General features: G+C 44.8%; 3 protein-coding genes across 7 annotated transcripts; 1 reads left to right on the forward strand and 2 right to left on the reverse strand.

The window, feature by feature from the left end:
* Window positions 1–19,401: 19,401 nt before the first annotated feature.
* ZNF691 (zinc finger protein 691) lies at window positions 19,402–24,606 on the reverse strand. 2 transcript variants are annotated; one of them, XM_038557646.1, is made up of 2 exons: window positions 24,503–24,606; window positions 19,402–20,889 (listed from the first exon to the last, which is right to left on the reverse strand). In XM_038557646.1, exon 2 carries the CDS (start codon window positions 20,878–20,880, stop codon window positions 20,026–20,028), a length of 855 nt encoding a protein of 284 aa, XP_038413574.1. In that variant the 5' UTR covers window positions 20,881–20,889; window positions 24,503–24,606; the 3' UTR covers window positions 19,402–20,025. The 2 variants fall into 2 exon arrangements, with proteins under 2 accessions (XP_038413574.1, XP_038413575.1); XM_038557647.1 differs by lacking the exon at window positions 24,503–24,606 and adding an exon at window positions 21,258–21,775.
* A 1,305-nt stretch (window positions 24,607–25,911) lies between these two features.
* On the reverse strand, window positions 25,912–51,160 carry ERMAP (erythroblast membrane associated protein). 3 transcript variants are annotated; one of them, XM_038557648.1, is made up of 13 exons: window positions 50,937–51,160; window positions 42,959–43,075; window positions 37,663–37,752; window positions 37,102–37,440; window positions 36,566–36,844; window positions 34,931–35,047; window positions 34,356–34,388; window positions 33,238–33,270; window positions 31,452–31,472; window positions 30,603–30,623; window positions 30,479–30,505; window positions 30,358–30,384; window positions 28,034–28,758 (listed from the first exon to the last, which is right to left on the reverse strand). In XM_038557648.1, exons 3-13 carry the CDS (start codon window positions 37,745–37,747, stop codon window positions 28,034–28,036), a joined length of 1,707 nt encoding a protein of 568 aa, XP_038413576.1. In that variant the 5' UTR covers window positions 37,748–37,752; window positions 42,959–43,075; window positions 50,937–51,160. The 3 variants fall into 3 exon arrangements, with proteins under 3 accessions (XP_038413578.1, XP_038413576.1, XP_038413577.1); XM_038557650.1 differs by lacking the exon at window positions 50,937–51,160 and having other exon boundaries at window positions 25,912–28,758; window positions 42,959–43,156; XM_038557649.1 differs by lacking the exon at window positions 50,937–51,160 and having other exon boundaries at window positions 42,962–43,156.
* A 100-nt stretch (window positions 51,161–51,260) lies between these two features.
* SVBP (small vasohibin binding protein) lies at window positions 51,261–58,516 on the forward strand. 2 transcript variants are annotated; one of them, XM_038557651.1, is made up of 3 exons: window positions 51,261–51,336; window positions 52,364–52,509; window positions 58,086–58,514. In XM_038557651.1, the coding sequence occupies exons 2-3, from the start codon at window positions 52,396–52,398 to the stop codon at window positions 58,170–58,172; spliced, it is 201 nt and encodes a 66-aa protein (XP_038413579.1). In that variant the 5' UTR covers window positions 51,261–51,336; window positions 52,364–52,395; the 3' UTR covers window positions 58,173–58,514. The 2 variants fall into 2 exon arrangements, 1 of the variants encoding a protein (XP_038413579.1); XR_005370052.1 differs by lacking the exon at window positions 51,261–51,336 and adding an exon at window positions 51,759–52,007 and having other exon boundaries at window positions 58,086–58,516.
* The last annotated feature ends 2,432 nt before the right edge of the window (window positions 58,517–60,948 follow it).

Genomic DNA, 60,948 nt, shown 5'->3' on the forward strand with positions numbered 1-60,948 from the left:
TGAATATGTTGGCCTACTGACTCCTGGCCTCCAAAGTTTCAGATGAGAAATCTGGTTATGATCTTATTGAGGATTCCTTGTATTTGATTATTTGTTTCTCTCCTGCTGCTTTTAAGATTCTCTCTTTGTAAAAAAAAAAAAAAATTCTCTGTCTTTGCCTTTTGAAAGTTTGATCTTATGTGTCTCAGTGTGGTTCTCTTTGAATTCATCTTACTTGGAGTTCATGGAGCTTCCTAGATGTTCATATTCATTTCTTTCATCAAATGTGGGAAGTTTTCAGCCATTATTTCTTCAGATATTCCATCTGTCCCTTTCAGCCATTATTTCTTCAGATATTCCCTCTGTCCCTTTCTTTTTCTCTTCCCCTTCTGGGACACCCACATGCGTGTGTTGGTCCACTTGATGGTGTCCTACATACACTGCACAATCCTTACCCTAAGCCCAAGTGTATGTGGTGGAGTTGACTCTACCTCAAACTTGGTGTCAATCCCAGGCATGGACAATTAAGGCATCACATATACGCAGACACAATGATTAGTTCCATAATACACCCTTAATTAAGCTAGTCAGAGTTAATGAGATGCAATGACTCTTCAGGGGGAATCATTTGGGAGAGAGGCAGCCACAATTTTTTTTTTTAAATCTTTTTTTTTTAACTTTTATTTATTTATGATAGTCACAGAGAGAGAGAGAGAGAGGCAGAGACATAGGCAGAGGGAGAAGCAGGCTCCATGCACCGGGAGCCCGATGTGGGATTCGATCCCGGGTCTCCAGGATCGCGCCCTGGGCCAAAGGCAGGCGCCAAACCGCTGCGCCACCCAGGGATCCCGGCAGCCACAATTTTTTTAGCAGTGCTTGAGTCCAGAGGAATAGTCCAATCATCTTGCACCAGAAGGGAAAGGAGACCCTGTCTCTAAATGGAGTTACCATAGACAGAGGGCAGAAAGAAGCAGGGTTTTAGTTTGTAGCAACACTGCCTGCAGCCGGAATTTTCAGTTATATAAGCCAATAAATTCTCTTTCCTTGACCTGAAATTGACTGCTTAGCTATAAAGCCAATCTATAATGCATATTAGCAAACATTAATCAAGTCACTTAAAGAAATTGTATTTAATTGTTCCAAAGTCACCTGACTTTTTAGAGGGTTGGTCAGTCAGGAAAGCCACATGGACACTGGTTAAGAGCACAGGCTTTAGAGCCAGACATGCATGGAGTTGACTGCTGTCTGGACTTTTCTGAACTTCAGTTCTTCATTGGTTAAATATAGATAATAATAACATCAGGTTTTTTTTTCATATCTGAGGGCAGATTTTGTGAACAGAAAAGACTATAATATCTTGGGCTTTTAGTTAAAATTACATTTATTCATCCACAAACTCAAAACTTTGGTTTTATTTAAGCCTTAAGAATTTAATTTATAATTATACTATTCTATGTATAAATTTATAATATTTATATAAAAATATTAATTAGGTCGGGGCACCTGGACGGTACACTCAGTTAAACATCTGACTCTTGGTTTCAGGGTCATGGGATCTGCCCTGAGTTGGGCTCCATGCCCAGTAAGGCATCTGCTTGAGCCCCTCCCCACAACCCCACACTGGTGTGCTCTCTCTCTCTCTTAAATCAATCAATCAATCTTTAAAATATATGCATTAATTAGGTTGGGGCATCTAGATGGCTCAGTCAGTTAAGCATCCGACTCTGTTTTGGCTCAGTTCATGATCTCAGGGTCATGGTTGTGGGCCCCTGCCCCTGCCCCTGCCCCTCCTTCTGCTCTCTCTCAAATATATAAATAAAACTTTAAAAAATATGTTAGATTTAAAGGGATTTTTTTAAAGTTTTTATTTATTTATTCATGAGAGACACAGAGAGAGAGACAGACACAGGCAGAAGGAGAAGCAGGCTCCCTGCAGGGAGCCTGATCTAGGATTCGATCCCGTGACTCCAGAATCACACCCTGGGCCAAAGGCAGGAGCTCAACCACTAAGCCACCCAGGCATCCCTCTACCAGATTCTTCAATAGGCCATATTATTTCAAAATTATAACACATACACATCTTTTAAACACAAAAGTATAAATATGATAAGTTTGATATATTTATCATCTGTATGTTTAATTTTAAGCCTTTTCAGGTTTGAAAGTCACTTAATCACTGAGAATAAAGATCTAGCATCTCCGCAAAGTTCAGATTACTGGGTGAACAATTCACAACCATGATAGAGTTACCATTGGAGAGGGTCACCTTGAGGTGACCAGCTCAACAGTTCATGGTTGTGATATAGTTACCTTCTCAGGAAGGCTGAGGCTGACATCTTACACAAGCAGAGGCTATTGGGTTGACAATTTATTAACACAGTAAGGTCATTATCAGTCAGAGTTTCAACACTGGATAGCAGGACCCGAGCTTTGCAGGCTACCAAGATGATTCTATTTGAGCCACCCTTATAGTTGCCACAACAGGGACTTCTTGTCCATAGCCTTCTCCTGGATTCAAATCATGTCCTGTAATTCATCTGATTGAAATTTGCAACCTCACCCAGGTTGCAAGAAAGGAAACTTCTAGTACAGTTTGAGTGAATTCTTGAGTGTTCTTAAGAATTTTTAACTCTGGGACACCTGGGTGGCTCAGAGGTTTGTTGAGCATCTGCCTTTGGCTCAGGGTGTGATCCTGGGGTCCTGGGATCAAGTCCCACATTGGGCTTCCTGCACGGAGCCTGCTTTTCCCTCTGTCTCTCTCTGTGTTTCTCGTGAATAGATAAATAAAATCTTTCTTTTTTTTTTTTTAAGAATTTTAATTCTGTTTTTCTTTAGAAACTGAGGCCCTTCCAGTCTTCTTCCACGATTCTGTATTACAGAATTGGTCTGCGTACAGCCAGAGCATTCGGGTTTTTCAAAGCTCCTTCAAAGGTTCTAATATGCAACCAAAGTTGAGAACCACTGTTATATCCTCTTCTGTAGCTCCAAAGACATGTTAATTTTATTGCATTGAATCATCTCACCCTTTCTTGTCTGCCACAAGTTGTATTGATGGCAGTGAAGTTATAATATAGAATGTGGTTAAAACTTAAGCCCCCCTCCCAAAATAAAAAAAAAAAACAAAAACTTAAGGCCCCAGGATTAGACTGCTTCGTCTTTAGTGAATTTCTTAACTTCTCTGCCCTAGGTCATCAGCTGTAAGATGGGGACAGTAATTGTACCTATGTCCTAGGGTTTTGTAAGAAGTAGGTGGCATTATACATGTAATGTTTACTGAACAGAACCTATACATATTAAATGCTCAGTAAATGTTAGCTCTTCTTAATTTTTTTATGCAAATAGTGATATAATCTGCAAATTAATCTCTTCCTTTCCAATCCTTATACTTCTGCCTTCATTTTCTGGTCTTATTATATTGGTCAGCACCTCCAATGTCATGCTGAGCATTAATGGTGATAGAAGTACCCCCATCTTATTGGCCTGCTTAGTTCCCAATGTTAAAGGAAATGCTTCTAAGATTTAGAAGATTACTCATAAAGTCTGAGGGTATTTATTTATTTATTTATTTATGATAGACATAGAGAGAGAGAGAGGCAGAGACATAGGAGGAGGGAAAAGCAGGCTCCGTGCCAGGAGCACGACGTGGGACTCGATTCCGGGACTCCAGGATCGCGCCCTGGGCCAAAGGCAGGCGCTAAACCGCTGCGCCACCCAGGGATCCCCAAAGTCTGAGTCTTGATAGAGATATTGCTATAGCTACTCTTTTATTTTGAGGAAGTTTTCTTATTTTTTAAGGGGCACTGAATTTTATTGCATGTTTTCCTGGCATCAGGGAAGATGATCCTATGGTTTTCTTCCTTTAATCTATTAAAGTGAATTCCATTTTTGAAAGGACAGCACTGATCAAAGCGGGGGTGGAATTTTGAAGAGAAATAGTTACAAGATGGAGGAGGGTCAGTAAAGGATTCTCCAAACTGAGAAGGCCCTTTGAAACTGAAAAACAATACAAAGCACTCCCAACTGTTTATAGTTTTAGCCAGAGTAACTTGCTGACAAGAGGACCAGGCAAGCAGACAATCAGCACCACACAGCTATTTTTCACCCACTCTGGACCTTAACCTACAGCTTTTATAGAATGAGAGGTGTTGTGGTGAGGTCAAAGGGTAATGCTATCTTAAGTGGTGCCATCTGTGCGCCTGAAGACCTCAACTAGTTATCTCAAGTGGGGCCTTCTGTGCACCAGTCATCACTACGAGTTCTCTAACATGGCGCCTTCTGGTCGACCACTTTAGGACAATCAAGGCATATGTTAACTTCCACGGGCCTGGAACATGTAGGTCCTAGGAGGTAATGGGAGAGAGGGCACATGAACAAGATGGAGGGCCAAAGATAGAGTCAGTGTTGTCAGCACTCCTGCAGAAATTTAATCGTACAGGAGGAGACACCAAGGTTAACTAAGAAAAAAAATAAAACTAAATTCAGGAGAAACTATTCAGATTAATTAGAGAAGAGAAACATGCAAAAATTATGGAATGTTCCCTTTTTTTTGTGACCACAAAAGTGAGGATTTCTTCTTTTTTAATTTTTTAAAAAAGATTTTATTTATTTATTCATGAGAGACACAGAGAGAGAGAGGCAGAGACACAGGCAGAGGGAGAAGCAGGCTCCATGCAGGGAGCCTGATGTGGGACTCGATCCTGGGACTCCAGGATCATGCCCTGGGCCAAAGGGGCAGGCGCTAAACTGCTGAGCCACCCAGGGATCCCCAAAAGTGAGTATTTCAAGAACACAGCAGGTGATTAGCCAATTAAGATTAAAGCCTTAGTAATGGCTGCACTGGATTCCATCCATCCCTTGCTGTCCTTGCCTCTTTCCAATTGCATTAGGTGCATTTTTCAGTTTTTTGGTTTTGCTTTTCCCCAAAATTTTTGTTTTGAAAAGTAATCCCCAGAAAAGGTAAAATTATAGTATAATGAGTTAATAGTTTACCCAACACCTAGATTCACCAATTATTACCACTTGGTCACATTTTGTTTATCTAAGTATCCATCTATGTACGTTTTATTTATTTTTTCTATGTACGTTTTAAAAAATATTTTATTTATTTATTTATTTGAGAGAAAGAACAAATGGGGGAGGGACAGAGGGAGAAGCAGACTCCCCACTGAGCGGGGAGCCCAATGTGGGGCTTGATCCCAAGACCCTGAGACCATGATCTGAGCCAAAGGCAAATGCTTAAACCACTGAGCCACCCAGGCACCCTTACTTTTTTCTTTTTTGCCAAACCATTTGAAAGTTCCAGACATCATGACATTTTATGTGTGGATATTTCAGCATGAACTTTTTTTTTTTTAAGTAGTTTCCATACCCAGCATGGAGCCCAGTACAGGGCTTAAACTCACAACCCTCAGATCAAGACTTGAGCTGAGGGACTCCTGGGTGGCTCAGTGGTTTAGCACCTGCCTTTGGCCCAGGGTGTGATCCTGGAGACCCAGGATCGAATCCCGCATTGGGCTCCCTACATGGAGCCTGCTTCTTCCTCTGCCTGTCTCTCTGCCTCTCTCTGTTTCTGTGTCTCTCATGAATAAATAAATAAAATCCTTTAAAAAAGAAAAAAAAAGACCAGAGCTGAGATCAAGATTCGGATGCTTAATTGACCGAGCCACCCAGGCACCCCACGATGTAACTCTTTAAGGACATGAACATTCTCCCACATATCTGCAACATCATTATCACATCCAAGAAATGTAACACTGATATAATGATAGCTAATATACAATAACATATTAAAATGTCATCAGTTGCCTTCCCTGTTTTCTTTATAGCTTTTTTCTTATTTGATCTAGGCTTCATTTAAGAATCCCACCCACACTGCATTGGGTTGCGAAGCCTTTCTTAGGATCCTTTAATCATTATCTTTAATCACACACACACACATGCTGTGTACACACACTTATACATATAGATAAGCTTTCATGATTCTAATATTTTTGAGGAGTCCAGGGAAGTTGTCTTTTAGAATGTCCCACAATCTGGATTTGGTCGCTTTCCCTCCCACAATTAGATTCTGGTTAATCATTTTTGGCAAAAATACTATATACATGATGTTTACTTCCCATCACATCAGTCAGGAGGCACATGACGTCAGTTTGTCTCTTCTTGGTGATGGTTTTTTTTTTTTTTTTGACATTTTATTTATTTGAGAGAGAGAAAGAGAGCACAAGCAGGGGTGAGAGGCATAGGGAAAGGGAGAAGCAGATTCCTCACTGAGCAGAGAGCCCCATGTGGGGTTCGATCCCAGGACCCTAGGGTCATGACCTGAACAGAAGGCAGGTGCTTAACCCCACTGAGCCGCCCAGGCGCCCCCAGTGATGGTAAGTTTGATCCCGTGGTTCAGGGGATGTCCCATCAGCCTCCATCTCAAGGGTACCTTTTCCTCTTTGTGATTATCAAGTAACCTACACAGTGATACTTTGAAACTATGTAAGTATCCTATCCTGCAACAATCTCATCCAGTGGTTTTAACATCCACTGGATGACCCTCACCTGAACCCATCCATTACACTGATGGCTGTAAAAGAGTTATCTTCTAAGGTAATAATACCACATGCAAATGAAATAAATAAATGGAAATTAGAAATTAGCTCTGCCTAGGGAGAAGTTCTGGGGAGGCAGAAGGGATTTGTGCAGAAGGCATGTGATGTCATGAAAGAAAATATTACCTTGAGCCTTTTTACTCAAAGGAGTTTCTGGGTCCTGGATCCATAAAACAGCTATTTCTCCTGGTGACCTCAGTCTGGCCAGTTTAAGTTAATAAATCATGCAGTTGCAACTCTGTTTTCTCTCTGTGTTGAAATCATTAGCGTTTCTGTATGAATAAGCCCAGACATTCACTCCCTGGTGCTCTCTACAATGTGGCCTCAGCAGAGTAATTGTAGGGGCTGACTGGCCAGATGGTGCTCCTTGCCTGTGTTACTGCCTTGGAAGAAGTAGAGGGAGTGGGGTAGGAAGCCAAAAGCGGAGATGGTTTCTGATTTTCAAAAAATCCTTACATTCCTGGAATAAGCCGTATTTTGGTTGTAATACCTTATTTTAAAATTTACTGTTGGGGGACGCCTGAGTGGCTCAGTGGTTGAGCGTCTGCCTTTGGCTCAGGTCGTGGTCCTGGGGTCCTGGATTCGAGTCCCACATCAGGCTCCCCACAGGGAACCTGCTTCTCCCTCTGCCTATGTCTCTGCCTCTCTCTCTGTGTCTCTCATGAATGAATAAATAAATAAAATCTTAAAAACAAATAAATAAACATAATTTACTGTTGGGTTAGAATTTTTGCCTCCAGTGTTCATAAATGAGATTGTCCATTCTACTGCCCTTAAATGGTCTTGGCATCAATATGACATTAACCTCTTAAAAATGAGTTAGATAATTTCTCCCCTTGGGGATAATATGCATAATATAAGAATTAATCTGTACCCTTGAACATTTAGTAAAAGTCTGGCTTTAGTGCTTATAGAGAGGAAATTAGATAGGTAGGTTGTGGCATTTCCCTAATACATTAGTACTTACACGATAGAGCAGAAAAAAAAATACACCTTCATGTAATAACATAGGTAAATCTCAAAACCATAAAACCAGTCACTTTTATTATTTTTGCTTGTTTTGTTATTATGGACAGTGCCACTATAAACACTCTTGCACATGTCTTGGTGTGTACGTGCAAGTGTCTCTAGGATACATACCTAGTAGAATCACTAGCTTGTAGAGTACAGGCCTGTTCAACTTTTTAAGGTAGGGCGATACCATTTTTCTAGAGGACTTTTCCAATTAATACTACTGTCAGCAAGATATGAACACTCCCATTGCTCTGCATAGTCTAGCTAACACTTGGTATTATCCAACTTTTACATTTGGCAGTTGTGAAATTGAATTTATTTTTTTTTTAAGATTTTATTTATTCATGAGAGACACACAGAGAGGCAGAGACACAGGCAGAGGGAGAAGCAGGCTCCCTGCAGGGAGCCTGATACAGGACTCGATCCCAGGACCCCAGGATCACGACCTGAGCCCAAGGCAGGTGCTCAACCTCTGAGCCACCCAGGTGCCCCTTCTTTGTGGTTTCAACTTACATATCCCTGATTTCCAATGAACCTGAGATATTTTCATGTGTTTATGGATTTCTTATGCTTCCTCTTGAGTGAAAGCACTGTTTCTTTCTTTGTCCATTTTGTTAATGGAGTTGTCTTTTCTTGTTGATCTGTAGACAATGTGTACTCTAGGTATTAAATTATCCTACTTTTATGTGTTGCAATCATTCTCAGTTTGTAGCTTTCCACTCTTTTTTTTTTGTAGCTTTTCACTCTTTATGTGACTAGAAATGTTTAATGTTCATGTAGTCAAGTTTGTTGATTTTCTTCCTTTTCTTCCTTGACCAGATTAAGAAATATTTTCCTATCTTGCAGTCACAAAGACAGTCCTCTCTGTTATTTTCTTTAATAATTTTGTTAGTATCAATGTCTTTAAAACTCTAGGAATTGACTTTATGTATATTGTGAGATAGAGATCCAATTTTATTTTCTCTCTAATAGGTCTGGGGCTTATCCAAACACCATTTATTTTAGAAGTTTCTGTTTGTCTTTTTAGTTTTTTGTTTTGAAATAATTGTAGATTCACAGGTATTTTCAAAATAGTGCAGAGAGGCCATACGTCTCCTTCACCCAGTTTCCCTCGATGGTTACTGAGTTGGAAACCTGTGTTCCCTTGTTAATCTCACACCACTACTATACCCACAATGCTTCTGACACTGGATACGTGAAGGGCTTTCCCCACAACAAGCAATCCTCCATGACACCAGCTATGTGACCTACAATTTACCCCAATTCTGACACTATCTACCTGGGGATAGCACCAGATCCCATAGGTTAGGGACTCATTCCCGCAAGACTGCCCCCTATTTTAGATGCTAATTGCAAGTAATAGGTCCCCAGATTTTCCCACAACTTTTGTCCAACTTGGCTGTAAATCAGAACTTTCCATCACCTCTTCTCTCTCAGATTCAATTATTTACCAGAACAGAACTCAGGGAAACATTTAATGTTTACTGGCTTATTAAAGGATATGATAAAGGATACAGATGAACACCAAGAAAAGATATATAGAGCAAGGGCTGGGAGACTCCTGAGCACAGGATCTTCTATCTTTGTGGAGTTAGAGTACATCACTCCCCTGGTATATGGATATGTTCACCAACCTGCATGCTCCCTGAACCCCATACTATTGGGCTTCCTCACAAAGGCATGCTCAATTATTAAGTCCATTTCTAGCCCCTCTCCCTTCTCTAGAAAATGTAGGGGAAGGCTGAAAATTCCAAGCTTCTTCTAGTCATGGCTTGGTCTTTCTGGTGACCAGCCCCCATCCAAGGGCCGTTAAGAGAACAAAAGAAATCCCCAGAGACCTAGGAACTCTGTTCCTCAGAAACCAGGGTCAAAGAACAAATATTAGAACAAAAGATGTTCCTAGTGCTCTTATCACTTAGGGAATTACACGAGTTTCAGGAGTTAGATGCCAGGAACTGGGGGCAGAGACTAGTACATATATATTCTATTATCTCGGTTATATCTTACATAATTAGTATACACTGTCAAGCCCAGGATATGACATTAGTATGATGTACATGTGCAGACCTGTGTTACGTTATCACATGTGCATATTTGTGTAACCACCACCACAATCAAGACACGGAACTATTCTTTCACCACAAAGGTCTCCTTGTGCTACTCTTTATAATCATATTCCAGCCCATCCTCGGCTCATCTTTTCATTAACAATAAGTTATCTTATTAACAGTATCTTTCAAAGACTATGAGTTCTCAATTGAAAAAAAAAACACTGTAAAAAATTGGGAAATATTTGGGGGCACCTGGGTGGGTTAAGAATCTGCCTTCAGCTCGGGTTGTAATTCTGGGGTCCTGGGATCTCACCCTGGGCTGATGGCAGACACTTAGCTGCTGAGGCACTCAGGCATCTCTTCTGCCTTTCTTTTTATGATTTCCTTCCTTCTGTTAACTTTGGGTTTAGTTTGTTCTTCTTTTTCTAGTTTCTTGAAGCATAAAGTCAAGTCATTGGCTTGAGAGCTTGCTTTTTTTCTTTCTTTCTCAGTGTGGTCATGTTTTGCTATCAATTTCCCTCTTAATACTATTTTTCAGCATCCCACGAATTTTGGTATGTTGTATTTTCCTTTTCATTTGTCTCAAGATAGTTTCTGATTTCCCTTGTCTTCTCTGACCTTTTGGTTGTTCATGACTGTGTTGTTTAATTTCCACATACTTGTAAACTTTCCAGTTTTCCTTCTGTTACTGATTTCTAGTTTCACTCAAGTGTAGTCAGAAAAGATATTTGGTATGATTTCCATCTTCTTAAATTTGGTAAGACTTCTTTTGTGGCCTAACATGTGACCTACTCTGGGGAATATTCCATGTACACTTGAGAATAACGTGTAATCTGCTGATGTTGGGTGGAATGTTCTGTATATACACGTTAGGTCCACTTGCCTTATTGTGTTGTTCAGACCCTTTGTTTCCTTATTGATCTGCTATCTGGTTGTTCTATCCATTATTAAAAGTGGGGTATCGAAATATCCTACTATAATTGTGTTATGGTCTATTTTTCTCTTCAGTTCTGACAATGTTTGTTTCATATATTTGGATGCGGTAATGTTCAGTCAGTGTATATTTGTAATGTTTATATTCTCTCTGGTGAACTGGGCCTTTTATCATTATATAATGTCTGTCTTTTTCTCTTTTGACAGTTTTTAACTTAAAGTCGGTTTTATCTGATATAAATATGGCCATTTCTATGCTCTTTTGGTTACTAGTGGCATGGAATCTTTTTCCTTCTTTTCATTTTCACCCTATGTGTATCTTTATAAGCAAAGTGGATCTCCTGTAGACAGCATATAGTTGGCTCTGGTTGTTGTTACTGTTTTTTAATCCATTCAGCCACTCTGTCTTTTGATTGAGGAACTTATCCACTTACATTTAAATTAATTAACTCAAAGGGAAATACTTAAAACCGGCAGTTTGTTCATTGCTTTGTCTATCTTGCAGATATTTTGTCCCTGGTTTCCTCTTTCTGCCTTCCTTGTATGTTGTAGATTTTTTTTTTTTTTTTGTATTCACATGCTTTGATTCCTTTCTCATTTTTTTGTATCTTCTATAGGTATTTTTTAAAAAGCCTTTTATTTATTCATTTGAGAGAAAGACAGAGACAGCAAGAGCACAAGCAAAGGGAGCAGCTGGCAGAGGGAGAGGGAGAAGCAGACTCCCCTCTGAGTTAGGAGCCCAATTCCAGGAGTAGGACATCATGATCTGAGCTGAAGGCAGATGCTTAACCAACTGACCCACCCAGGATCTCTATCTTCTATAGGTATTTGTGTGTGCGTGTGGTTACCATAGGGCTTACACAAAACATCTTAGAGTTGTAATAATCTATTTTAAGCTGATAACAACTTTAACCATATGCAAAACCCAACTCTTTTGCATCTTTCCACCTCCAACTTTGTTATTGATGTCACAAATTACATCTTTATATAATTTATTGTATCAATTAAAATAGTTTTATAGTCAGTTGTTTTTATGCTTTTTTCTTTTAAAATTCTATACCAGAATTAAAAGTGTTTTTTGCAGGCCGCTGGGTGACTCAGTCAGTTGAGTGTCTACCTTTGGCTCAGGTCATGATCCCAGGGTCCCGGGACTGAGCCCTGTGTCAGGGTCCCTGCTCAGTGGGGAGCCTGTTCTCTCACTACCCCCTGCTTGTGCTGTCTTTCTCAAATAAATTATTAAAATATTTTTAAGTGTTTTTTGCAATACCATTACAGTATTAAAGTATTCTCTATTTGTCTTTTTTTACATTTACTAACAATCTGTATATTTTTATATGCTTTCATTTTTCTGTCTAGCATTCTTTTTTTTTTTTTTTTTTGTCTAGCATTCTTTTGTTTCAACTTGTGAACTCCCTTTAGCATTTTTTGGAGGGCAGGTCTAGTGGATAAATCTTTCAACTTTTGTTTATCTGGAAAGTGTTTATTTTTCCTTCATTTTTGAAGGATGGTTTTTCTAGATATGATATTCTTGGCTGGCAGGTTTTCCTCTCAGCACCTTGAATATATTATCTTGCTCACTTCTGGCCTAAGGATACAGTGATGATCTTATGGGAGTTCCCTTGTCTGTAGTCTTTTCAAGTCTTTTCCCTTCTCTTGCTGCTTTTCAAGACTCTCTGTCTTTGATTTTTGACAGTTTGATTATAATTTGTCCTGCTGTGACCCTCTTTGGATTCATCATACTTAGAGTCTATTGAGTGTCTTGAAATTGTATGTCCTTGATCATTATTTCTTTAATTAAGCACTCTGCCCCTTCTCTCTCTTTTCTCCTTGTGGAACTTTGATAATGCATACATTAGGTGGCTTTATGATATCCTATAAATCCCTTAGGCTTTCTTCACTTTTCTTCATTCTTTTCTGTTTTTGTTCCTTTGACTCAACAATCTCAAATAACCGGTCTTTGAGTTCACTGATTCTTTCTTGTTTGATCAAGTATGTTGTCGAACCACTCTAATGAAGTTTTCAGCTCAGCTATTGTATTCTTCAGCTCTGGAATTTCCACTTGGTTCTTTCTTTATTGTTTATTTTTTTAAAAGATTTTATTTATTTATTCATGAGAGACACGGGGGGGAGGGGCAAAGACACAGACAGAGGGAGAACCAGGCTCCATACAGGGAGCCTGAGGTGGGACTTGATCCCTGGTCTCCAGGATCAGGCCCTGGGCTGAAGGCAGCACTAAACTGCTGAGCTACCCGGGCTGCCCTGGTTCTTCTTCTTTTTTTTTTTTTTTAAATCAATTTATTTGTGAGAGAGTGAGCAAGCAGAAGCAGGAGGGTCGGGTGCGAAGAGGAGCAGAGAGAGAGAAAAAATCCCAAGCAGACTCCATGTTCAGCACAAAGCCCAATACAGGGCTAGATCTCACAACCCTGAGATCAAGATCAGAGCCGAAAACGAGAGTCAGACGCTTAACTGACTGAGCCACCTAGGTGTCCCTGTTTGGTTCTTTTTTATAGTATCTCTTTCTTGATATTCTCATTTTGTTCATGTATTATTTTCCTGATTTTTTTACAGACTGGCTTCAGGCAGGGAAAATCCTTTAATAATCAGCCTGGCTAGAGATTCTGGGACTTCTGAAAACCTTTTGGGTGGATGCAATTTCTCTGAACTTATTATGCTCTAATTTCCCAATTAGAGAAGTTGGCTAGTTTTTTTTTGTTTTGTTTTTTTCAGGAGCTCATATATCTCTTCCTCCCTCTGGTGTCTATCTGTGGTACTGCAGGTTCTCTGGTGTTCCAGCACAAAGTCACCCCACTCAGTGACATCCAGAAGTTTATGTTGTGCTCAATGATATCCAAAGTACTTTACACTCAATGGCACCCAAAGTATTTTGGTTCCCCATCAGTACCCCAAATCAGGTAAGACAGAAACCAGTTCCTTGGGCAGCCCTCTAAAAATCCAGAACGTTGGGTACTTGTTCCACTCTTCCCCCTGCCTTTCTTACCACCGCCCTTGCTCTCTCTGGAAGAACTATCTGAGCTAAGCTGTGCTAGCTGTCAGTTTCTGGAGTTCTCACAAAAGCATTTTGGTCCATGTTTTGTTGTTGTCACTGTCTCTGTTGGGCAGGGAAGGCTGGGACTTCCTACTCCACCATCTTGGTGACATCACTGCTTTGTCTCTTTCTTATAATGTAATATTTCATTGAATCTAAACTCTCATCAATTATTGAACATATTCCAATTTTGGAAATGTTAAAATGTGGGAGCAGGGAGGATGACCAATGGCATTAGTAAGATACCATCTGTAGTAAGATGTGCCAGTCTTGTTATGGTAAGAAACTCACCTCTAAGTATTAGTTAGGGTGAAAGGTTAAGATGCTGTAAAAAAAAGAAAAAGAAAAGAAAAGAGACCCAACAAAGCAATGGTTTGGAATACAAGAAAATCTGTTTCTCTCTCATTAATAGTTGTGAAGCATTCAGGCAGGTGAGTGGGATAGCACTGCTACATGCTAAGTTCAAGAACCCACTTCCTTTGATCCCATTGCCCTGCCACCCACTAGGATGCAACATCTAGGACACAATTATACTAAAAATTATTTGTCATTTACCTGAAATTCAAGTTTAATTGGGTGCCCTATGTTTTATCTGGCAAATTGTCACTAGGGCACTAGATAGTCTGCAACTATGAAAGCTGGGTTCCCACAGGTTTCAACTAGTGAAAGGGAGGAAGAAAATGAGGTGAAGACATGCCTGCTTTCCTGAGGTCTAGGCCCTGAAATGTCATATACCATTTCTGCTCATTTTCCAATGACAAGAACTTAAGTTATGCGACTATACCTAACTGCAAAGGAGGCTAGGAAATGTTGGCTAGTTCAGTGCTCCAACAAAATGAGCAGATTTTGGAGGATGACCAGCAGTCTTCATCATAAGAAGCTCTTGGGTTGATCTTCTATGTGCTTTATATCTTCTTTCCTTACCTGTATTTTTGCTCTACATTGTAGGGGCTTTTCTTGATATTTCTCTGCCAACTGGTCTCTTGAATTATCTGATTTGAGCTGTCATATGTTTAATTTCCAAAAGCTATTTCCTATTTTCCAATCGTTTCTTTTCGCTAGCAACCTTTCTTGTTTTATGGAGGTAGTATCTTCCCAGATCTTCCAGAGGATATAATTGGAATTTTTAAAGATTCTGCTGCTCCATTACAACTTTCTATTGTCTGGAGTCACTTAATCCATTTACCTTGTCTCTCCCTTTCATGCTTCTAGCTGTCTTAACTTTGGTGCTCCTCATTGCTTGTTTGTGGCATAACAGAGAGCAAGTTGATTAATCCCAGTAATTGAGTTGATTCTCTCTGTTGCTGTGTGTTTCCCCTGTTGCTGTATATTTCCCCGAGAGGCCATCCTCTTGAATAGGAAAGATGGGTAGGGTCTTCTGGAAGGCTTTTCTGTAGTGTGAGTGGATGGGTCATTGCTGAAGGATGAGGTGGGGAGAGGGTTTGTAAAAGTCACAATGACAAAAGTTTTATTCTGGGATATTAGTACTATATTAAACACACCAGATTTCTCCTAGAGATTTATTGGATTTCTATAGAATGAGCCTTCTGGGGTCCAGCTGTGTGTGGTTCATTTTTGTCTGGAGGGAAGTGTCAGTTACTCTCTACTCTGGAGGCAAGAGGGAGGTGATGGGTGCAGCTGCACAGACCTTCTACAAACTCTATAGCTTTTAGACCTGCTTTTCATGTCTGTCATCAATGCCTGCCATGATGCCTGTCTGTCACCTGCCAACCATGAACTCGGAGTCTTTCTGTGGTTTTGCCATGAAGACAGGCTCTCACTTCCATGGCCTGAATTCTGGGCTGTGGCTTACTACACTCTGCTGAGTCATCAATGTGTGTCATCTACTTTTAGAAGTAAATGACTTTTTGTTGAAGTCTCTGCACCTGCCACCCTTCTTCCCTGCCATTCTCTTTGCTGTTATGTTTTGATTCCTTTTAAGTTATCTTAGTGGAGTCTCAGAAGGAAGGGGAAACAATCACTTTTTGCTCAGATTAGAGTTCTTGAACCTTTAATATGCTTACAAACTTCGTGAATCTCCAAGGGTATTTATTGGTTTATTTTTGCAACTGCTTTATGGGGTAGGTGTATGTTGTTAAATGGTGAGGCCTTTGTTCTGCTGAGCTCCTTGATGTGTTTGTATATGCAAATTGGCAACAAGGGCTGAGGAAAACTTTTTATTTTTTTTTAATTTTTTTTAAGTTTTTATTTATTTATGATAGTCACACAGAGAGAAAGAGAGGCAGAGACACAGGCAGAGGGAGAAGCAGGCTCCATGCACCAGGAGCCCGATGTGGGATTCGATCCCGGGTCTCCAGGATCGCGCCCTGGGCCAAAGGCAGGCGCCCAACCGCTGCGCCACCCAGGGATCCCTGGGGAAAGCTTTTTATAATAGAGCAAAAGATGGGGCGCCTGGGTGGCTCAGTAGAGTAAGCATCTACCTCTTGGTTTCTGCTCAGGTCATGATCTCAGGGTCCTGAGATCAAGCTCCATGTCAGTTTAAAGCACCAAGGCTGCTTGAGATTTTTCCCCCTCCTCCCCCTCTGTTTCTTCCCCTGCTCAAGCTCTCTCTCTCATAAATAAATAAACAAATAAATAAATAAAATCTTTATAATAGAGTCAAAGAATCTGCAATTTCCAGAGCATCTGGGAGAGGATAAGGGTAGCAATGGGAGGGAAGAGAGAAAGCTAGGGACACGCCATGATGGGAGCCCCTCCCCAAGACTGCCAATCTCTCAAAGGGATTCTAAACTTACAGAAGGCTTGGAGTGGCAAAATTTCTTGGGGAAGCCAATGAAGGTGCTTAGTTCTGTGACAGGGCTGACAGGGACAAAACAGAGGCTTGTACAGTCCGTGGGAACGTCAGACAAGAGGAGACCATGAGAGCATGAATCTCAGGAATCACAGAAATTGTGTGGAGGGTCTGAGCTTTCCCATTCTGTGGAACTGGTAAGGCTCTGAGGCAATCATACAGAACTCTCTGTAGATCAAAAGGGCCCCAACCCTCTTTAGTTCACCCTCCACGCTAGCCTGAATGATCATGCCATTTCCCCGCTTGAAAATTCTGTCCCTACAGTCCCAAATTCTTTATCCTGGCATCCAACACCCTTCAGAACCTGGTCCCTGACTGCCTTACTGGCTTCATCTCCTCACACAGGACACTCTGATTTTTTTTTTTTTTTTTTTTTTTTTTAGGACACTGATTATGTCAAACGTTTCACTATTCCTTAAAACACCAAGCTTTCCTTTCCATCTGAAATGACCTTCCTCTTCTTTGCCTAGTAAACACCTACTCACTCAAGACCAGACTTGATCATCATTTCACCTTCTCTCCCTTCAAAGAGTTACCCATTCCCATCTCATTCTCCCAACACCTTGTTCTGAGGAATTCCCCTTCCTCTGAGTTCCCAGCAGGGAGGGCTGTCTTATTCCATTTTGGACCTCAATGTCCAGTACAGGCCAGTTTAAGGCCCTCCCTGGGCTCCTAGAGCTCCGTAGGTATAACCATAATGATATCCATCACCCTACACTGTAACTCTGGGTTTATGTGCCAATATCCTGCACTCAGGGAATGAAAGAGCAAATAGGGAAGTTAACAAAAAAGGAAGTCAGAGAGTAATAAATAAGTGGACTAGTCAGGACTCAAGTCTGGACCAAAACAAACCCTAGCCTATGAACTTAGTCAAGAAGGGGCAAATAAGATTGGCCAGCAAGTCATGTCCCAAGATCAAAGCAAGTGCTGAGTACATTGGTTCTGGGTCTTACTGGCAACAGAGACTCCCAGAAAGCCACAGCAATTGTCGCTAAGGCTCTAGGTCTGGAAAGATGATATCAAGCTCCCCAGGCAGGGGACCAGTAGACCTAACTTGGTAGTGGATAAAATGAAGAGCTTGGTCTCGGAATCCCACATACCGGATTTGAATCCCAGCTTAGCCATTAGATCAGGTCATTTAACCTCTCAGATTTGTCTTATCTCAAAAATGGGGATACTACTACCTTACAGGACACTTAGGGAGATCAGAGATAAGAGGTCCAGGAGAACTGATGCTTGGTGGTGTTTGAGGGCAACTTTAATTATTAGGGAGGATGCCAATTCACACACACAAGTTTGGGTGGCTGTATGTTTAAGATATCTTGTATGCAGATTTTCAAGGAGCAGGAAAATGTATATGTAATAAAAGTGCTTTGTAGACTACAAAACATTAATTCAAAGGGGTACACGCACCCCTATGTTTATAGCAGCATTATTTATTTACAACAGCCAAATTATGGAAACAGCCATGTGTCCTTCAATTGATGAATGGATGATATGGTATATATTCTAAGTGGAATATTACTCAGCCATAAAAAGAATGAAATCTTGCCACATGCAACAACATGGATAGAGCTAGAAAGTCTTATGTGTAATAAGTCAGTTGGAGAAAAACAAATACTATATGATTTCACTCATATGTGGAATTTAAGAAACAAAACAAATGAGCAAAAGGGAGAGACAAGAGAGAAAGCAAGAAACAGACTCTTAACTATAGACAACAAACTGATGGTTACCAGAAGGGAGATGGGTGAAACAGGTGATGGGGATCAAGGAGTGGACTTGTGATGAGTGCTGGGTGATTAAAATAAAAACTTTTTAAAAATCCTTTGTAAACTATAGTGTCCTACAAATGTCGGGGAGTCGTCTGGGAAGTATTTTATAGTTGGAAAAAATACAGGCTTTGGGTTTAGGCAGAAATAGGTTCAGTCCTTGCCGTTTACTTGCCATGTAATCTCGGGCAAATCACTTTCTGTCAGCCTGTCTCTCCAGCTGTCATGGGCGGGTAACTCTTACTTCCCAGGGTTACATGAGAATTCAACAAGATAATGAGTATAAAGATCCTAGCACATCCCTTCCTGGGTGGGTAGCAGGATCCCATGTGACAGGTCAGGTTATGTATGGGTGGTGCCAGAATCAGATTCCAGCTATTAGCTCCAATGAAGAGGACCCCCCACTCTGGAAGAGCAGGACCTGATTGGCAAGAGATGTAGAGAGGGGTCTTCTGTATTTGTTGGGAGGAAATCTGGGGGAACATTAAACTGCCATGGAGAAAACAGTTGATATCTGCCACGTGGAGCCAGGCCTACACCAGAACGGCAGGAAGCTGGCAGGGTCCCTGCCAGGCTTCCCAGGCCTGGGAACTAAACTACTGCCACTAAAGACAAAGACTCCCATTATGAGTTCCCAGCCCTCACCCCCTACTCCCTGACACTGTCATTTTTCCTAAGCATAAGTAAGCATCAATCAAGAATCTAAAGGAGAAACGGTTCTAATACGTGGCAGTGACTTCCCACAGAGCAAACGGTCCAGGGCTGCATCAAGAGGCCACCCTAGCTCCCACTTCCAGGGATTCGCATGGTCCCAGGCCAGCCACACGTGGCCCCTCCTTCTGAAGCCACTAAGTGCAAGCAATGGAAAGAGCATCAGCTCAGAATCAAGGGAGGCCCAAGTGTGAACTCTGGCTGCCCCACACCCCTGCTGCGGGACTCCACTTCTCCTCCCTTGTGTCCTCGTCTTACTCCCGTGACAGCTGCTGTGTCAGCTCATGGACACAAATGTGTGCTGTACAATCTACAGCAGAGGTGGATGCTCAGTTACTGTGACCTCCTCAAAGGCCCCAGAGCCACAGCCTGCTGTCCTCCGCTTTCCAGAGCAGTCACCCTGGGATCCAGCCCCCTTCCAGAGGCTGCAGTGCCACCAGCTCCCCAGCACCCACTTCCCTGATGCCCCAAATAAGTACACAGGTCCTTTTCATTGAAGGGTTTTACTGCTAATCACTCTGGAACAGATGCAGGTTGCAGGGGGTGTAAGTCACAAACATGGCAGACTGTGAAGGTCCCTGGATCATGGCTCCCTGAGGGCTTCCCTTTCATTCCTAAGGCAGGACCAGACCTCTTCTCCAGGCCCAGGAGGCCCCTTGCATTGGGAAGGCTGCTCCTCCCAGCGCAGGTGGGGCCCAGCAGATGGGAGCCAACAGCCACCGCGATACTCCCTAAGCGGTTCATATTCGATCTGGAGGATCTTCAGACTGTGATGCCCACCCCACAGGTGCTTCCTCAAAGGCCAGGGGAGGGTTGCCCTAACGATAGGAACATGTGCTAAGCCTACCCTACTTCTCTTTCATCCCGAGGAGATGAAGCCACGACTGGATCCTCCAAACTTTCCAAGACAAGACACTGGCCTGGAAAGAGGCAAGGATCTTTACTCGAGAGTCCCTTCTCAAGACTTCCTGGAGATCCTGGCTTCAGAGGCAACAGGAATCCATTCTCCAAAGTGAGATGAGGAGCTAGAGGTCAAGGGGGGCAGCAGCAGATCCTACAGATCTTCCGACACTAGGCTGGGCTCTCTCCCTCTCCTCTCCCTCATTGTCCTTCAGCTGGAGTCTTTCCCGGCCTGCTCTCCCAGGTGCGTTTTCTGGTGGCGGATGAGGTTTGAGCTCCGGGAGAAATGTTTCCCACACAGAGTGCACCAGTAGGGCTTCTCCCCTCTGTGGGTCCTCTGGTGCGCTCCAAAGTTGGAGATGTCGCTGAAGGTCCGCCCACACTCGGCGCACTCATAGGGCCTCTCGCCTGTGTGCGTGCGGTGGTGCACGCCGAAGCTGGAGCTGTTGCTGAAGCTCTTCCCGCACTCACAGCAGATGTAGGGCGCTGGCTCCAGGTGGGTCCGATGGTGCACCGCCAGCGTGGCGCTCTGGCTGAAGCTCTTGCCACAGATGTCACAGCGGTACGGCCGCTTGCCCAGGTGGTCTTGCTGGTGGGTGGTGAGGTCCGAGCGTCGCCGAAAGCTCTCCTGACACTTGGGACATTTGTAGTGCTTCTCTTCCAGGTGGATCCGCTCGTGCCGGATGCGGTTGGAGCTTCTCGAGAAGCTCTTGCCACATTCAGAACACTTGTAAGGTTTCTCGCCGGTGTGGATCCGCTGGTGTGTTCTCAGGTTGGAGGTATTATTGAAGGTCTTGCCACACTGGGCACATATAAAGGGCTTCTCGTCGGTCTCGGGCCTCGGGTGAGCCCTGGGGCCCCCAGGCTCTCCAGCGGGGACAGTGACTTTCCGCCAGGGCTTTTTTGGATGGATCTCTTGCAGACCCTCCGACAGGCTCTCTTGCCCACGCTCTTTCTCCCCATCTGGGATCCGAAAACCCTCAGAGTCATCCACTCTCCAGGGCTTACCCCATTCCCCTTCGTCAGGCAGGTGCTGTTCTGGATCCTGCTCCTTCTCACTGCCCATTTCTGAACCCTGAAAAGGAACACAAATGGCCAACACCTTTATTCCTGGGGTCAGGCTAGGCCACAGGGAATCTGTTCTGGCTGAAGGCGTGTACACCTTCCCCACGGAACCATCCATCAGAAATAGCCTCAATGAACTGGAGCACCTGGAGAGAATGCCTTGCATACAGTCACACCTACACAGGCACACACAGCACACACTCGCACACGCTTATAGCCACAGACAGCCACACTCACCACATATAGAGACACAGCCCTCCCAAACACGGCCACAGCTACACACCCACACAAAATCACACACACACACACGCCACGTACAAAGACACACAGACAAACCACGTTCTCCCACACACACAGCTACACATACACAGTCCCAACCTAGGTAAACATCAACAGATGCCAGCTGAGTTCCTACAGCCCAGGACAGGGAGAGGGGACGAAGTGCTGCCGCTGAGTGTGGTGTTTCCTCTGGGCCCTAGAGCAATGATGGCACCTCGGAAGGCACAGAGGGCCGGTGCAGATCCGCTGGGGTGACAGGACCAAGGGATGAGGGGTGGAGGCACAGACTGTGACAGCTGATGGTAGAAACCAACAGACTTCCTTCAAGTCAGCAAGTATTTCTGGAACACGCAACAGCAGTAATGGAAGGAGCACTGGCTACATTCAGGGCTGGATCCCGATGGTGACACGCACGACAGAACCGTGCAAGCTATTCACGCCCTCCGAGCCCCAACTCCCGTTGCTCACACCGTGATACCCGCCTACGCTGCAGGGCTCTGTGTGCGTAGGAAATGCCTACAGTGTGTTGTGGCAGGTACGAGTAATTCAGCAAACGACAGCTGCTGTGACCACTGTGGAGGCCACTCTGTCCTCGCCCTGCAGAGATTACAAGAATGAAGAAGAGCCTTTACGTGATCTTGTTAGGAAAGAAAAAACTTTTAAAATTAAAAAATGGTGTAAGACTCTATATAATCTCAAATGTGAAATACAGACAGAGCCTCAAATCTCTCAGTGGAGGCCAGCAAATTTTTCCAGAAAGGGCCAGATAGTAAATATTTAGTAAATATTTGAGACCCTAGGATCTCTGCTGAAACTAGTCAGCTCTGTTGTCGTCTCAGAAGCAGCCGCAGGTAACATAGGAATAAAGGAATGAGTGTGGCTGTGTTCCAATAAAACTTTGAGACAAAGGGAGGTGAACTGTAGCCTACCCAACCCTGTTATTGAGTGTTTCTTGAAGAACCTAAATAAGGAGAACCTGCCTCCTCCTCCTAAAACATAAGTCCCACGAGGGACAGGATCTTTGTTTTCTAATGTAACCCAAATTCCTCAAGCAATGATGGTCACATATTGTAGATCTTCACTAAATATTTGTTGAACAAGTGAAGGCCAGGCCTGTCTCTAGCACCCACTTCATTCTTCCTTGTGTCTGTCTCACCCACTGTTTCTCAGGAATCATCTACCCACTTCCACCTTTATGACCCCGCAGAATCTTGGACTTGCCCTTAACAGTGATTTGCAATCAACTTTTAACATATCTGTTTCCAGGGGATCCCTGGGTGGCTCAGCGGTTTGGCACCTGCCTTCAGCCCGGAGCCTGATCCTGGAGTCCTGGGATCGAGTCCCACATCGGGCTCCCTGCATGGAGCCGGCTTCTCCCTCTGCCTGTGTCTCTCATGAATAAATAAATAAAATATTTAAAAAATAACATATCTGTTTCCACTAGCAGTTTATAAGCAATTTGAGGGGAGAGACTGGGTCATTTTGGCCACCTCTCCCCAGCATGAGGCCCGGATATGATCTGAATTTGGGCCCCAGCCCCCTCTCTGCAGGGGGCTATAGGGTCCCCACCCACTCCGAATCCTGCTATTCTAAGAACCTACAATCTATACCAAGCTCTGGCTCTACTCAGGTCCGCATGCTGGATCAAAATAAGAGCAAGAAGATTTAGGATTATGGTTACTACCCGCAGTTTATGGCCCAGTGCGGGGAAACAGGACACAAACTCCAGGAACTGGCATACAGTGTAGAAAATGCTGGGGGCGGGGGAGGGAGGGTGTCAGGAACTGTGCCTTAGTCATCTTTGTACCCACTCATCAATGCTTCCCTCATTACCTGGCACGTTATACAGGAACCAATAATAATAACAATAAATATTTTTGAAGCTCATACTAGGTGCTAGGCCTGGGACTGAACACTGTATGCACATCAGATCATTTCATTTTCATGACTTATTTTGGAGATGAGGAGACTGAGGCTCAGAGAAATTGTGACTTGCCCCAGGGCACATAGCACATGAGTGTCAGAACTAGGACCTGCGCCCCTCATGCCAAAGCCAGCGCCTTTAAGCAAGACACCAGTGATGGAGAGAGGAGGGAGGGAGACAGGAAGGGGGGGGGGAGGGGGAGAGGGAGTGGGGAGCCCCAGGCGGGGAGAAAAGGGAAGGAGGAAGGAGTAAGAACAGTGCCAAGGGAGTTCAGAGGACAGCTGCCTCCCTCAAGAGATCAGGGATGAGCAGCTACATGGCAAAGGTGGTATCTTTGGTATCTGAGCTGGGACTTGCAGGACGAGTGAGCAAGACTGGGGCTCGCAGGGATGGGGAGCCCCCTATCTACTGAGAGCACAGTGGCAGGTAAAGTACAGATGCACTTTCATGCCACATTTCAAAGCTTTGGGGAGAGAAGGCCCCATGGGGCTTGTCGTCCCGGAGGCTCTAGGTTCCAGGGTACAGGGAGGATCGAGGGTGGAAGGGATTGGGAAGTGGAGAAGGGGCCAGGGCTAAGAAGTAAGAGCCAAGACCGACCTGATGGTTACAGGTTCGGGGGGCAAGGGCCTGGGTTACGGAGAAGGGGCCACGCGGGCTGATGCTCACAGGTGCGGGGGGGCAAGGGCCTGGGTTACCATGTGGGCTGATGCTCACAGGTGTGGGGGGCAAGGGCCTGGGTTACGGAGAAGGGGCCGCGCGGGCTGATGCTCACAGGTGCGGGGGGCAAGGGCCTGGGTTACCATGTGGGCTGATGCTCACAGGTGCGGGGGGGCAAGGGCCTGGGTTACGGAGAAGGGGCCACGCGGGCTGATGCTCACAGGTGCGGGGGGCAAGGGCCTGGGTTACGGAGAAGGGGCCGCGCGGGCTGATGCTCACAGGTGTGGGGGGGGCAAGGGCCTGGGTTACGGAGAAGGGGCCGCGCGGGAAAGTGGGTGAAGCGTGTTTAGGGTCAAGCACGGGGCAGCGGACGGGGCCCTGCGGAGGGCAGCTTGGTGCGGTGTGGGGGAGCCGCGCAGGGGTCAGAGCGCCCGAGGGGCGGGCGGGGCAGGCGCAGGCTGCGGTCAGAGGGTCAGGGCCCCGCCCGAGGGGTGGGCGGCGAAGAGCGGGGCGGGGCCGGCGCCCCAGGCCGGGGCAGGGCGGCGGGGCCTGCGGAAGGGGCTGCGGCAGGCGCCGGGCCGCGCGGCGGGGGCGGGGGTCGGGGCGACCGGACCGCCGAGCCCACCTGCCCCCGCCCGGCCCAGGGAGCAAAGCCACAGCCTCTGACTCCCCGGGAGGAGGGAGGGGACGGTGCTCAGAGTTCCCCGCGAAGCCGTGTCCGCCTCCCCCGCTCCCCGCGACCGCGGCCCCAACCCGGACCCACCTCGCTCCCGCCGCTCGGTCAGGGACAGCGCCGCCTCGGTGGGCCGGGGGAGGAGCCGGAGCCGGAACCCGGCGAAGGCCCGCCCTGCCCCTCCGGGATTGGGTCCCGAGGAGGATCCTTCCCTCCCATTGGCTGTACCGGCTGCCACCGCGCGAGAAACCCAGGCGGGACCGCCAATAAGCTTTGGTCTCGGGCAAGGCCTGCTGGGAGTTGTAGTCCTGAGGCAGAGCGTAGACTCGGGGAAGGAATTTGCGAAGTTTAGAACCGAGCGGCGGAGGCTGAGTTCCCGTCCGGGGATTTGGGTCTCCTTCTACGCGTTGGAAGCCCGACGTGCGGGGCCCGCGGTTCTGGGAAGTAGCAGAATCCGCAGAGCTAAGCTGCGTGACCTCCAAGGGCTCATGAACTGTTTCTTCTCCACTTGGAGCTGGTGACGCTTGACGGTCCGGTAGACAGACGTCCCGGGAAGCCTGGAGTCCCGCGCTTTGCTCGAGGTTTAGAATGCAAAGTCAAAGGATTGCAGACCTAGAAGGGAGATTAAGGATCAGCTAACCCTCCCCCCCCCCAAAAAAAAAATCAGCTAACCCAAGCTGCTTGTCGGAGAAGCCCAACGTCCCCTGTCCGAGGAGCTGCCTCTGGGTCTCCCAAACACTCCTGCACAGGGACTTTTCCTGGTCCTACGTCCATAAACCTCATTGCCACGCATCACACCGGCACTATAAGGCTTCTAAGGTGTAGCCAGAAGTCTAATAGCATATTCTCCTATATGCATGGTATTTCAGTGCAAAGAGCAAAGATTACTGTCTTCAGAGCTAGCTAAACTAGATTTATAATCCCAGTTCTACTGCCCGTTTGGAGCACGATTTTGCTCCCCCATAAAATCCCCCATAAAAAAAGGGTAGAATTGTTGTAAGGATTAAATGAGTTAAAGCTTCTGCTTCCACAAATATCCGTTCTCTTTCCTGCTGGTGCAGCCAGTGTGAACGATGGGAATTGGTTTTTAAGATTCGGCAATTCGAGAAAGTATGTTTGAAACTGTGAATGAGTGAAATATAAATCCCCCACGTATGCTGTTGCTTATAAATTGATATAAGTAAAAATACTGAGAAGGCCAGAAATAAAACTGTCGCTTTGTTTCTAACTGTGGTCAAAGCTTGCTTGGGTGGATTCAAGGCTGTTCAAAAACCAATCCCATATTGAGTCCCGCATTGGGACTCAATGGAGCCCATGGAGCCGGCTTCTTCTTCTGCCTCTGTCTCTGCATCTCTCTCTCTCTCTCTCTGTGTCCCTCATGAATAAATAAATAAAATCTTAAAAAAAAAAACCAATCCCATAATGTGTTTTTCTATTACCAATGCAAAGCCTTTCCCCACAACTCCTCATTCATGATGAAAATGACATCATGCCAAACAACAAATACCAAACTTTTATTTAAGAGCTGTACAAAAGCACACAAAAAATTTTACCCGCGCATTGTGATAGTTAAAGCTATATATCAGCTTGACCAGGCTACAGGGAGCCCAGACATTTGGTCAGATGTTATTCTGACTTTCTGTAAGGGTGTTTGGGGATGAGACTGACTTTTGAATTGGTAGAATGAGTAAAGCAGATTGCTCTCCCTAATGTGGGTGGGCTCCAACCAACCAGCAGAAGGCCTGAATAGACCCAAAAAGCAACCCTTCCCTCTAGTATGAAAGAATTCTTCTTTCCTGACAGTCTTTAGCCTGGACATCGACTTTTTTTTCCTACCTTCAGACTCAAATGGAACTATTGATTCTTCCTGGGTCTCAAGCCTGTCAGCCTTCAAACTGGAACTACACTATTGGCTCCTCTGCATCTCCAACTTGCTGACTAACCCTGCAGATCTTGGGACATGCTAGCCTCCATAATTGTGTGAGCCAATTCCTTATAATAAATCTCTTTGTACCTATAAATATAACAAATATATATTGCTCAGGAGGACTCTAACTATTATTACACGCATTAACAGAAACCCCCCCCCCCAAAAAAATAAAGGGGATCCCTGGGTGGCGCAGAGGTTTAGCGCCTGCCTTTGGCCCAGGGCGTGATCCTGTAGACCCGGGATCGAATCCCACGTCGGGCTCCCGGTGCATGGAGCCTGCTTCTCCCTCTGCCTGTGTCTCTGCCTCTCTCTCTCTCTCTCTGTGACTATCATAAAAAAAAAAAACAAAAAAAACAAAAAAAAAACCCCTAACTTCTGACAGAAAGATCCAGTTTCCATTGGGTAGAACTGCATACTCATCAGCAAACTGATAGCTAGTACCTCCACAAAGAGGCCAGATTGCATACATGGAGTGACCTGAAAGTGAGCAGGCTTCAGGACGCCTGGGTGGTTCAGTGGTTCAGCGTCTGCCTTCGGCTCAGGTTGTGATTCTGGGGTCCTGGGATTGAGTCCCGCATCGGGTTCCCCGCAGGGAGCCTGCTTCTCCCTCTGCCTGTGTCTCTGCCTCTCTCTCTTTCTGTGTGTCTCTCATGAATAAATAAAATATTTTTTTTAAAAAAGTGAGTAGGCTTCTTTCTGCAATCCACACCAAAGAATTAAGGTTTCACTTTATCCTCACATGTGGGCTACCAACTTCCTATGTGAAATCAATACTTTCTGACCTAAGAGGCTGTTTGCCCCACAAGTAGTCAAGTCTTCCTGGATAATAGTCTTATGGAAAAAAAAACCCTCTACATTGCTGGTTAAACTGGACTTCTCTAAATCCCAGGAGGAGAGTCAAAAGGGACAGACAGACAGACAGACTCATCCATGGCTGTCTTTTCAAGGCCACACACAGCTGGGTTGCTATGTTTAAAGCTGTGTGCCCCAGCTCCCTGATCGTGCTCTTGAGGCCTGTCAGGATTGTGGCTATCACATTTAAAATCCGTGAACCTGGTAATTATCCATAGGTAAGTTAACTTTGAAAACATGTACTTTAGCTCTAGATGTCAGGAAACTTCATTGTAAACGAGCATCAGGGAAGTAGACCCAAATGGCATGTTTTACCCCTCCAGCCTCCCCACCCCCATTATTCCAGAAGAAAGAAGGAAGAGCATGTGACCCCAAACATGTTTACTTTATAAAGCTGGATTTAGGAGCTAGAAGCCTGCACTGAGAAGAGGGCAAAAAAGCCATTCTGGAGGGCATAGGAGAGAAGTGGGGGACTGGGCACCATAACTTCATGACTAAAAGGTTAAGTGCAGGATGAGGCACTTGAAGGTGAAGTTCTTCTAAACAGCTCCTCGAGTGCAGAACCCCTGTATCTTGGGGACACTCATTCATCATCACCACCTAAACCTAATCTGATTGTTCATTTGGCTTTCAAAAATTCTTCCAGGGCAATGGGAACTTTAGGTCCCTTGAAAGACGGCAGAGCTTAGAACTGAGTCCTGGGTGAAAGGTGGTTTGAATCAAAATCACAAAGTCCAGGTTTGGGGAGAGGAGCTGAGATGTTTCAGGTATTGGGCCAGCAGACTGAAATCCAGGGCAGGGCACCGGACCATCAGGGGAGCAGGTAATGAGGTACAACCCTAAAAGGAAGGCACCTTGAGTCCCCGAAGGGCTGAGCCAAGGTCAGAGGGCCAGGGCAGGATCATATCCTCGGGTGGGAAAGGCTCCGGTGCCCGAGGGGGCAGTAAGGAAGGGTCCACCGTCATGGCCACATCTCCATTAGCGTGGACTTTTTCTTCTGGCTTGGGGCCAGTCGGTGGCTCTGACTTCTGGAGTTCTGAGCAGATGATTAGAGGCGCTGTATTTTTCCCTCCATCGTGAAGGCAGGGCTCGAAGAAAGGGCGAAGGGGGCCAGAGAAAGTGTGGGTGAAAGTAAAGATGTGAGATCTGTTGGTCACATCGTAGAAGGAAATGACACCTGCTTCATAGTCCAGGAAGATCCCCACACACCTCGGGGGCTCCTTCAGGCGCAGGGGGGTCTGTGGGGATGTGAGAGCTTCGTACGTGTTCTCACTACTCTGGCGGACTAGCCAGTGTCCATTGGCGGGGGTGGCAGTGACCTTCCCCTTCCTGCTCACGGACTCACTACACACCCCCAGGGCCCATTTGGTCTTGTTTCCCACGTCCACCTCCCAGTAGTGACAGCCCGCCGTGAAGTATTCAGCGCCCAGGACGCTGACGACAAAGTCAAATCTCTGGGGGCCGTCGGGCACAGGTTGCCTTTTATCTCCAAGCTTCACCCCTCTCTGGTCCTCAGATAGGATGAGTTTGGGATGTGCTGTGTCCGGGTCCAGGGTCACTGCCACTGCAGAGAGTCACTGACAGGTGAGGCTGGGGGAGGCAAGGTCTTAGGGGATCTTTGGGTAGCTCTGGAGGGAAAGATAATCTCTAGGTCTGTGACCACTATCATTGGCCTGTTGGAGTTCATGGCTCCCCTCTCCTACATGTACAGAGAAGACTGTCTGCCAGTCTCCCAGATCCACTGGCAGTCTATTAAGTTGAAAGAGGAACAAAGTATTTCATCTGCCTCAATCCTGTCTCTGTCTTCGATGGTCCTAAGGAATCTAACATGATAACAGACATAGGCTTTGACGTGAGACCCAGCAGCCAGCTAGGGTGTGTGAGTCCCAGCTCTGCCAACTTGCTGATTATGTGGACTTGGCCTTGTTATATAGCTCCCACCTTCAGTTCCTTCCCATGTAAAATGGGAGTAGGGCTGTTATTCAGATTTGATGAGCTAATGCATGACATAGTGCCTAGTTCACACAGTGAGTGTGCGATGCTCACTTTGGTTGTGAAAATCACTGCTTATAATTAAATTTTAAATGATAATATAGAGAGAAGGATTCTTCTTTAAAACTGTGGATTATGAGGGTCACAGTGAGTCTTCCCCCTTCCCCCAAGTACAGAACACAGGCTCTTTTTGGAGAGTAAACCCGTGATGTCTGTACTCAGGGCAGTGGGAGGAAGCCAGACCATGAGTGTCGGAAAGGTTTGTGAGCTCCTTGAATGCTAACCAAAGTGACTTGGTGTTCTCTCAACTGCTGGCTCATTGATTCTATTGTACCTGCTTAAAGGAGGCCATGTGAACAGAAGGGGAATGAGCACCGGGGAAATTGATACAAAGCAGTGAAAATAGCAGGTCTCGTAAAAATAGCAGCCAAAATTTGCCGACTATTTAGGAATAAAACAAAAAGAGATGTGCAAATCTTTTAGAGTAAAACTACGAAACCTTTTTGTAGTCTGTGCTGTTGGAGCATCTGCCTCACCCATTCTCTTCTCGGAGAATCTTAATCACCACCAAGTCGCCCCCCTCCCCAAGAAAACTGATCTTCGGAGACAGAAGGACATGGCAGGTGTGTAGAGAGGGATAAGAGCACTGGCTGTGGGTTCAACTGTGGAATAGGAAAGACTTCCCAAACTTGAAAGCATGGGAGACACTACACAAGAAAAGATGAATAAACTTGACTACATAAAAATATAACACCTGTGCATCCAAAAATACCATAAGGAAAGTAAAATGCAAATGCAAACCTTGGAAAAATAATTCATGAAAAACATGACAAAGAACTAGTATACTTTATATAGAAAGAATCCTCACAAGTCAAAAAGTAGCCAGGACAGGACAGGAACAGACAAGTCACAAAGATGAAGTCCATATAAGCAGTAAACTTGAGATAAATCTCAAAGATCATAGAGAACCCATAAGAAGATCAAAAGTGTTCTAAAAGAGGGGAGATTTTCTAAATCTAAATGTGGCCCCCCCACATCAGAAAGATTTTTAAAATTTTTGATAAGAGATAGATATATTTGATTTTAAAAAGCTTTCAAGGATAGTCTGCATTCCACAGGACCAGAGCAATGGGCTCTCAGACATGTGGATGACCTGACTGGTATAACTCACCGAAGTGCAGCCGAGCCCTCCTCCAGCCTGGAAGATGTAAAGGAGATGCTTGAATTAAAGGATAGAAAAATGGAGAACTCCTGGGGTGTGGGGGCCCAGGTGTGGGACAAGTGTACCTCACCTGAGTTGGCCGCAGATCTTTTCAACTCTATAAAAGAAGAAACAAGGGGATGAGCTATCACTGGAAATACAGAATCGACAGGAGATAATGTGATAGAGGAGTTAGAAGAGCATGGGACACTTACTCAGTTCACTCCGGAGTTTCTCTAAAGAATAAAAACAGTTGGACCAATCAGAACAAGGGCTTCTACGTGCCCAGAGCATTGCAGTCCCATCCCAACCACATCCCCACATCAGATCCTCAGTACCAGTACCCTGAGCTTCCTTCCCCATGACAGGGTTGGCAAGGGCAGTGGCTCCCAGTGGGGGGCCAGGGCTCCCCAGAGACCCGACAGTCAACAAATTCCTCTGTCCCGCCATAACTTCCCCACAGATGGGGTCAATATCGCATCTTCTGCATATAGGTCATGACAACATAAATATTTGTAGATATCGTGCAAGAAGAATAAAGTATAAGTTCATTTAAAACTATCACCTAAAAAATATTTTTAAAAAAACTTCACCCAATTTCCACTTGATTTTCTTAAGTAATATTTTCTCAATGTAAAATAAATAGACATGTCACATTTTTGAAGATTTCTGGGTTATAAAGAGGTTCCCATATGTGAAGTGGTGGGGAAACACTGCTCCACATATTCACTTTAATGAGGATTCATATGTTTCAGGTCCCATCTAAGGGAATGTCATGCCTCGGGAACTAATAGGGTCTTCCAGGAGGCTCCACCTAAGGGAGGTAAGCTCTTCCTGGTGGAACGTTTCCCATGTAGGGACCAGATAACAGTTGCATGGGAAAGAGGAACAGGGAATATCTGAGAAGAGAGGACTCTGGGGACCAATACACCCCCAACCTCCATGGCCTCAAGTACACTTGTTCCCTCCCCCCACCCCCACCCCAAGAAGTGAAACCAAGACACTCATCCTAAAGCAAAGATGTCAGCAGAAGGTTTGTGCCATGGATGAGGAGCAGAACTTACTGAGGGCTTTATGGAGCCTTCCTAAAAAACACAACAGAAAAGGGCACGAGTGAATAGATGGGGCTGCTTTATCCCTGGGATACAGGAAGGCTCATCACTCCATCCCCCCATGGTGGAAGGGAGCGATGACCATCCTGTGGGCCCCGAAACCAGTCACATCTCTCAAAGCTCACACTGGAGAACCCCATGGCACTTGTGCCACCTTCCCAATGACCCAGGCTGCCCAGAACTTTGGTTTCTCCTTTCTCTTCCACCACCTTTCTGTCTGGCTCCTTTTCTATTGTCCATATAAGTGTTTCTGTATGTTTGTGACTGTGTGCACACGCATGTGTGCCCTGCTGCCCTTTGACAACCTACTGTTTATAGTAGCGATGGTGTAAAACTAGCTGAAGGCGGAGTATTGGCTTGTTGACACAGCTCTGTTATTCTCAACAGTAACTCCCCTGAAGTCCTGCAGAGATATTGATACATTTGGAGGTCTCAGTTTTGGGGACACAAGCAGCAGGCTTCCAGGGAGTGCTGTGCTTGTGGCTTTTCTGGAGGGACCATTGGTCTATATTTTCTCCTAGCGCAGGCCCTGCCAGAAGAATTAAAGTTATGAATGAGTTATGAGTCCACTGGCAGGCCCTGTGCTAAGGGCTGGGCATGTGTTAGGCATTGTGCACTCAGGCAGTGAAACCGAATATGATATGGCCCCTAAGGAGCTTATGGTTTATTTTCACTATTCTCATTACTAGCAGCCTCCAGTTATTGTGTCCCGTTCTTATAATGAGGTGGCCACTGAATCCCCTTAACAAAGTGAGGTGCATATAATTAGTATTGCCATTTTGTAGAGTGGTGGGCTGAGGCCCAGAGGGATATGGAAATTTGCCTGGGTCGTCCAGCTAGTAAGTGGCCTGGGAGGCAGGATTTCAACCCACGTCTGTCCGACTCGCAGCCAGATCCCAGCCCCACTACACCACACTGTTCCTTCTGCTCTTGGACAGAATGGCCATAGTGGCCCTGAGTTGTGCATGCCCATGCTCTCACCACTTTGGAGGAGATGTAAACGAGGAGGAGAGGGAATGTGGAAATCAGGGTGTCCAGAGCCATTTCTGAGTCGGTAACCTGGCTTCCCAGCAAGACCTTCCAAGGGCAGAGCCCCTGTTATTTTTGTATCCTGGGTGTGTCTAACTTTTACCCTCAGTGGCCCAGGGCAAACACTCAATTAATGAAGGTGAAAAATGGGAGGGGGAAAGGGGTACCAGGCTTTGCAATAAGAACTTTGTTTTTTAAGTTGTCTATTTTAATCCTGAAAACAATTAGGTGAGGGGACCATCCTCATTTCTCGGACAAGTAAAGTGCCAGTAAGTGGCAGACCGTGATCTGAGCCAGGTGTCGCCGAACCAGTCACTTTCTCAAGAGCCTGTGATCCTCCCATCGTATCACACTGCCTCTCTTAAATGCAAAAATTGTGTGGATTTTTGAGATTCTCATATACCCTATATGACCATAATAATATCTTTTTAAATAGTAAATAGACCTTCTATTTAAGTGATTGGTAGAAAGGCTGATGAAGGGAACTCAGGACAATCCAGATCTATGAATGCTGGCCAAGGGCATCTGCTCACCCCAGCAACCACCTTATAGCCCCTTGATGTTGGAAAGTAAATTCTAATATTAATGGAAGGTGTGTGTGTGTGTGTGTGTAAAGTATGTATGAGAAACTGTCAGCATTCATGTAGAAATAGAAAGAATATATTCTTTGTTATTTGTTCCCTACTCTTTATTCTATACATATAATTACCTTTTTCTTTTGCGTGGTCTGAGAGAAGATTTTCTAGAGAAAGAAAAGTAAATGAGATTCTGTGCCATTATTATGGGGGGTCCCCAACTCCTATTGAGTTCATCAGCTCTTGAAGCTCCCTAACTCCACCTCCACCTCTCTGACACAGGCCTTCACATGACCAAAGAAAGACCAAAATCCTTCATATGATCTACAAGGCCTCACCTGGCCTGACCCCTGCTATGTCCACAGACTCATCCTCTGTCACCTTTCCCCTCACTTCTGCATTGTGTTTCTCTTGCATTCTGTTCTTTCTGCCATGGAAGGTTTTCGGGTCCCTCTTTCTCCAAGCCTGCCCATCCTCCAGATCAAACATCACTTCCTCTGGGGACTCCTTTCCTGTCCCTCAAGTTTGGTTGGTTGGTTCCTCTTGGTTCTAGTCTTTTTTTTTTTTAAGATTTTAAAAATTTATTTGACAAAGAGAGAGACAGAGATAGTGAGAGACAGCATGAGTGGGGAGGAGAGGGAGAAGCAGGCTCCCCGCCAAGCAGGGAGCCCCACATGGGGCTCGATCCCAGAACCCTGGGATCATGACCTGAGCTGAAGGCAGATGCTTATCTGACTGAGCCACCCAGGTGGCCCCTCCTGGTTCCAGTCTTTACGACCCTTAGAACTTCCTCTGGTGGCATTTGTGCACATTTATTTATGCACTTTCTTCACCCACGTATACTTCCCTGACTAGACTGAAAGCTCCCAGAAGGCAGTCTGTGTCTACTTTGATTCGTCATTGTGACCCCAGCATCTAAGATAGTCTGGGAAGCTTAGGAGACAATTACTCATTGTTTGCCAAATGACTAAAAGCTTCGCCCGCCTCAGGTCTACATGACTCCAACAGAATAAGATCAAGCAATGAGTTCACATACAAAAATCACCAAATGTACTGGAAGGCAAGCTATGACATGCAAGAGTGTGAAAACTGGAAAGAACAAGTATAGATTCCCCTACCCCCACCCCTACCCCCACCCCCACGGACAGCAGGTGTTGGAATTTTTAGGTACACAACTTAGATTAGTGGGTACTGGGAGCACAAAACAGCAAACACAGAAGCATCCCCCCTTCCCCCAGCTCAGGACACTTACCTACCTCCATCACCTGTTCATAGAGAAGTTTCTCTAGAAGACAGACAGAGAAAAGGATGTCAGCTCAGTTTAAGGAAGGGCTTTTCCTAATAGGCAGGACTGTCCAAAGATGGTTCAAGCTGCCTGAGTAGGACTGTGCTCCTTGTTGTTGTGGGAATGTGACTATTTGAAAGGATCAGAGGGTCTTTGAACCATTGGATGGGGGAAGGAGTGTTGGATTCTGTTACTTTCAGGGTCCTTTGCAACCCTGTGAGCCTGTGAAATTCTACCAAATTTATGGGGTTTTATCTAATGTATAAAATTGCATTTCTTAATTAATTATAAGGCTGGCATGATCAGTTATTTTCTAACTTATCAAAAGATAAGGATCCACAGCTCTGCCCAGGAGTTTTCTGCAGTTTCTCTGGTCCTTTCTGCATTGTGAGTCCCCAAGCATGGCTCTTACCAGTTTTCTCTCAGCCATTTTGCAGGGTCTCCAACCTACGGATAATGCATGTCCATGTCTACTTTCTCCTGGCCCATTTCCATCTCAGTCCCACTTCCAGGCAGCTGGGACTTCCTTACCACTTAGTTACCTTTCGATCTTCTTTGCTTCCAGATGAGGTAAATGCCCATCATGATGAGAAGCCCCAGGACAGGCAGGATCACAGCAAGAGCCACTGCTGAGGAGGAGATCCTCCCTGGAGATGGGGCTAAAACAGAAATCACCAATGACCACCCTCAAAGAGACATCTGACAGCTTCTTCCATACCAAGGACCCCACTTCTGATGGTAGATGGCTCAAGCACATCCCAACTGTCTCCATCGAGTCTAGGGAAAAACCTCTAGCCAAGACTGGTGAGGGTCTTTGCTTCTCTCAATAACCCCAACCCTGGATGACCTTAAAGTGAGAAGTTCATTTCTTAGGAGTGTATTTGATGGTCCTGCCTGAAGACAATGGATTAAACTCAGTTTTTTCATCCACAACCTTGTCCTACCCTATATGGAACCCTTATCTGGGGAGTCTGGAGGATAGGCCATGCTTCCTCAGGGGTCATCTCAAGTCTTCTCATGAGCACCCACCAGCCTCTCCATCAAGTCCTCACGCTGCTGTGAAACAATAGTCATGACATCTTGGCCCTGAGCCCTACCAGCAGGGGCAGCACAATTTCTGTGGTGCTACAGCAGCAGACCTAAAGCCTAGGCAGGAAGAAAGGAGAAAGGAAGAAAAAAAAAAGAGCAGAAGAGGCTCTGTGACAAGTGGGGAAGGGTGTCAGCTGGATGCGAGACCTCACTCAACATGGTGTGACCCTGGGTAAGAGACTGAGCCTCCCCACAACTGGTTTATCATCTATAAAATAGAGATGATATAATCTCTGTCCCACTGGATTGTTGGGAGATTTAAAGAGATCAGGCATGTAAAGCACTTAGCACTTAGTGACAGGCAGTGGCAGTAGTAAGAGAAGGAAGGGAGACAGAGAGAGAAAACAGAAGGAATTCGCAGAAGTCATGACTCCTTCTCACCTGGGACCCCAGGCCACAGTCTGTCTTTCTTGGCTGTAAAACCACTCTGCTCTGCCACCTGGCTCCATGTTTCGAGGGTCTTTAAAAGATTCATACCCCTTTGACCCTTAATTCTACCTCCAGAAACACATTCTAAGAGAAAAATTAGAATCACATCCCAAAATAGGTGCAAAGATGTGTACTGCACCGCTCATTATAATAGGAGGAAAAATTGGAAACCATCCAGATGTCCAGAAATAGGGCTTTGATTAATTTTATTATGCTATAACCACACAACGAAGTACTGTGAAGCCCTTAAAAATCATGTTGCAGAGAACTCTCTAAGGACATGGGCAGAAAATGCTCATGACATTGTAATTGAAGGGAGACAGACCCAGCTGAAGAACAAACATGCAAACAAACATGCAAACACATATGCAAATACACGTGCTCTCAGAGATGCACACATCTGAGAAAGTCTTGACAGAAATGTCCCAAAATGTTAGTGGTGGTTCTCTCTAATTTATGACATTATAGGCCAATTTTTGGTTTCTTTAAAATGTTCATTTTTTTCTTTTATTTTTTTTGTTCCTTTTTTTCAAGTTTTCTATCACAAACACGTGTTACTCTTAGAATTTAAAAGAAAATTGAAAATTCTTTATAAAGTTCCCATTAAAGGAGGTCTTTTCACCAGGGGCTTTCAGCCCATTTACTGCTGGGGCTTTTACCTGCTATGACCATGGCTGTGGTCTTCTCTTGGCCAAGGGCCACGTTGCGGAGGGAGCAGGACACATTCCCGACCGTGCTGTCCCTGACTCTGCTGGACACCGCTATCCGGAAGAGCCCGGCTTCCTGGGAATCAGCATCCCACACGAGTTGAAGCGCCTTGCCTTGAGGGTCTCTCCACTGGGCCAAAGGCTTCGGGAACCATCCCTCCGACCTGCACACCAGCTGGATCCAGCCAGCATCGTAGCCCTTCACGTGGATGTAGGGGTCAGAGCCTAGAACTGGAGGGGGACGGGAAGCAGAGATGCCTGGCAGTGGGGAGCTGTCCCTGCCGGAGCCCCATCCCCCTTCCTGCAGCTTGGGGGGGGCTGTTGGTGGCACTTGCACTCCCACCCTCTCCCCACCCCCAAGCTCCTCCCAACCAGGTGGGACAGTCTCTGGCTTCATCCTCAGGCCTTTGCAAATCCGCCATAAGGCTAACTGCACCCCACGATTCAGACCTTGGGGGCACCTCGGTCCCCCTTTGGAAATGACAAACCTGCCACCTGCAGGGTCACGCTGCCATCTCGAGTCACATTTCCGACCTGGACTTGGCATCGGTAGGGCCCTCGGTCCTCCAGCCGGACGTGACGGATCTCCAGGGTGATGCTCCCCTCCTGGGGGTCCCTGAGCAGCGCCGTCCGCCCCTTGAATTCGGGGGTCACGCCTTCCTCCTGGTCTCTCCCGTCCCGGAACACGTGCACGAGCTGGGAGCCGTCAGGGTGTGGGGACCGCAGCCACCTCACCATGGTGGGCACGGTGACCGGCCACAGGGCCAGCGGGCAGAGCAGCTTGGCCGTGCCCCCTAGCGGGGCCAGGTGCAGGTCGCCGGTGAGCCCTGTGCAGTGTGGACAAAAGAGGGACAAAGGTGTCTGCAAGGGAGGGACGGGCACAGGAGCTGGGGACAGATGACCGGGCTGTCCCTGCTCAGGGCAGGGCTGGGAAGGGCATTGGAAAGGACTGAGGGGAGAACAGGACTTGGCAAGAAATAAGGCCCCCTTGTTCTTGAGACTCCTTGGGTAGGTGTCCCAGGTTGGGAAAGAGGGCCACCATCTCCCACCTGACACGGTCGCCGGCAGCAGGAGGAACGCGAGGGCCAGGAGGCAGCTGGGCAGCCAGGAGCCAGAGGAACTTGCCATCTCCATCCGAGCTAGGAGGACAGACGCAGGGAGACACCAGAGAGGGCTGGTGAGCTTGATGTGGGAAGGGGGACAATGTAAGGAGGTGGGGTGCCCATGCAGGCTGCACAGCCGGGGCTTGGACATCACGCAGTTTGCAGTGGGAATCCCAGCTCTGCTACTCACCTCCACCTAAACTTAAGACTCAACTTCTCCAGGTAGCCTGGTGACTGAGGCTCTGTTCCCCCATATTTATTATTTATTTATTTATTTGTTTATATTTATTTATTTATTTATGATAGTCACACACACACACACACAGAGGCAGAGACACAGGCAGAGGGAGAAGTAGGCTCCATGCACCGGGAGCCCGATGTGGGATTCGATCCCGGGTCTCCAGGATCACGCCCTGGGCCAAAGGCAGGTGCCAAACCACTGCGCCACCCAGGGATCCCTGTTCCCCCATATTTAAAATAGGTATAAGAACTGTGCCTCCTAGTAGGGTGACTGTGAGGATTGAAGGAGGTAAGTGCCCAACACAGAGGCTGGTGTCATGGTTGTGTATCTATAAGTGCCAAGAGTGAGGACATGGTGACATGGAGGGGGAGGCGCTGAGTAGTGTGATTTGGAAGGCATAGGGACGAATCTGGAAGAACGAGAACTTTCCCCTTGCACACTGGCTTCCTAGAGCATTCAGTGTCCTAAGCCAGGCTCGAAAAGGGCCTGTTGGGGGCCAATCTTCCACCTACAGTGGATTCAAGTCTTGGCTCCACTCAGGTACCAGCTCTGTGTCCCTGGGAACACTGGTTACTGTCCGTGGGCCTCCAGTGCTTGATCTGTAAAGCTGGAACCTTCTTCCCAGGTTCAAGGAGATAATGCATCGAGAGCACTCACCACAAATGCCCGGTAGAGCAAGCACTCGATAAATGTGCTATAGTCATTATTATGAAGTCACCGAGCGCATAAACCACAAGCACACCCTAGAGGATTCCCTAGTATAAAACTCTCTCCCCACCTACTTGCTACTGCCTGAAATTCCTTTAGCAGGAAACAAATCTTTCATACTACAACTGGGGATGAAGTTTAAATGTAAAACCCCTCGAAGTGGGATAGCTGGGTTGCTCAATCAGTTAAACAGCAGATTCTTGGTTTCAGCTCAGGCCATGATCTCAGGGTAGTGAGATGGAGCCTCTCGCTGAGCCCAGGACATGGAGCCTGCTTGAGATTCTCTCTCTCCCTCTTCCTCTGTCCAGCCTGCCAACCCTAGTTGTGCACACGCTCTCTCTCTCCAGGAAAAGATAATGTCTCTTGAGTTCTCCCCAAGATTTCAAATCCTTTTCAAGGAGGAGGGTTTTTGTAGAAATCATCAGGCCAGGCCCCTGAAGGTCTTGGAATAGAGCAAAATGGGATTTGGAGGAGGTGGGACTGTCAAAGGAAGGTTGGGAAACTGAAGTTGGACTTAAGCTTTGAGCAAAATTCCAATTCTGTTTCTCTCATGGCAAACAGCACACTGCCTTAGGGTTGTTTTTGTTTTTCCATCATGATGCATGTAACAGCCATCTCTAACCCCCTGGGGTTGCAAATGGCCACAAAGAGCACTGGAACACAGTGTGGTCAGGATTACAGTTAGGACTTTGTTTTTTCCTCTGTCCCACCCACTTTTCCACAGGTTAACAGCTAGCTACTCAGAAATTGAACAAGAGGGGCTTCTGCCTTTGGCTCAGGTCATGATCCCAGAGTCCCAGAGTCTCAGGATCGAGCTTGCATGGAGCCCCGCATGGGGCCCTTGGCTCAGCGGGAGTCTGCTTCTCCTTCTAACCCTCCCCCATTCTCATGCACTCTCTCTTGTCTCTCAAATAAATAAAATATTAAAAAAAGAAAATAAATTGAACGAGAAAAGTTTAGGCAAAGGAGAAAAGCTCTCTGCCTTATCAATTATCATCGGAGATGGAAGTAGGCAGGGCCCAGGATCCCAGGGAATTATCCCAATCCCCAAAACCCTCACCTAGAAGGTCTTTTGTAACACAAGAGTGACACAGAACTCCACGATGAATCAGGGCTGCTTGAAATCATGTAGGAGGAAACCCCCCCCACAGCCCCACCTTCCGAGATTCAGAGAGATTATTAAGTGATTAAGAGGATGGGCTCTCATACTGTGGAAGGAGCCTCCGTGTCCATTGAAAGATGAATGGATAAAGAAGATGTGGTCTATGTGTACAATAGAATATTCCTCAGCCATTAGAAACGACAAATACCCACCATTTGCTTCAACGTGGATGGAACTGGAGGGTATTATGCTGAGTGAAGTAAGTCAATCGGAGAAGGACAAACATTATATGGTCTCATTCATTTGGGGAATATAAAAAATAGTGAAAGGGAATAAAGGAGAAAGGAGAAAAAATGAGTGGGAAATATCAGAAAGGGAGACAGAACATGAGAGACTGGTAACTCTGGGAAACGAACAAAGGGTGGTGGAGGGGTAGGAAGGTGGGGTGTGGGGGTGGCTGGGTGACGGGCACTGAGGCGGGCACTTGATGGGATGAGCACTGGATGTTATGCTATATGTTGGCAAATTGAACGCCAATAAAAAAATAAATTAAAATAAATAAATAAAAACTAAAAGAAAAAAAAAGAGGATGGGCTCTAGAATCGGTTTGGGTTCCAGCCCTGGCTCTGCCATTACCTGGCTATGTGACCTTAGACAGGTTAGTTACTTAGTTAGTCAGTTTCTCCAAGTCTCCTCTCCATTCACACATGAAATGAAGCTAATAATAGAAGAGTACCTATCTCATAGCTAGGGCTATAGACAGGATTCATAGAAAATACATGTGAAATAATTTGCACCAGATTCCAAGAATAAAAAGCAAATGAAATCCTTCCATCATACTGTCACTCTGTAATGAGGGCAGCTGAGGTGGCTTGAGGAGGGGAGTCTCCCCAAAGCACATTACAAGTTATTAAAGAACAGATAAAGCCACTGTGGGAGCCGACTAACCCAGGGGAGGATGATACCAGAAGTAGGGCATCCACTCTCTAGTCAAAGAAGAGAACCACAAAGTAAGATCACTGTTAGATGTGTTGCATCTTCCTTTCAAATTATCTAATACCAAAAAAAATAATAACCCCCAAAGTTATCACACACATGGGCAAACCAACTCTCTTGTTCAATGCTAAGCAACTGTCACAAGTATAATTTAGCCATAAGTATCAAACGGTTTGTAAAGATGCAGAAGTTTTAACCCAGTAGTTTCACTTCCAGAAAAGAATCCTACAGGCATTAGTAAGGATGTGCATAAGGATTTGCTGGTGAGGTTGCTCATCACAAAGTTATTTTTGAAAAGGAAAAACTGAAACTGAAAAGTCTAAAGTGAGAATAGTGAACTATTTATGATACATTCCTACAACGAAATTCTATGCAGCATTTCATACACGTCATAGGACAATCTTTAATAGTACTGGGAAGTTTTTACTATAATCCAAACAATAACTTTAAATACAATATGTCTTTGGGGGGGCAGAGCAGGGATGAAGGAAAACCATGGTATTCAATGTGCATTTCCAAGTCCGATGGGGAGAAGAAACCTAAGAACAGGGGAGGAAACTAAAAGATGGTAGAGGGGAGACAGGATAGAAGAAAAATACTGAAAATATAAAAGGGTGAACATAGAGGCTGTTGGAGTCCTCCATCACTGGCTGTCTAGATGCTACCTCTGTTATTGTAAGTCCCCCCAGTACAGCACGTCCCCCCAATACACTGCTGTATGTAAACATGCTTTTTTTATTGCTATATCAAAATTCTAATTCTTTTCTTTATACTCATCCAACTTCAAGGAACCAAAAGCCCTCTTTCCTCACTATGTTCCCTGGTTGTAGCCTCAAATTCCCTGATCTGTGAGCCCTTCACATTGCCCTCTGGGACAGGTGTTTCCTGCCCTGACAGGCACCCACCAGTCAGCCAGCTCCAACTAACTTCCAGGATAACCCCATAGAATTTCAGCTATTTTTTTAAAAAGTTTTTATTAAATAAAATGTATTGCTTTTTCTATCCTACTTAATGTAGAGAATCTGGAAAGTACCCAAAAGAATGGCTAAAAAAATTTTAAATTATCTGTAATCCTTTCACCCCAGAGATATGTTTCTTCAAGTATTTTTTCTGTGCATGTGTATAACATTTTTTTAAAAAATTGGACCACACTGTGGATACTGTTGATATCTGATATTTTCCCTAAGCACTGCATTATGTCCATTTTCCCATACCATCAAATATTCTTTTAATGACTTAGGTGTTCCATCATGGATATCAAGGATTTTTTAAAATAATTCTATATTATAGGGTATTTAGGTTTTCCTATCCATTGCTATTAGAAGCTTGGCTACAGCTGATAATGCACTGAGGGCCAGAGTTAGAAGTCTTAGCCCTAATTTTGGTTTAGTCCCTAACTGTTGACTCTGTAACTTTAATCATTTCCCATCCTTAAAACAGACTTTTAATTCGCACTGCCAAATTGCCTTCTAGAAAGGTCATATCAATTTACCAAAGTTATGAAATTGCTTGTTTCCCACAGCCTTGTCATCACAGGGCTTTATATTTTAATATAAAGATTTTAACAAAATCTTTGTCATTTTAATGAGTGACAAAATGGTATCTTTCTTTAAAAAATTAATGGTGTTTTGTTTTAATTTATGTTTTTTTTATTTGTTATTCGAACTTTGTCAATCACCTGTCTAAATACTTTGTTCACTTTTTTAATGTGGGCATTTGTCTCCTTAATGGTTTGCAAAATTCTTCATATAGCAACTTTTTTTTTTTCCAACTACACATGCTGGAAACATTTTGTCCTCAGGTGCTCATTTACATTTAAGTTTTAAAGAGTTAAATTTCAAAAGCTTCTAAGTCAGAAAAGACATGCAATAGAAGTTTCCTTGACAACTCCAAGCAGGCTAAGAAGACCCTGAAAATCTACAATTGATCAATCCAAATGCACACATCACAGGACCTGGCTAATAATAAGGGTTAAGCAAATAATAGCTGGAATAATGATAACAATAATACTTAAACGAGAGATGAGAGTGTCTCATCAAAACCTATCCAGCCCCTTTGTCACTCATGCTTTTGTGCTCATTTCCCCTTCCCCCATTTCATCCTCTAAAATGTGAGTTTCTCCAACAAACCTGAGGATCCTGAGAAAGTCAAGGGACTACGAAGAATGAAGAGAAGAGAGAGGGAGAGGGACTCACCACCTTTGGAATCGGGGGCCCTTTGTCCCTCAACTGCAGAGCTGGCGTCTCCAAGCTGGGAACACTCCCTCCGTCCATTCAGGGAAATCAGGCGTCAGCCAGAAACGTCAGGAAGGGCTAGGGAGGTGAGCATGGGAAGAGTTCACCTTCTTATTCTAAGCCCCAAACCTCAAGCCAGGGGCTCCCCTGTCCCACACACTTCCCTCTAGCTGTCTGCTATACACCAACAAGCCGCACCCTGCCTGCCTGCCCCTGATAAAGGAACAGAGCAGAGAGGAGGCTCCCTAAAAGCGAGGGAGCCTCCCAGGGCTACCCAGTGTGAGGGATCTTTGCCCCTCAGCATCTCTTTCCCTCCCAAGCTGTGTAGTGATTTCCTTCAATATGTTTCATCCTATCACACTCTTTCTGACAAGCTTGCACCCCTTTACTTTCCATATGAGAATAAAATCAAAGATCAGGTTCAAAGACACCCACCAATTAGCTACCCTCTATTACCCACTGCTTTTATCTCTAGCTGCACCCTGATGTGTGCCTTCTGACAAACGACTTGCTTACTGTCTCCCAACATGTGATAAACCCTTTCCTGCCTGTCTTGCTTTCATAATATCCCAAACTGGGGCGCCTGGGTGGCTCAGTCGGTTGAGCATCTGCCTTTGGCTCAGGTCAGCATCCCAGGGTCCTGGGATTGATGGGGCTCCCTGCTCAGGGGGGAGCCTGCTTGTCCCTCTCCCTCTGCCCCTTCCCCCCACTCATGGTCTGCCTCTTTATCTCAAATAAAATAAATAAAATCTTAAAAAATACCCAAAACTCTATAATCGTAATATCCATAATTGTACCTTTAATAATGTGTTATGTATTTTTGAACTTTACCCAAAAAAATGGAGCACTATGGACATAATTCCCTGTGATTTTCTTTCACTCAGTCTTAGTTACTGAGTCTAGCAGACACTTTTGGTGGCCCCCAGCCATCCCCTTGACCCCCCCCCCCCCCGCCCCATGCCCAACCTGGTTCTGGGGTAGTTGAAACTTGTAGGCAAGCTGCCAGGAAGCCACCTCAAAGTCCATAGTGTCTCTTTGCTTATCTGAATCTGGGCTCTACAAAGGCTGGAAGGCTGTTCAACCTGTACACAGCCCCAGGGGTTCAAGAACCTTAATGCCCTAGGGGATCAACTGGGCAGTGACAGGCCTCAGTGGAAAATGCTCCAGCCTCACACCTTTGGAGGGACAGTTCTGAGCTGTGTTCCACATGATACCTCAGAGAGTTCCCAGAGGGGATGAGCACAGTAGCCCACAGACATCAGTAGCTCAACAAAGCACATGTTCTTGGTTTCTTCCTTTTCTCCTCACTCACCATTTCTGATTCCTGGGATCATCTCCTAAGTAAACTCCTGCCCAGAAGGACTCAGTTCATGTTCTGTTTTTTGGTGGAGTACAGCTTAAGATACTGAAAGTCATCCAGACTGATTCACTGATTCACATTCACTCACCACTGCGTGGTGGAATAGACCTTGCACAAATATACCAACATTTCGTCCATTCCCTCATTGATAAAAATGTGTCTGGGCATTTGTTTTTGTAAACAGTGCTGCTAGGAACATTCTTTCATGGTCCAAGTGTGCAAGAGTTTCTTTAGGACAGCAGTGTGTGGGGTCTGTGGGATCCATGAACTTCAAGAGCCCCTGAGACCCTTTCACGAGGTCCCCCAGTATTCTTATATTCATAATAAAACTAAGTTGTTATTTACTTTTTTTTTTTTACCCCGTTTTGGCATTTCATCATCTGCTCCTGTGGGCTTGAGAGCTTCCCAATTAAAAAAATATCATTCTCATGAGATTGGCAGTGACATTAATGATTAGTGATTTTTTTGATGTTGTGTAATGAAATGTGTCAACATTTGAAAGACCTGCACAGCTCAATGGACCAATAGCTTCCAAATGATTAGTGCATGTCTTGACAAAATCATGCACAGGTAAAAGATCTATATAATAAGCAAGATAAACCGGTAGGTTTAACTATAAGAGTATGAAAAGTTCAAGTTGTTAAGAAGTACATCCTGAATGTCCCCACCACAACAAAGAAATGGTAATTATGTGACATGATGGAGAGGTATCAGCTAACTTTATGGGGGTAACTGTTTTTGCAATATATAAATCTATCAAATCTACAAGTTGCATACCTGTCAATTATATCTCGATAAAGCTAAGGGGAAAAAAAAAGACAAGTTTATGGGTATGATTTTAGATCCTACCCTGCAGTAACCTTTCAGAAACTATCACTCACCATGTTTGGCTATAGTATCAAAGAAAATATCCATAATTACTTAAGAAGGCAATTGAAATGCAATTACAATTACATCCACTTCAAGCACACAGCCTACTGCAACAGATCAAAGGCAAGAGCTGAAATGAGAACTCAGCTGTCCTCTATCAAGCCAGACACTTAAGAGATGTATAGATACGTAAAACAGTGCCATCCTGCTCACTAATTTTTTTGTTTCAGAAAATAGTTGGGGTTTTTCTAAAAGATTTTATTTATTTATTCATGAGAGGCAGAGAGAGAGAGGCAGAGAGAGACACAGGCAGAGGGAGAAGCAGGCTCCCCACGGAGAGGTTGATGTGGGACTCGATCCCAGGACCCCAGGATCATGACCCAAGCTAAAGGCAGACGCTCAACTCCTGAGCCACCCAGGTGCCCCAGAAAATAGTTTTCATAAAACATATGTTGTTTGTGTTAACATGTAATATGTGTATTATTTTTCTCTTTAAATGAAGTAATAATTATATTTAACAATTATATTTAAAACTTCTTACTTTAATTTCTACTATGGCAAATCACAAAAAAATACAACCCATATAAACTGAAGCTCCTTAGAGTCCTCAATTTTTAAGGTATACACACATACACACTCAACCACATACATCATGCTATCACATATGACAATAATCCCTTGATACTATTTGATATGCAGCCTACATTCACACATATGCAAATGTATCAAACGTGTCTTTTACAGGTGGTTGTCCAAATCTGGTTCCAAGCAAGACACACATATTACAGTTTGTGGTTAAGTTTCTAAAGTGTCTTTATTCTATAAGGATCCTTCTGCCCCTCTTTTAAAATTTTTCTCTATACTCTTGATTATTGGTAAAACTTAGAAATTTGTCTGTACAATGTCTCACATTCTGGAATTGGCTGATTGCTTCCTAGTGGTGTCATTTAATTTTTTTTCTCTATCCCTCATATTTCCTGTGCATTGGAAAGCTAGAGGTTTGATTAGGTTCCACTTCTACGCTCTGTGACCTGGATGAGAGCCTAACCTTTCTGTGTTTCAGTTTCCTTATCGGTAAATGAGGATAAGAATGGTAACCACCTCATTGGTATGGTGTAAGAATTAAATAGTCAAAGCATGTAAAATACCCCGGACAGTGCTTAACACCCAAGATGTGGTAGCTATTATCAATATTTGAGAAAAGCCTCCAACTTCAAAGCCAGAGACCAAAATAAACAACAAAGACAATCTAGGAAGTGAAAGAAAATTACAACTAATGTCCTCAAAAATATGAAATAAGAGAAGATCCTGAATCCACAACACAAAGCAAGAGGTTACCAAAAGGAAAGTCAGGGAACCAAGAAAAACTCGTGGAAATCAAAATTTTATAGCAGAAAATAAACATTGAACAGAAGATGAGAGGATAAAGTTCAGGAAAATCTCTTATAAAGTAGAATAAGCAAAACCAAGAGATGCAAAATGAGACAGAAAAGATTTTAAAAATAAGGGAACCTGGCACAGAGAAATTCTCCCCAAATTGGAGCCTACACATTTCCTGAGTGCCTAGCACAATGAATGAAAAAGACAAACCGTGGGGGGTGCCTGGGTGGTTCAGTCAGTTAAGCATCTGCCTTCAGTTCAATTCATGATCCCAGGGTCCTGGGATCCAGTCCTGCATCAGGCTCCCTAATCAGTGGAGCACCCACTTCTCCCTCTCCTACTCCCCCTGCATGTGCTCTTTCTTTCTCTTTCCCTCTCAAATAAATAAATAAAAATCTTAAAAAAAAAAAAAAGAAAGAAAGAAAAAGAAAAAGACTTACCATAAAGACACATCATTATGAAGGTTGGGAGCACCAAGGGTGAAGGAAAAATATATACCCTAAAAAATTCCAGAAAACAAACTCACAAACAAAAATAACATAGGAAAGGATGGAAATCAGAATAAATCAGACTTCTCCAGAGTCTAGCCACATGAGAGGCTAAGTGACAATGGATCAAGGCCTTTAAAATGCTGCAAGAATATGATTCCCAATTTGGAAATCTGTACCCTTCGAAACTGTCAGGTGTGAGAGTAAAATAAAGCCATCTTTAGACAAGCAAGGTTTCAAAAATTTACCTCCCATGAACACCTTCTTGGGAGGCTAGTGGAGACTGTGCTCTTCTAAAGTGAGAGGATAAATCAGAAATGGAAGACCAGGGGATTTGGCACTGGAGAATAGAGATGGGAATCCCCAGAATGTGGTTAGGGGAAGTCCTAGAACAATAGTTGGACAATGAAGCCAAGACAAAAATTTGGAGAGAGGAGGATGGGCCCAAGGAAGGATGTCTCCAAGAAAGAAAAGAAAAAAAAAAAAAAGACCCAGAAAGATCACCAGATTCATGTGACCAGATCAAGAGATGTTTTCTGGTCCAGATGAAGAATTTGAAGTGAGAATCAATAATAGATGCATAATTAAGTTAATTTTTAAAAAGGCAATTTTTGACTCAGGGAGAGAAAGGTTGTTCAATAAAGTGAAAGTAATCTTAGTCCGATATATAGCTCAACTGTAAAAATATTCCATAGTTATATTAATTTAAACTCTGGCTCAGCCAACTAGGGAATTGTGCATACTGGCCAAATCTGTTGATGGTCGAAAGAAAGAAAGAAAGAAAGAAAGAAAGAAAGAAAGAAAGAAAGAAAGAAAGAAAGAAAGAAAGAAAGGAAGAAAGAAAGAAAGAAGAAAAGAAAAGAGAGAAAAGAAGAAAGAGATCATAAACTCATAGAAGAGGAAGGAGACTTTCACTCCCTCCAGACTCCAGCCTCATTTTCCTTTTTTTTTAAAGATTTTATTTATTTATTCATGATAGACACAGAGAGAGAGGGAGAGACACAGGCAGAGGGAGAAGCAGGCTCCATGCAGGGAGCCCGATGTGGGACTCGAGCTCAGGTCTCCAGGATCAGGCCCTGGGCAGGAGGCGGCGCTAAACCGCTGAGCCACCCAGGCTGCCCCAGCCTCACTTTCCTGATGAAGAATCCCAAACCGATGTCTCCACGCCTGTACCAGTCTGGAGCTAGACAACTCTTCCTGCCACCTCTAAGTGTAAACTAACTGTCTCTTACATGCACGCATGCACCCACACCCCTCTAACTCCTCCTCAGCCTTTCCCAAACCAACTCAGCATACCTTCACTTTTATCGGTGCGTCCACTGTTTTTCCAGTATCTTGCTTTGGCTTTTCCGCTCCTTCATCCCCTATATCCAGTCTGTTTTAGTCGGCTTTCTAAAGCTTTCCAAAGATCTCTGCCCATTTCCAGCTGTAATATAATCCAGTCTAGTCTGGCCACTTTTATTATTAATAATAATCCAATCAACATTTATAGAGAATTTTAAAATAACATTTGTTAGACTTTCTTCTGATTAAAAGAGAGTATACCCTTGTACCCTGTTGGTAGGAATGCAAGCTGGTGCAGCCACTCTGGAAAACAGTATGGAGGCTCCTCAAAAAGTTGAAAATAGAGCTACCCTAAGACTCAGCAATTGCACTACTAGGTATTTACCCCTAAACATAGAAATGCAGTGATCTGAAGGGGCACCTGCACCCCAATGTTTATGACAGCAATGTCCACAATAGTCAGACTGTGGAAAAGAGCCCAGATGTCCATTGACAGATGAATGGATTTAGAAGATGTGTGTGTGTGTGTGTGTGTGTGTGTATACACACACGTACAATGGACTACTACTTAGCCATCAAAAAAGTGAAATCTTGCCATTTGCAACGAAGTGGATGGAACTACAAAATATTTTGCTAAGCGAAATAAATCAATCAGAGAAAGACAATTATTATATGATCTCACTCATATGTGGAATTTAAGAAACAAAACAGAGGATCATAGGGGAAGAGAGAAAAAAAGTAAAACAAGATGAAATCAGAGAGGGAGACAAACCACGAGACTCTTAATCATAGGAAACAAACTGAAGGTCACTGGAGGGAAGGGGGTAGAGGGATGGGGTGACTGGATGGATATTAAGGAGGGCAGGTGATGGAATGAGCACTGGGTGTTATATAAGACTGATGAATCACTGACCTCTGCCTCTGAAACCAGTAATACATTATATGTCAATTAACTGAATTTAAATAAAGTATAATTCTTGTTTAAGTGTTGATTGTAGAAATTTGCAAAACACACAAAAGCACAAAGAAGAAAGAAAATCCCCTGTATTCTTGGGACACCTGCATGGCTCAGTCAGTAAGACATCAGACTCTTGAGTTTGGCTCAGGTCATGATCTCAGGGTCGTGAGATCTGAGCCCTGCTTTGGACTCCACCCTGGGTGTGGAGCTGCTTAAGATTCTCTTTCTCCTTTTCCCTCTGTGCCTGCCCCTGCTTGTGTGCGCACTCTCTCTCTCTCTCTCTTAAAAAAAAAAAAAAAAAATCCCCTCTATTCTTAAAACAATCTGGATTTACATTTTGGTGTGTTTTCATACATTGTCTTCTCAGTCTGTATAGAATAATCTTTTTGAAACAATGAAACACATACTCTGATTATGTTGTTGTTCCCCCTTGTAACTCTTTCATTTAATAAAAATGTTTTATTATATCAATAAATATCATTCTACCTCATTTTAATGGCTGCATAGAATCCCATGCCAGTTATCCTACCGTTTATTTAATCAACCCCGTTACAATGATTTTTATTGTTTGCATTTTGTTGCTTTTAAGAATAGTTCTATCTCGGGCATCCCTGGGTGGCTCAGTGGTTTAGCTCCTGCCTTCGGCCCAGGGCCTGATCCTGGGGCTCCGAATCGAGTCCCACATCGGGCTCCCTGCATGGAGCCTGCTTCTCCCTCTGCATCTCTGTCTCTCATGAATAAATAAATAAAATCTTAAAAAAAAAAAAAAAGAATAGTGCTATCTCTGATTATTTAGTTAGGATAACAGAACTGGAATTGCTGTGTCAAAGGTTGTGGGTTTTTTTTATTATCGTGGTTAAAAAAATCATAAAATTTCCCACCTTATTTACAGTATAGTAGTATTAAATATATGCACATTCTTATGTAAAAAGACTTTTAGGACTTTTCATCTTACAAAACGGAAACTCTATACCCATTGAACAACTTCCTGCTTAGCATCCTCAATTGTTTCAATTCTTGCCTAATTCTAAGAGGGACAGAAGCAGAAGATCTGGGCAGCCCGGGTGGCTCAGCGGTTTAGCGCCGCCTTCAGCCCAGGGCGTGACCCTGGAGACCGGGATCGAGTCCCACGTCCGGCTCCCGGCATGGAGCCTGCTTCTCCCTCTGCCTGTGCCTCTGCCTCTTTCTTTCTCTGTCTCTCTCTCTCTCCTGAATAAATAAATAAGAATCTTAAAAAAAGAAGAAGCAGCAGCAGCAGCAGCAGCAGCAGCAGCAGCAGCAGATCTGGACATATCTCCCTCTGGATAGGCCCGTGTCCTGTCCTGAATCCTGGCTCAAGCGCTTGCTGGGGTCCCTACTAGGACATGTGACTTAACTTCTCCGTGCCTCTGTTCCCTTACCTGTAAAATGGGGATGGTAATATGTTATTACACGTGTACATTATTGTACATAGTTATCAACAGGAATAAAGGAGTTAATAAATATGAAGCTCTAAGAACTGTGTGTGGAATATCATAAACCCCGATGAGAGGCAGCTGTTATTTGTTATTATTATTATTATGACTGAACGAGATTTCTGTTGTCAAACCGTTTACCTACCATTTTCTTCAATCCTAAATCTAACAAATGAAAAACGACCGCCCGCTATTTTAATGCGTAACATTATTTCGCGTCACTGTGAAATTGTAATCGTAAAACCACCGCGATTGTAAGACCGCGCGTCAGCGGAGAGCTTGAACGTTTCTGCCCTTCGGGGGGTTGTTTCCAACCAGCTCCAGGACCAAGGGGGCGACAAACATCCCGCCCGCTTTTCGGGTTAAGGAGCGGAGAGCCCGCTGTCTGCGCACGCGCGGCCACGCCCAGGAGGGCGGGGCCTCCCCGCCCCGGCCCCGCCCCCGGCCCCGCCCCGGCCCCGGCCCCGCCCCCGGCCCCGGCCCCGGCCCCGGCCCCGGCCCCGCCCAGTCCGAGGCGCGGCGGGCTCGCGACGCCAGGCCGGGAGGTAGGGCAAGGCCGGGCTGTCCCACGTGGACGCGGCGGAGTCCCGGAGTCCCGAGGCGGGGCGGGCCGGCGCCCCCTCCGCCCTCCGCCCGCCGCCCGCCGCCATCTTGCACCCGGAGCGGGCAGCGGCGGGGGGGAGCGCCCCCGGGGCCGCGCTTGGGCCCGGGGCGGTGGCGGAGGGCGGGGGCGGGGCGGGCCCGGGCGGGCGCCGTCGGTGAGGAGGCCGCGGGGGGCGCGAGGCCGGGGCCGGGCCTGTCCTCGCAGGGCAGCGCGGCGCTGGGGGGACGCGTCGCAGGCCCTCTCGCCCCGGGTTGCGGACACGGACCGAAGGCTCAGAGCGGAGGCTGGATCGCGGGGGTTGACCGTCTCCGTATTTACCGTCGGGAGAAAGGGACGCCGGGCGGCGGGCGCGTGACCCCGGGCCCCGGGCCCCGGGATGGAGCCCCTCGGGGAGCCTGCCGCTCCCCCGCCCGCCTCTGCCCCTCTCGCTGTGTCTCGGGAACAAATAAGTGGCACCTTTAGGAAATAATGATAGGATCAGGAGAAAGTTTGCTGCCCTGTCTTCCCTCTTTCTGTTGGTTTTATTCATTTCTTGCTCTTTTTTTTTTCCTTAGGAATTTAAAAATGCTGAAAAGCAGATACTGTGATATGTTCCCAGGGACCCCCGGCAAGGTGATGGCGGGGGGAGTCCGTCCCGTCAGTCCTGTCCACCGAACCCTTTAACACCGGGTCAGTCGGCCTCAGCTGTCAAAACGGGGCCGACCTGAGGGGCGTCGTCAAGGAAGTGGCCGGAAGTCCTTTTTTTCCCCTTTCTCTCTTTTTTTTTAATTTAAATTTAATTTAATTTATTTATTCATGAGAGACACAGGCAGAGGGAGAAGCAGGCCCCCTGCAGGGAGCCCGGCGTGGGGCTCGATCCCGGGACCCCGGGGTCACGCCCTGGGCAGCGGGCAGACACCCAACCGCAGAGCCGCCCAGGCGTCCCTCTTTTCTTTCTTTGGTTAATCAGCCTCTTCTGCGCCATCCAGGTGAGAGCTAAGAAGTATTCCGAGGCCAAGTCATGGATCCACCAGCGCGTAAAGAAAAATCCAAAGTTAAAGAACCTGCCAGCAGAGTTGAGAAGGCCAAGCAGAAATCAGCCCAGCAGGAGCTGAAGCAGAGGCAAAGAGCAGAGGTGAGATTAAGGAGGAGGCGGGTGTACCTGGTGTACCTGTAGTCGGCTGGAGGTGGTGCTGGAGCAGAGACTAGTAGAGAGGAGAGCTGTGAGGGGAGCACGACCAGCCTCCAGGCGAAACAGCTGTTCTCCTAGGAGGTCACTAAGGTCCGGGATGATGCCAGAACCCATCACCACATGACTCCTGTGCAGAGGGGTTTTTTTTTGTTTTTGTTTTTAAGGATTTTATTTATTCATGAGAGAGAGAGAGGCAGAGACACAGGCAGAGGGAGAAGCAGGCTCCATGCAGGGAGCCCGATGCGGGACTCGATCCCCAGTCTCCAGGATCACACCCTGGGCTGAAGGCAGCGCTAACCGCTGAGCCACCCGGGCTGCCCCAGTGTGCAGATCTTTTGTGGGAGAAAGAAAGGGAAAAGAGAAGGGACGTGGAAGGGAGGGGTCAGCAGGAGACAAGTGTTGGACACTCCTGAGTACAGATATTTAGGCTTTGGCCTGGAGAGTAGCTGCTCATAAGTAGAAGTAGAGACCCAAGCTCTACACCCACCAAACGTATTTCTTTGTTCATTCGACACTTAGAATCACCTTGAAAATGAAAAACTAAATTGTTCACACTACCACATCCAGACATGTATTTTCTTTCTTTTTTTTAAAGATTGTATTTATTTATTCATGAGACAGAGGCAGAGACCCAGGCAGGGGGAGAAGCAGGCTCCCCATGGAGAGCCGGATGCGGGACCCGATCCCAGGCCCCCGGGATCTGAGCTGAAGGGAGCCGCTCAACCACTGAGCCACCCGGGTGCCATGTGTTTTTATTTTAGTTTGTAATATCAGAAGAAAGCTTGCTGCACAATCTTCCCTCTTTCTAGCCTTTTTTTTTTTTTTTTGAGAAATTTTAAAATATGGAAAAGCAAAATATTATAACAAACACCTGGGTACTCAGCCTGCCAGATTGGTAGTGGCTAATATTTTGTCCTAATTGCCTGTAGCTTTTTAGATAAATAAAAAATATGTGTGAATTTAAAGTCCTCTTTGTTCATTTCCTGTCTTATATACCCTTTTACCCTCTCTGGGCATCCACTATAATTTTTTTATGCTTTTACGCTCACATATATTAATAGATATCCTTGAGCAATATACAATGTTCTTTTGTGTTTTAAAATTTTACATTAATAAAATCTTTTGTTTTATTTTACATTTTGCTTACATTATGTTTTTTAGAACTATTCATGTTAATATAATAATCTAGTTTATTCCTCATCATTGCTTAGTCTATTTTATTTTTATTTATTTATTTTTAAAGATTTTGTTTATTTGAGAGAGAAAGCATAAGTGGGAGGAGGGGCAGAGAAAGAGAAGAAGCAGGCTCAAGGCAGGGAGCCTGATGTGCGAATTGATCCTGGGATTCCAGGATCAGGCCCTGGGCCAAAGGCAGGCGCTAAACGGCTGAGCCACCCAGGGATCCCTGATTCAGTATTTCCTTATAACACCCAGTGCTCATCACCCATCACACCCCATCCCCCTACCTACCCTCTGGGGTAGGTACCTAACCATCAGTTTTTTCTCTGTAGTTAAGACTCTATTTCTTGGTTTTAGAAACAAAGCAAATGAGCATCGGGGAGAAAGAGGAATACAGTAGTCTATTTTATAAATACACTTTAGTATATATACCCATTCCTCCAGTGATGAAAATCTAAATTATTTGGGGGTTTTTTTTGCTGCTGAAAACATTGCTGTAGTGAAAAACTTAGATGTCTCCTTTGGGACCTGTGTTAGAATTTCTGTAGATCATATATAACTAGAAGTAGAATTACCGTGTGTTTTTATTTCAATTTTACTAGGCATTGCCAGATTGCTGTCAAAGAGATTGTACACGTGTGCACTCCCATCAGCAGTGTAAGAGAGTTCTCATTTCTCACTTCTTTTCCTACTTGATAGTGGCACACTTTAAATTTGTGTTGATTTGATTCATCTGTTAAATACTGAGCTGCGGGATCCCTGGGTGGCGCAGCGCTTTGGCGCCTGCCTTTGGCCCAGGGCGCGATCCTGGAAGACCCGGGATCGAATCCCACGTCGGGCTTCCGGTGCATGGAGCCTGCTTCTCCCTCTGCCTGTGTCTCTGCCTCTCTCTCTCTCTGTGAGACTATCATAAATAAATAAAAATTAAAAAAAAAAAATACTGAGCTGCTACTATGTGCCCAACATTGTTGCAGGAGCCTGAGGGGCATGACTGGCCGAGGCAGAGAAGAATCCCTCCCTTGGTGAATGCCTTGGTGAACTCAATCCCTGCTTGGGTTCTGTGGGAGAGGCAGTCAATATACTAAATAAATTGAATAATATGTTTGAAATGAATCCGTAAACTAAAGTCCACCTGTGGATTGAAACAGACCATCTGAGAGCTACGGATGTGCATTCTAACAAATTAGAATGCATGTCCTCCCCTTTCCTTCACCTCTCTGCCCCCACCTGGATGCAGGCCCCCAGATGATTTGACTGCGTTGTACTTTGGGGAACAGTTTGAGGACTGCTGTAAGAAACAGCCTGAGGAAACTGTCCTTTGTGCATGCTGTAGGGATAGATGTTGACATTCTTCACATCCTTACTGACACCCTTTGGGTGAGGTTCCACAGGTTAGATTTCTTAGTCCAGCTCCAAATTCCAGCTCCTTAAGAGCTCCAGTTCTCCCCATAGGGCCTTGGACAAGATGCTTCACCTCTCTGAACCTCAGTTCCTCGGTTCCCCCTTGAAAAATGAGAATGATGAGATCTACCTCACAAGATTGTTACAAGGAACAGAAATGTGTGTAAAGTACTTCACACACAGTGCATGGCACAGAGAAAGCCCTCAGAGGACGGCAGTAGTTGTTAGGGACCACGTGCTTCCAAGCAGTTGGCGGCTTTTACCATGCAGACCCTGGGTGGAAGGAATGATTGCATTGATGGTGACGTGCTGAAATGAAATATCAGAATTCAATAATGGGATATCAGAACATTGAAATGTAATATTGCCAGGTACAGGGCCAGCCTGTACACGCATGACCATGCGTATGCTCACACCAGGGCTTACTATTGCTACTCCCATTCTGACCTTTGTAAGTCCTGCCTGGCATAAGGAAGGGAGATGGAAAATATGTGACTTTGTGAAGTAGAAGATACTATTCTCACTTGAAAGTACAGAACCCCTAGTTACTGAGGGACTGAGGGGCAGGACTGCAAGCGCACCACATCTGACCTTGGCTCCTTTTCGCTTTGCCCTGCAAGGGCCTTGCTGTTTGCTTTATCTGTGCTGCCTGGAATGTAATCTCCTAAGATAGGAATGTGACAAGACCCTTGGGGGCAGGAAGAGACATAGTTTCCGTTCAATTCAACAAAGATGCCTCATTCCAGAAAGTTAGATGTGAAGGAGCTATGTGACCAGTAAATGGGAACAGAGGGCACATGTGGCCTGAAGCCGCATTTGAAACCGTTGGTGACCCTTTCCCTCTTGAAAGTCCTTCTTTTCTTGGCTCGGACCTGCTGACCCATTTCAAGTCTCTTCTTTCTCTGCTTATTTTATTTTCCCTTCCACCAGCCTGCCTTTTGGATCTGGAGCTCTCTAAGAAGCTACTTAATATCCCTCTCTGTCCCCAGCTCAGTCATGCAGATTAAAATGCTCATTAAAGCACAAATGGGTGAAGCACAGGTTTGAATAAATGTATGTATATTCATATATATATATTCATATATATATAGCGTGTACAGCTTAAAGAAGATGAATGAAACAGGCACCCTGTGACTACCATCCAACTTAAGAATTAGAACATGAGCAGTAATTTGAAGCTCCTGGGGCCTCACTCTGGTCCCATCCCCAGCCCTTCCCACTAGCAGTGCCCTCGTTCCCTGACTTTATGCCGATCATGCTGTTGCTGTTGTGCACTATTTTAGTATTTCTCTGTGAACTCCCAAATAAAATTTTGTAGCCTAACAATGTACTGTCTAGTTGGCATGTTGCTGAATTTTATAAATGTTACATTCCGTAACTGACTCTCTTGGCTCAGCTTCTTTTCTTTTTTTTAAACTATTTGCATCTATTCATTTCTTTGTTTTCATTGTGGTAAAATATACATAACATAAACGTTAGCCATTTTAGCCATCAATATTACGCTTTTTGAAAATCATTTGTTTGTTGTTTGTACTTGTTTTCATCACTGTGTGGAATTCTCCATTTCCTTAAAGTTTATAGGATCTTGGGGCCTCTGGGTGGCTCAGTGGTTGAGCGTCTGCCTTTGGCTCAGGGCATGATCCCGGGGTCCTGGGATCGAGTCCCGCATCAGGCTACCCACAGTGAGTCTGCATCTCCCTCTGCCTGTGTCTCTGCCTCTCTCTCTCTCTCTCTCTCTGTGTCTCTCAAGAATAAATAAATAAAATATTTTTTAAAAAGTGGAGGGAAAGATCATAGGATCATTCAAAGTTTGTATTTAGTCAGCTTTGATCATGTTATGTTCCTAGGGATTTATTTCATTTGGGTTTTCAAACTTACACAAAGTTCATAATATTTTGATTTAATTTCCATTACATCAGTAATTATGTTTTCTTTTTGATTCTAATAATGTTTATGACTGCCTATTTTTATCTTGATAATTCATGTCAGAGATTTACAGGATTTTCTCTAGTACTTTCAAAGAACCATCTTGCGGAGTTGATGATCCTCTCTTGCACATTTGGTTGCCTTTTCTGCTCTTTATTTTGTGTTTTCTATTTGTCTCACTTTCCAGTTTCTTTTTTTCCCCTTCTTGTCTTTTCTTAAACGAATCAAATTATATCACCTGCACATAAACACACTCCTTCATTTTTCTCTTCTACACATTGAAAAGTTTTATGTTTCTGTTCTTTAGTGGACAGATTGATACCACAAGGATAAAGAAAGGTGAGGAATGAGGTAGATGCCTCACCTTTCACCTGAGAATGTCTCTTGCTGTTTTCCTGCCATCCCCACTCCCTGCCCTACGTCATATTCTTGCTGCCTCCTCCCTGGACTATTGTAATGATGCCTTATAAGTGGCCTATAATCTCTTCTTCCCCCACTTTCTCCCTCACATGGTCTCCAGTTATCTTTCCCAAAGCAGAGATATAATCAGGTTGTTCCCCTGCACGCTAATCTCGCTGGCTCTTCAGAGTCTGGCCAAAGTCCAGAGGCCTTGGCAAGGCATTGAAGGCTCCAACATACTTGTCACTTTCTCAAGCTCCCCAAACTCTACTTTATAATATCCTTCATATTAGCATAGTTGAAGTTTCCAGAACTAATCCTGTACTTTTCCATTCTGTTTAGTTCATACTACCCCCAGCCATCACCTGTCACGTCCTTTCTCCAGTCTCTGCTTGTTCAAATCCTCCTGATTCTGTAAAAGCCAGATCAAGCACCTGCCTCACTGCATCTTTCCTGATTCTCCAAATGGAATTAGTACCTGCCTTTCTGTTCCCTTCTCACTGTGCCTGCATTACCACTGCAGTCCTGGCATTTTCAAATGCCACAGCCTGTGGCGTCTGAAGACAGGTGGAGCAGCTGCCTTCTCTGCTAACATATCTTTTTCTCCCAATCAGATCTATGCCCTCAACAGAGTCATGACAGAGCTGGAGCAACAGCAGTTCGATGAGTTCTGTAAACAGATGCAGCCTCCTGGAGAGTGAGCCACCCTATGCTCAAACTAGGTGGGACCCTGGAGGCTCTGTTTGTCAGCTTGGTACCAGTTTTACTGAGATGATGATCCACTTGGAACCTTACAGATTTAGACAAGAAGACATTTGCATTATTCCTAAAACTGGATAAATCTGAACTTCCTGTATGTACCTTCTGCTTCATTGGTTCCTTCAGTCTGAATTGGCCCAATGCTTGCTGAAGAGACTTGTTTTGTTCTCCTAAGACAATAGATTCTTTTTTTTTAACCTTTTTTCTATTGTTTGAGAAAAATCAGTGTTTCTTGTGAAACTGTAGATCTTCTCCAAAAATACAAATAAAATACTAATAAAACATTCGTCTGCTCATACTTTAGCTTGGGATGCCTGGCCACAGAAAGTAGAGTCAGAAAAAATGTAAGAGGTAAGACAAGTTGAGGGGAGAAGGAAGGAGTAGAAGGGAGACAAGAAAATGTCTTTCCAGTTATCGTTCTTCCTAGGGCTAAAGCTCAGCAAACCCAACGACTCCTAAGTGTTCAGCCACTTGGGTATAATAAATATGTGATGCTTTATTCCCAGCTGAGCCACTACTCAGAGCAGAGGCCTGCAGCTAGGATTCCTCTCACCTTGTGATGGACAGCTAGCAGCAGGCTTGGACCAGCAGGGAGATGTGTGCAGGTGCTTTTCGCTTTTCATTGTAGGAGCTACTTTATCAGGCCTAGACGTGGGTTTGTGACGGAAATGTCCAGAACTGGTTCCTCAAGAACCATTCACCTATCCATCATCTACCTGCCGTCTTTCCATATCAAAAGTGTAAAGTTTCTGCTTCAGACACTTGTATCAGGAATGGTGGTTCATACTTCAGCTTTTACGATAATAGAGTTATTTTAATGCTGAGCAAAAGGAGAGCTTGTTCTTTCAGGGTATCTCATTTCCAGATATTACTGGGGAATAGGGAGAAGGATGTTAGAAAGCAGAATATGTATGGAAATGAGGTGGGCCACTCAGGACAGAGGATCTGGACACCACTACCTCCTTTTGTCTCCACCCTAGAAATGCCTATATTTTCTCTACTGGTGTTGGGAATCTCAAGCAATCCTCATCTCCTCTTTGTCTCTCTGCTACCTCTGAAGTCACCGAGAATTCCATTCTTGCTGTGGCTGATTTTGGAAGTCTGGGGTTATTAATGGGATGTGAGAAACTTGCTACCACTGTGAAGAATGTGTTCTGGAGAGCCTAAGTTATAACTAAGGATAATCTCTACAAAGATTATCCCCATAAATGGTAATTAGGTTCAATAGTGTCCTACCAAATCTGGATTGAATGAGGATTGTTTGGTTTTGTTTTTTTGAGGAGTTGGGTTTGGAGTGAACTATTATAAACCTATAAAATGCTGTAGTATACTACAAAGAGCAGTTTTTGGTCTCCAATGGCCTTGGGTCAAGTAGCAATTCTACATTAAGTTATTAGCCTCTGAGCCTCACTTTTCCCATCTATGTAGTGGAATATTTTTTTCCTATCAGGATCATTTGTTGGAGTAATAAATGAGATGATGCACATAATAGGTCTTCAGTAAATATTCCTCCCCTTCCCAACCTTATTTCATGGGAAATGTTTCAAATTTCAAATAACCAAGTCATACATGAGCATCAGTTGGAAAGATTCTGATCCTTAGTTGAGGACTGCCTGTATTAACATGTCTCAGCCCTAAATCTGTTCCATCCTAGAGAAGTCCTCTAGGGTGGCAGTTTTTCAAACTGCTGGTGGTTGTAAAATCAGTTTAATAAATTATGATTGGTTTTCTTTTTTTTTTTTAAGATTTTATTTATTTATTCATGAGAGACACACGGGGCGGGGGGGGCAGGCTCCACGCAGGAAGCCTGACGTGGGACTCGATCCCGGGTCGCCAGGATCATGCCCGGGGCTGAAAGGCAGCGCTAAACTGCTGAGCCACCGGGGCTGCCCAGTTTTTCTTTTTAATGAAACAACAGATTAAAAAATATCACATGTGGTAAAAAAAATATTATTTCATGAAGCTTTTGTTTATATGTACTTACGAAAGCATGGGTTGTGGAAGAAAAAAAAAAGAAAAGTTCAAGATATGAGGGATGCCTGAACAAGACAGAACTGGGTCATCTTACAGTTTAGGGGGACAGAAGTTTTATCTTCTGCCTCAGGGAAGGGCTCCAGAGGCCTTTATGTACATAACTGGAATAGCATTGAATGCTAAGGCTCTTGCAAGCAAAATCAGTGAAAATGAGGAGCACCTGCTTTCTGCTTCCCTACCTGGAACTCCCTACCCCTGATGTGATCTAGTCCCGGTTTCTCAGAGGTAAGAGATGTTTTTGGAGCTCTGCATCAAAAAATTCATGTTGAGAACAATGACATCAGGAAGTCAGGATGCCTGAGTTTGACTCTTGGGTCCACCACTTAACTAACTGTATGAACGTTGGGCAACTTTAAATCTCCCTAAGTCACCTCCGGCTCAGGTCATGGTCCCAGGGTCCTGGGATTGAGTCCTAGGTTGGGCTCCCTGCATGGAGCCTGCTTCTCCCTCTGCTTGTGTCTCTGCCTTTCTGTGTCTTTCATGAATAAATAAATAACATCTTTTTTAAAAAAAATTTCCTTAAGTCAGTGAGTCTCAGACATTTTAGACTTCTTGATACTCTAAAACTGGAGGACCCCAAAGAGCTTTTGTTTTTGTTATTTATGTTAACCTGTAGTAGATTTTTATTATTTTAAATAAATAAATATTTTCAAACATTTTTTGTGAAAAATTAAAAAAATATTT

This window comes from Canis lupus, chromosome 15 (genome assembly GCF_011100685.1).
Source record: "Canis lupus familiaris isolate Mischka breed German Shepherd chromosome 15, alternate assembly UU_Cfam_GSD_1.0, whole genome shotgun sequence".
Taxonomy (NCBI): Eukaryota; Metazoa; Chordata; class Mammalia; order Carnivora; family Canidae; genus Canis; species Canis lupus.

Bases quoted from the DNA above. Each gene is read 5' to 3' on its own strand.
- ZNF691 (XM_038557646.1), bottom strand. From the start codon at position 20,880: ATGGGCAGTGAGAAGGAGCAGGATCCAGAACAGCACCTGCCTGACGAA.
- ERMAP (XM_038557650.1), bottom strand. From the start codon at position 37,747: ATGGAGATGGCAAGTTCCTCTGGCTCCTGGCTGCCCAGCTGCCTCCTG. The intron at 36,845-37,101 runs GTTTGTCATTTC...GTCCCCCTCCAG, and splicing joins CGTGACCCTGCAGGTGGCAG to TTCTAGGCTCTGACCCCTAC. The intron at 28,759-30,357 runs GTGAGTTATACC...GACTCTCTGCAG, and splicing joins GAGGGCTCGGCTGCACTTCG to TGGCAGTGACCCTGGACCCG.
- SVBP (XM_038557651.1), top strand. From the start codon at position 52,396: ATGGATCCACCAGCGCGTAAAGAAAAATCCAAAGTTAAAGAACCTGCC. The intron at 52,510-58,085 runs GTGAGATTAAGG...TCTCCCAATCAG, and splicing joins AGCAGAGGCAAAGAGCAGAG to ATCTATGCCCTCAACAGAGT.